Genomic DNA, 63,613 nt, shown 5'->3' with positions numbered 1-63,613 from the left:
AGACGCAGAGAGAGAGACACAGACGCAGAGAGAGAGAGACACAGACGCAGAGAGAGAGAGACACAGACGCAGAGAGAGAGAGACACAGACGCAGAGAGAGAGAGACAGGGAGACACACAGCCACGGAGACACGGAGAGAGAGACAGACACGCACATACTCGCCTGAAGAGAATGAGGCAAACGGGACAGGGAGAATTGGGAGGTGATCAATTAAGACATTAAGTGTCTTGTGACACATGGACGCATCTGCATTTTGCCCTGATAACAAGGCCATCAGCTCGTTTTCAGAGGGCTGCGCCTTCCTCGGCTCAATCCTCAGATCAAAGCAAAACTGTCTGCTTGCATTTTCCAATCAGAATGGGGATGCTAATTTATCCTCCTTAATGTGTGATGGTAAGAGACTCCTTCAATTAACTGAATTCTATAGCCGGCAAAATAAAAGGTATACAAAGAGGCCCAGGCTGGAAGAGCTGAAATTCTCATTAAATCAAAAGGTCCGGCATTCATTACCTCGTGCATCTGAGGCTAAACACTAAATATGGGGATCATCAAAGGAGGTTTAATGGGTTAAATTGAGAATATAATGTAATTAAAATATTAGACATGGCTAAATAGTTCTTTGATATTCATCTAAAGGATTCATTAAAAATAGACACTTGAGGTTTGTGTGGAGTTCATCAATTTTAGGCAGAGACAACAAATTCGGGGACCTCCTCAGCTTCAGTGTCACCATTGTGTGGAGGCAGGGAAATGGGAAAGACCTCACTGCCAGGTGACAGGTTGGAACTACGAGGTAAGGCCAACCGAGCTTCACGGCTGTGACTTTGATAGTTGTCAGGATGGCAAAAGGAGAAGTGTAAGATCAATTCTGGGAGACCTATTTGCCACAGAGAAAAGAGTAGGTTTGGGCCCTAAAGTAATTTAACTGTGCTATATAACTATATGTAATTTAACCGTAGCCATACTATATTATACTCTAGATAGCTACATTTTTTTCAATAAAAAAAATACATATACGTATATGCGGTTATCTACTTCCTTCCCCGACGTAGACAGCTTCCCAAAGGATAATTGGTCACACTTTTGGACTTTAAATATCTGAAGGTTATTTCCCCCACGGTTGACTTTGCATCCTAAGGATACCCACCGTTTCAATCTCTTGCTAAAGCTTGGGACCCTAGCGACCATAAGGGGACCCTGAGAAGCCCGTCTGGCGCTATTGGGGCGGGTCTCAGAGACGAGCTGTCAACTCAGTAAAGGACATTTATGAAATCTTACCCCAGATCTCCAAGCCTTCACTAAACATATTTGCCTGAAATGTTCGTATCATTGTAACCCTCTCAGCCTATTAGAGCTATTTAAGCGCGGAAGACCATTTTCTCAGCTTAGTGAAAATTACTTACTTACATAGCTCAGGTTTGCAAGGGAAAATGAAAAGGCAGTGGAGAAGATCAGCCCTGCCCACCAAGTTCTTGTTTCGTTTTCCTCCCTTCATGTGCCCCCAAGAGCCTTCCCTGTAGCGGGGGCTGCAAAATCTAGTTGGCAACTTCGTCTCGCGAGGTGATATCTCCACAACACTTTGGGAAGGGCCCCCAGATTCCAGGTATTTCACTGAGCCCAAACTAACCAAACACTGAAGAATGGAACTTTTAAGACAGGGGGAAAAATTAATAAATGAATGAAAAATCTGCCCTCTAAAACCTTTTGCTTTCCATTGACCAGATGTTTGCTTAGAAAATCCAGATGTACGTTTTCTCAGTACCTTTTGTGAGAAGATGTATGGTTTTGCTCAACAAAGCTAGAGGGGGAGTAGGAGCAAATATTTTAGTCTGGAGAGGTGGGGTCAAGGGACAATTTTGGATATCTACATATATGTGATTTTTTTTTTTTTTTTAAGTAAGCTCTAGGCCCAACATGGGGCTTGAACTCACGACCCTGAGATCAAGAGTCGTATACTCTCCTGGCTGAGCTACTCCGGAATCTTACTTTAGTGCATTTTAAAGAGTGGAATACCTAGGGGTGCCTGGGTGGCACAGTCAAGCTTCCTGTTCTTGATCTCTGCTCAGGTCATGATCTTGCAGTTCATGAGTTCGAGCCCTATACCGGGCTGTGTGCTGATGATGCAGAGCCTGCCTGCAACTCTGTCTCTCCTGCCCTCTGTTCCGCCCCTGCTTATTTTTGCTCGCTTGCTTTCCAAGTAAATAAATACACTTAAAAAAAATTGAGTGGAATACCTGAATAAAATTTTTATTAGATATCTTCCTCCTTTATATTGCCTTTACGGTATACAAATTTTGTCTGACAACATAGACGACTCCTTATCCGGGATGAAGGGGGAGTAAGACGCTCTGGATAAATAAAGTTCACAATTTATTCTTGCTCTAATAAAGTTAATCTTAAAAAGATTTAGGAGAGCAACTTGTAGGAGAGCAACTTTTTTTTTTTTCCTTAAGAATCTTCTATTTCCAAATGCTACTTTGAATATGATGGGTCATCTATGTTTTAAAGAAGATTTTGGAAAGAATTAGCTAAACTTGATATCTTAAAACTATGACCCGAATTCTATTCATCCTGTTCTATTTTTCAATTAGTAATTAAAAAAGAATCCACACCACCCTCTACCCCCAGCCCCGTGTTTATCTAGTTGGCTGTTGTAGACAATTTGCTATCAACTCAAAGTTCTCAATTAGCTCCAGTGTTTTTATAATTACTGGATGTGTTTTCAAACAACTCCCAGCTAATAACCATTGGGATGAAGAGTCATTTTCTCACTATAGATTGCACGCTCATGCTCGCTGATGTTTCGACAATGATTCATTAACCAATAATAGGGCCCCAATTGGAACCATTAAGCATTGGTGCCTTTGCTAGACTTACCTTTTATTTTGTTCCTCAATATTGTCTTCTCTGGGCCTGATTTCTGGATAACTCCTAAGAGACTCCTTAATATACAAAACAGTATCATGAAGACAGCTGTTATTGAATTCACCTACTTGGAACAAAGCTTCCTCTTAACAGGATGTTCTCGTTGGAAATTGAAGATGGAAAAGTGCCATAAAAAAGGAGTCTATAATGCGAGAATGCATGATTTAAAGGTCCTTTATACCAGTTCATAGAGATTAGGCAGATTAGGCACTGTGTCTTTTCAGTGGCACATCTAACATCCGGGTAAATCTAAGCCCTCCATCATTCTATCACTCAAATTTAAAGTTCCTTGCTTCCTAATGGGCAGAGTGTTTTTACTTCTTAAATATCTGAAGCAGAAATGCTGTAAAAATTGATCACTGATCCACTTGGGTCTACGAAGACCAATGTTGTTGCCATTAGCCTTTATTTTCAAGGCAGGGCAAAGAAGTATTTGTCATTCACTATTTCTGAGAATCGTTATCCTCAGTATCATGGTAGCTAGATCTTATGAGGTGGGGGCCAAAGGCCTCTCTCGGTTCATTCTTTAATCTCCTCCCCCAGCTTCTAGCAAGTGTGTTCTACTGTAGCCGTAGCCTTTTCGATGCCACTTGGCCACTTTTAATACTTGTGTACAGAGGACTGTGAGGGTTTATATCCTGGCTGCGAAACACTTGGTTTGGAAGTAAAGATTCTGTGAACTGTTTGACGTCGACTACACCATGCCACCTGCTTCAGCTCCGTGTGATTCTTGACAATGGGTGAAAGGGATTGAAGGATTTAAAAGTGCTTAGGCTGACAGAGAAACGGTTAGCGGGAATGTGCAAAAGTGAAATTGTGTCTTTTATTAGGCAACATCTGGGTTGCTTTATATGTAGCTTTCAACTTTAACAATGTAATCATGAAGTTGCCAGATGATAGGCATTACGATGTGATCAAGTAAGTAGTCCTGCACATTTCTAAAAAGGGAACTTAACGATGGAAGTTCACGTCCAAAACTGAAGTTCATAACACTGACCTCCTCCTTTCCTACACAGTAAACAAAACTACCACTTGCTACAAACAAATAATCAAACAGTGCTGTCCTTGGTGTTGAAAGGTTGAAGTTTCGACCTGGAGGCTCCCTCTCCCGTTACTATCAGTAGGACTGACAGATGTCAGTCATTTATCCTACCTTGATCTCCATGTCCTTCTCTGAAAAATTGGTAGGTGAACAAAATACACCAATCCCAAGCTCTACATTCTTTTAAGGTACTCTAATAGAAATGGAATATTATTTTAAAAGTTTACCCTGTCCCTTTAAATTTAGAAACGTCGCTATATGCGTTGCTTAAACTTCCAGACTAAGCTTAAATTTAAGGCTATTTGGGAAGAACGATTCAATTCTTAAGCTTCTAGAAAAGTCTTCATCATGTACCATGAGGGGTCTTCTTTTACAAATACATTTTAGGATCACTTTGGGCTATGAATTTCCCCGAACTAATGCTTCACATAGATTATTTTCAAAGTCCCACTGAAACACGATTCATCAGTTTACTATTTATCTTCAGATATGCATGATCATTCAAGACTTTCAATTCTAACTGCTTCCAGTTTTAAGAGAAAGTTATGTACAAGTAGCTTTTATGCCACATCATGGTACCTGTGAAATGTTTATAACAAAGGAGATTTACTCCCTTGGATTTTTTTTTTTTTTTAAGAGAGAGAGAGGGGGGTGGGGAGGGGCAGAAAGAGGGAGCAAGAGAATCTTGCTGATAATGCAGAGCCTCACATGGGCTCGATCCTTGAACTGTGAGATCATGACCTGAGCTGGAATCCAGTCAGACACTTCACTGAGCCACCCATGCACCCCTGGACTTGTTGACTCTCTAATTCATGTCTTTCTTTTTAATATATATTTTTAATGTTTATTTATTTTTGAGTGAATGAGAGGGAGAGAGAGCATGAGCTGGGGGAGGGGCAGAGTGAGAGGGAAGCACAGAATCTGAAGCAGGCTCCAGGCTCTGAGCTGTCCGCCCAGAGCCTGATGTGGGGCTCGAACCCATGAACCATGAGATCATCACCTGAGCCAAAATTGGACACTCAACCGACTGAGCCACCCAGGTGCCCCTCTAATGTCTAGATGCTCTGTTAGAATGACATTGGGATATGTTCTACTTAAGTAGGCAAACCTAGATGTGCCTTCGTTTTTTTCAATTTTATATACAAACCTTTACTAAATTTAGAGATTTTGTTTAACTTAGTTTAGAACTATTTTGGAAATAGTTCTTTTTTAAATGTTTGTATTTATTTTTGAGACAGAGACAGAGCATGAGCAGGGGAGGGGCAGAGAGAGAGGGAGACACGGAATCTGAAGCAGGCTCCATCCAGGCTCCCAGCTGTCGGCACAGAGCCCGACGCGGGGCTTGAGCCCACGAACCGCGAGAGCTGAACTGAGCCGAAGTTGGACATTTAACCAACTGAGCCACCCAGGTGCCCCGGAAAGACTTCTGATGTACTGGCAGTTAGTTAGTCCAGTTTAAGTTCATTTTAGTTGAAACTGAAGCATTCATACCTTTTTCTTATCTGGAGGGTAAGAGAGCAGCATAGTAGATACATTTATTACTGGGCAACTTGAAGGTTTTCATTTATGCAAGGATGGGTAGAGATTGTTTAAGAAGGCAAAAAATCCAATCTACAACTAAAAGCCTTTATTCCCTAGTTCTTATTCAAATGGAATGAGTTCAGAACTCTGATTTGAAAATAAATAATGAAGAAAACATTCTTTGTAGAACCTAAAATGTGGCACCATGATGTCTTACGGCTCCATATTTTAAATTCTGCACAAAGCGACCATGGACCGCGGCTGGAGGACATTGGGTCCTCCCTCCCCGTGCAGGGAGGTTGGTTGGCCCTCTTCCTCCGTGTCCAGTCCCCGGGCATTTTTGGTCTCTGATACATGTGTTGTCTACACAATGTGAAGGGCTTTGAAAGCGGCCACAGCCTGTTTTTCCCTTTCGTGCCTGCTCTGCAGTATTTCCAGCAGGGAGATTTCAGGCAGAGCGTCTTCCTTTCGAGCATAGGTTGGATTTTTCTTCTCCTTCAATGCTCGATCAGTCAGATTGGAAGGTTTGGGTTTGGGGATGGTCTTAGCATATTCCAAAGCCTAAAAGCATAAAGATAAAATGTTATTTGAGATGGGAAGTGAGCCCCGGGTTCCTTTAATGATGTGGAGTCTTAGGAAATGCTTATTAGCCATACGAATGGAGCCTCCGGCCACAATAATCTACGGAGATGTGGGTGGGAATGTAGAGAGAATGGGGTATGCAAATCATGTGAAACAACACACAGTGTCCACCAAATAAATTAGCCGCGTAACCGTGTGCTGTGAAAAAGAGCCGAGAGATGACACACAGATTTGTGCCTTTGGGTGTTTTCGTTGTAAAACGGAGTTTTATTCGAGTGTTTGAAAGTCGATTTCTCACGCGTGGGCTCTACTTAGCTTCTGGCTGTCTTCTTAAAACCAAACTTCTATTGAGGAGAGACGGACCTTACCGTTCGAAGTGGACTTGTTACAGCTTGAGACCAAAGATCTCACTGTCGTCGATGAGCCTCCATTGTTACATCCAACTCTTCCTTATTCCTAGGCTCTTTGAACTCTGGCAACTATTTATCAGACGTTGGGAATTATTCTGTTCTTTAGCATATTATCTATAGAAACCCGGAGACTGGAAAAAGCAGACTTTTTTTTTTTTTTCCTTCAGTGATGTCCGTTCCAAAAGGCGCTACAATAAACATGAGATCACGAAATAGATTTCTAAACCTGCCTTTATATCAATTTTATATTTTAATGAGCGTTTCTTGATAGCTGAAATGGGAATAGTATATTTAGGTCGTGGGGGGAGGGGGACCTCCAGACTCCTCCGTATGTGTAGGTGATTTCTGTAGGAATTTCTAATTACAGACTTGTTGCCTTGACTCTCTTCATGACAAAATAATGGATTGGAGAGAAAAGAAAAAATGGCACCATGGAAACTCAGTCGAGTGGGCTGAGGTCTTCAAGGTCCGAGGAAGAAAGGCAATAAAGAGAAAATATGATGGTCTGTGAGAGAGAACATGAAGTACAAATTCCTAAAAGCACGAAAGGGTCACTTGTCCCTCATGCAAAGGGTCCCACGTTCTTACTGGGACGGAGACAGAGACTTTGCCCTGCAAGGCTCGGTGTTTCCCCGAATGTACTTCATTCACATCCTGACTTCTAGCTGGATGACCTCTGAGACGGAGAACATTCTGTATTTTATGAAATTTTTTTTTTTTTTGTGGCTAGAGAAACCTATATATTACGGTCCCTTGGGAACAATGGAGGGGAATGAAATTGAAAGAAACAGTGAAGGACTTTTCTTTGACGTACGTACTCCTAAATGACACGGCGACTCTAATTTCTTAAAATTTAATGCTAGGATTCTATCAGGATTGCTGGTTTCTCCTAAGAAATCACCCTACTATCCGGTGAAAACGGTTTTAAAGTTCTGAGCCGAGTTGACAGAATGTTGCATTCGTTTCCGGTGTGCAGCAGAGTGATTTGCCGAATCCGTAGGTTAGGCTGTGCTCCCCACAAGTGTAGTTACCATCTGTCACCACGCAGGCCGTGACAGTATCGTTGACTATAATCCCAGGGCCGTGCCTTTCGTCTCCATGATTTCCTTCCATAACCGGAGGCTTGTACCTGCCATTCCCCTTCAGCCACTTTGCCCGTCGCCCTCACCACCTGCCTTCTGGCGACCATCAATTTGGTCTCTGTATTTATGGGTTGGATTCTGCTTGTTGCTCGTTCATTTGGTTTTTAGGTTCCACATAGGAGTGAAATTGTGTTTCTTTCTCAGTCTGACTTATCTCACTTAGCAGAATACCCTCGAGGCCTATCCACATTGGCATAAGTGGCCCCATTTTATCCTTCTTTAATACGCCCCGTCTTCTTTCTCCATTCTTCTATAGAGGGACACGGGGGTTGCTCCCGTATCTCGGCTACGGCAAATATTGCAATAAACATACGTGTGCATGTGTCTTTTCGAATCCGTGCTTTTGTTTTCTTTGGGTCAATAACGAGTAGTGGAACTATTGGATCATATAGTGTTTCTGTTTCTAGCTTTCTGAGGGGCCTCCATCCTGGTTTCCACAGTGACCGTGTGACCTGACATTCCCACCAGCAGTGCATGAGGGTTCCTTTTTCTCCAAAGGCTCGCCAACGCTTGTTATTTCTTGTCTGTTTGCTTCTAACCTTTCTGAGAGGTGTAAGGTGATCTTATCGGGGTTTTGATTTGCATTTCCGTGATGAGGAGTGATGTCGAGTATCTCTTCATGTCTGCCGGCCTTACTATTCAGTTTGTGGGTGGGTGACAAATTTGAAATACTGTACTCGGAAGAAACCATGGAGGGCTAAAGACCATGACGAACTTCAGGCTAATCTTACAGCATCATATGTGTGTACGTGTTATTTGTATCACTGTCTGTATCAATATCAGTATCTGTGAAGGAGGGACAGCTGCAGGAACACAGGAGCTAAGACATCCCTGTGTTCCAAAAAAAAAAAAACCCCAAAAAGGTGGGGGAATTTAAGAGGTAACAAAGGTTTCCTTTTCATTCTAATTGCAAAGCTAGCGGCCTTGCTGAGAATTTCTTACCTTCTGCCGAGGGATGGCAGATTTACTTTTGGTTTTTGCCGTTTGTGGTTTCGGCAGGAGGGAAAGCGTCTTGGTGTTATACTCCTGAACTTGTCTGGCGTATTCCTTTTTTTGGATTAATTTCTGCATCTGTTCGGAGAAACAAAGTTACGACCGTGCACAGGCCCTGCTAGATCTCCCCGTTCTCTCCTTTTAAAAACAGCACTCGTTTTAGCCGGCTGGGCGTATGGTAGCGTCTCGGAGGCACTGGGGAAACGGGGTTACCATGTGTAAGGCAACGGCGGTGAGATGGTTAAGTTAATGTTTCTCCTAGAAACAGTCTCTCTCGGAGGGGGCGGGACATCACCGCAGGAGCACACCCAGTGTTCCCTTAACAGGGGCTAAATCACATTCAGCTCTTTCTTTGTTGCATTTACCCAATTTATTTTCATTTTGGCTTCCAACTTTGAACTATACTCTCTTTTCATGCCCTGAGTGCAACCGCAGTTAAAACACATTAAATGAAGATCTCCTTTCACTAGAGGAAAGGAACTAAAGTGGATGCACTTTTCATGGGTTGGGGAACTCTTATCCTAAGCGTCTTCTCTGTAGCCACTCTTTGAAATTACCAAGATCACTCTATTGGGAAAGACCAACGACCGTCTAACACACACATCTCTTTTCATGTGCACATGGCCCTCTTCTGTGCGGGCCCTCAAACCTAACTAAAAGGTGGATACATAAAACAGCATTGGCTGGGTAATTTTTATGGTAAAAGGCGTATCCGGGTCTCTATTACCAATGCTATTTCAGAAGAGTCTACTCAGAGGGAGACATTTGGATGAGGACTTGGTTCCGGGGCACGGGTCTGTGCGGTTCTGCTAAAAGGCAGGTCGGCAAACCCAAGCCTACAGAATGCTGTACGTACGTCACACTCACTTTGTCTCTGATGGACTCAAGGTCAGGTCCAAGGCCTCCAAGCTTCACGTCTCTTTTCTGATAACCTTTCAGCTTGGCACTCTACAGATACAAAGAGACAGTTTCTATTAAGGAACTGTATGTTCCCCCCACCCCCGCCCAGCTGTCCTGGCCACACAGGACAGGGAAGAACGGAGGTCCGTGTGGACAGCTGGGAGAGTGTGGCCGCAGTTCCTGATAGTTCTTCCACGTTAAGGGTAGCTCTTGATAATTTGTAGCTTCTTGGGTAATTTGTAGCTGGTCGGCTCGCGGGCTGTGACTTCTCCGACTTCTGCAACAACAACAAAGCTGGAATTCTGAGAATTACAAATAAACATTTTCGAGTGAACGAACTGGTGTTTTGTTATTAACCTTTTGAACAACATCTGCTATTACTGTTATGTCTGGTCTCCTACAATGACAAAACCAAATGATTTCCTGGGAAGAGGCGATCTAAATCAGGTAAGCATTGCTTCAAAAAGAGGAGTGCCCTGATGATGTCATAACATTCAAAAGACAGTACATTTTTTAATCTTTTAATGTTTGTTTACATTTGAGCGAGCGAGACCGAGAAAACGAACCAGTGGGGGAGGGGCAGAGAGAGATGGAGACAGAGTCTGAAGCAGGCTCCCGCTGGCAGCACAGAATCCAACGCGGGGCTCGAACTCACAAGCCGGGAGATCATGACGTGAGCTGAAGTCGGATGCTTGACCGACTGAGCCACCCAGACGTCCCAAGATAGTAAATTTCTAAGGGTTAGAGTCTAGGCAAGATCTACTGAGAAACTCCTTTCATTCAGTGTGATTTTTGGATATTTTGAAGGGTGTAATTTTATTTTATTTATTTATTTTTATTATTATTATTTTTTAATGTTTTATTTATTTTTGACCGAGAGAGACAGAGCATGAGCGGGGGAGGGTCAGAGAGAGAGAGGGAGACACAGAATCCAAAGCAGGCTCCAGGCTCTGAGCCATCAGCACAGAGCCACATGCGGGGCTTGAACTCACAGACTGCGAGATCATGACCTGAGCCGAAGTCAGACACTCAACCGACTAAGCCACCAGGCGCCCCTGAAGGGTGTAATTTTATATGACCTTCATAGTGGTATTGCATATTTAAAGGGACAGTAACATGATGTGGCGATTTAATTTTAAATTATAACATTTGAGCAAAATAACAGGCCGGAAAAACACTAATGCTCTCCAGACTGTAGACTAGATGATGATATTCCCCTGACTCCTGCTTTCAGCGTTAAAACTGACTTGCTGCTTGGGGCAGATGCCCTTGTGGAGATACCAAGTCCCCCCGCACCCCTCCCTCTTTTTTTTTTTTTTTTTTTTGAGTTTGTGAGTTCATTCGGTTTCCTTCCTTGAAGGGAACTTCGGTATCCTTTGTATCAACTGTTACAAGAATGTGTTCTCCCGCTGGGCTAGTGCCTGACTACCCACAGCTGGCCCCAGTTAGTTTCTCCATTGCCTTTCCCCACTATAGAATCTTCGAGCCAGGTACTCTGTTCTGCAGATCCGAAGCACTGAGCTCTGGCCCGTGCGGTATAAATGAAAGTTGGCCGGGGGAAAGCTTGTATCTTAGAAAGCTCTTATCCGGGCTGGCTCGGCCCCTCTCTTTTTCTGTTTTCTCGCCTTGAATGCGGATATGGTTCTTGGATCTGAAACAGCAATCGTGGGTCGGGAAGGGAACAAGAGAACCATACAAATAACTGGTTCTGGTGTTGTGAGCTGTGTGGCTCTCTACCGGTGGGTTAATCGTATGTGAGAAGGAGCCCATCTTTTTGAAGGTACGGTAAATCGTAATTCTGTGACTTGGAAGTGAAAGCAATATTTCTAACGTCTTGGTGCTTCAGAGAGCCAGAATCTTGTGACTCGTAGGCAACATTTCTACACTTCAAGGATCGAGTTCTGCAAACCGAATTTCCCTGATTAGAATGTTCAAAACTTACAGTCGAAACTCTTTGGGCATATCTAACTCTAAAAGGAGAGAGAAGGTTCCTTTTTTCGGAAGAAGTTGTTGGGCTAAAAATCGTTTAAAAATATTAAACTATGGAGAGAAAATGGTGTTCATTAAAGGCTCGTCAAAATCCTAAATCCCCTTTAAGAAAAACGATCACCTGGCAAAACCGTTCTAGTTGCTTCTTGCCCTTGATATTTATCTGTTCATGCTTGCGTAAAATTGTCAAGTACTACAAATTAGATATTTTCACTAAGCATTTTTTTTTTTTTTTTGAGAGAGAGAGAGAGAGCACACACATGCATGAGTTGGAGAGAGGGGCAGAGGGAGAGAGCAAGAATCCTAAGCCAGCTCCTCGATCAGCACAGAGCCCCAAGTGGGGCTCAAACTCACAACCACGAGATCATGACCTGAGCGGAAATCAAGAGCTGGATGCTTAACTGACTGAGCCACCCAGGGGCCCCTTCACTAAGCGTTGTAGCATTATACTGCATTTCCCCGTCATTGGTTTCCAAAAATGACTTCCATACATAACATTCTGTCTTCTGGTTATAGTTGCATTATTTAGCTATTCCTCTAAATGTCGACCATTTAAGATGTCCTGGCAGTGAGCGTTGTTTGTGGGCTACTGTGAGAATTGCTTTGAGATCAGTTAACAGAAGTGGAATTATTGAGGCAAAATCATGAACACCTTTAAGGTCCTTCATGAACACTTCCATTAGCAATGTGTAAGAAAGGCCTCTTTGTGCAAGCCTTGATTGCACTGTGTGTGATCACATTTAAAAATCTCTGCTATGGGGCGCCTGGGTGGCGCAGTCGGTTAAGCGTCCGACTTCAGCCAGGTCACGATCTCGCGGTCCGTGAGTTCGAGCCCCGCGTCGGGCTCTGGGCTGATGGCTCGGAGCCTGGAGCCTGTTTCCGATTCTGTGTCTCCCTCTCTCTCTGCCCCTCCCCCGTTCATGCTCTGTCTCTCTCTGTCCCAAAAATAAATAAAAACGTTGAAAAAAAAAATCTCTGCTAATTACTAGGTGAATGAACCCTCGTATCTTCTACGTGGCAATCGCAAACTTGTTCTTTATCATCTGACCTGTTGTTTTGCAATCGCTGAAATTACTATTTGCCAGAGTAAACCAGAAATGAAAACGGAGAGAACCTCGCTCATATCCAAGTCCTAAATCCAATTTGTCCAAAACGGATGAGAAATGATCAGTGTGTCCAGAAATCACAAACTTAATGTGAAGCAGCTTAACTGTAATCATTGCACGGACTCCCTAAAAGATACATTGTGAAGCGTGAATAATAGCTCCCTGCTCCTGGGTTCCCCCAGTTTTTACTATCCCCTCCAATAACCAGAATCTACGTCTTGGCTGTCCTTGAAAAACCGAACACGGAGGGACTAGCGTTACCTATTTACAAAGTAAAGAGTGTGGCCCGGAGGGGAGGGGGAATCCAAATGCTCCAAACGCCTTTTCCGGGATTGGGCTGCTTCTAGCCGGAGACCTTTCTCAAGGGGGAGAAAGCATGCTTCGTAACGAAGTTTGCTCTGGGTGACTGGCCATGAAAAATCCTAGATTTGCTTAAGTTTGCCTCAAGTAATCTTGATTGCCGCTCAGTGCTGTAATTCCATTTGATCTCTTTCCATCAGAAATCTTCCTAACAGCTTTACTGAAATTGACTTTGCATACCACAGAACTCCCCCATTTGAAGTTGTACCCATTAGCAGCCGCTCCTCCCCCCGGCCCCCCACCTCCAGCACTAGGCAACGACTAATCCTGCTTTCTGTCTCTTCAAAAGGCTTTTATAGTAAAATAATCCTCAGAATTTACTTTGATTTAGTTCTCCTTGGCTGTTACAAGACTAAAAGGTCACAATAGCACCCCCCCCCCATACACCCTGAAAATTAAATCAACAATGATAGCCCTGTTAGGTCTCCAAACACGGGGTGGGGGGCGGGAATACAGTCCTGTTCTCAATACGCCCCTGATGGGGTTCGCTGCTAGTCTTTGCATAAGATGTGCCCAAGCTGACCTCAGCCATCCCTGGCCCCGCCTGATGATGGCAAAGACCAGACCCACCCGTCTGAACTGCTGTTCACTGTTGATGACCCCTTTAGCAGAAGATGGCACGGGACTGTCCTGATGGCATATTTCTGCCGGTAATTAATCACCCTTCACAAGCTAGAAGAGTGATGTTTTCTTGTAAACTTGGGGCGAAGTGTGCGTGAATTGAAAATGACCTTGACTGTCTGGCGAGGACCTGTTTCAACTCTGAAACGCTGTATGTACCCTGCTGTGGGGGCCACGGCAGGGCTTTTCTCCAGAACATTCCTCAGACGTATAAGCAGGGGAAGGCTACTCAAAAGCGGGACAATGAAAAACAATGCCTCAGATACTGGAGAGAACAGCAAGCGAAGGGAATTTGCTCTGCGGTTGAGAAATTTAATCCAAATAAACCTCTCCTTAGAAGCAGTCAAGCAGCAATACCCAGATTGTCTGTGACAACAAACACACGAGTTAATTACTGCAGCTCGGCTGCGGGAGAACCCTGTAAGCAGTGGTTTTTGTGGCGGGTCGCGATAGATACTTTTATGCTGTTTGTCGTCCTGGGCGCTGCGTCAGTCTCTTGCTGCCTGACGTCTGGCTTTAACAGCACGGACGATGCTTCGTGTTCATCAATCAGTCCCCTCAGAACTGCTAGGGGAAGGGGAACGGTGCGTGGGCCCGTTGGCTTTACAAATCCTCACATTTTTAATGTGCTTCGAGTCGATTCCCTTGGAAACCACAAGATTTGCTGTGACTAGCAAATGGGCATGACCCAGATAATGATTCCCGCCCCCCCCTCCCTGTCTGGTGCCCCGGCTACCTGCTGTCCTATACAAATAGCTCTGTTCGAAATCATTTGAGCTTCTGGAGTAGCTTAAAGGACAAAGGGCGCTTCTGTGCATTTGTCAGATGTAGGTTGAAGGTGTTGGAGCGAGAAAATGGATATGGGTGGATGGTAACATTCCTGAAAGAAAGCAGGAAGGGAAGGGCTTCTCTGACTTGGGAAGAGGGTTTGGGCGGCAGTAACTGAAAGTTCTTTTTCCTTCCTCTTCCCTACCCTCCCATGCTCTCAGACTTCTGGGGACACACACTGTCACGGAGGTACTCTCCTCCCCCTCTCCTCTGTAAGACCTGAATTTAGGTTACTGAGGGAAGGAAGAAGGAAAAGGCAACTACTTGATTTGATGGTCTACTCTTCACTAGGGACGGAGATAAGGTGGTTTTTTTTTTTTCCAGATTTTAAAGTTTATCTATTTTTGAGAGAGCGTGCGTGAGCAGGGGAGGGGCAGGGAGAGAATCTCAAGCAGGCTTCTGTCTGTCGGTGCAGAGCCTGATGCGGGGCTTGAACTCACAAATCGTGAGATCATGACCTGGGCCAAAACCAAGAGTCTGACACTCAACCGACTGAGCCACCCGGATGCCCCTAAGCTAAGGTTTAATACATCGTTTCATGTAATTGTCACACCGAATCTGCAAAAAGAAGGAATGATTTCTGATTGTGCATGTGAGGAAACGGGCTCAGGTGAGTTACTGACTTGCCCAAGGGACACCAGTATTAAGAGAGCTGAGAAATTGGGAATGGCTGAGTCTGACTCCGACTTAACCCTGCTCACTAAGAACGGAGTCCAGGGGTGCCTGGGTGGCTCAGTCAGTTGAGCATCTGACTCTTGATTTCAGCTCAGGTCAGGGTTCCAGGATCATGGGACTGAGCCCTGCATTGGGCTCTGTGGAGAGTGTAAACCTTGCTTGAAAATCTCTCTTTCTCCCTCCCTCTCCGTCCCTCCCTCTGCCCCTCTCCCCACCTCTGCCCCTCTCCCCACCTCTGCCCCTCTCCCCACCTCCTGCTCTTTCTCTCTCTAAATCATAAGAACTGTGTTTAAAGCTTGCATTTAAAAACAAATTATTTTGAGAGCGCATGCATGCAAATGGGAGAGGGGCAGAGAGAGAGAGAGAGAGAGAGAGAGAGAGAGAGATTCTCAAGCAGGGTCCACACTCACCACAGAGCCCAACACGGCACTTGAACCCAGGAACTGTGAGCTCATGACCTGAGCTGAAACCAAGAGCCAGATGCTTAACTAACAGAGCCACCCAGGTGTCCCTAAAAGCTTGCATTTTTAACAACAACCCCTAGTTGGCAAGAAACCTAACGCAGAAGATCCTCTTCTGAGGAGTGTGTTGGAGCTATGGCTTAGGCCGTTGGTAACCTATCAACCTTCGAGTCAGCAGGCCCTCCTCACCCTGAGAATGTGCTGGTTCCAAAGCTCTGAATGGATTTCTGTTTAGACATAATAGCCTGCGTGGTGTCTGCCTTCCTAGTCTGGCCTGCAAGACCCCTTCTATTTACGAAGGACTTGAGAACAGCGCTAATCCTACCGCAGAACCTAATTACCACGTAATGATGTTTCTGTAGAAAAAGAAGGAACTTGGGATCCCAGAAACACGCTGCTCCTTATTTACAGGGAGACTGGGGCTTTTCCCAGCTCCAAGCCACTGATTGTGGTTCCCATGGCCTGGGCAGGGATTAGGGACCCCCTGCAGAACCGAGGCTAAGAGGGAGTAGGGTCAGAACAAGGAGTCCAAGGAGCCGCGGGGTGGGGGTGCGCGAGGGAGCTGAGGCAGGGACGCCAGGGTTCTGAGGGGGGCTAGAGTCCTGAGGTAGACAGGCCTCCAAGTTGGCAGCTGTAAGGAGCCGGCTGGGCTGTTTCCCACCCATCAACCGCTGACGTCTTGGCCCCAAGCAGATCTTTCTTTTCTTCTCTTAAATATGCATAAAGTCCTTCTCCATATGATAAGCAGGCTCCTGTGAGACCTGGCCCCTACCTACTGCTCCACCTGCATCCGTCCACACCCCGTGCTCCGTTTCAGGGACAGCATCTCTGATGTGCTGGCAGTTCCCAGCGTGCGTCGCGGTGTGTCCAGCTTCATAGTAGCTGCTCAGGCCGGTCCCTTTGCCTGAAATGCTCTCTGTCTTGTCTTGTTCACTGTTGATCATCTAAAACTCGGCTCAGGGGGGCACCTGGGTGGCACTCAACCGGTCGGTGAAGCATCCAACTCTTGGTTTCAGCTCAGGGTCCCGATCTCCCGGTTTGTGAGTTCGAGCCTCACGTCGGGCTCTGTGCTTGCAGTGTGGAACCTGCTTGGGATTCTCTCTCCCTCTCTCCCTCTCTCCCTCTGTCCCTCTCTCCCTCTCAAAATAAATGAACTTGAAAAGAAAATAAAACTTGGCTCAGAATTATCCTCCGAAGCTCTGCTTAACCCCGCCACCCTCCCCCCAAACTCCTTGGTGCTCCTCAGTGCAGCCCACACATCCCTCTTTTTTCTTTTCTTTCCTTTTTTTTTTTTTTTATGTGCAACATTATACTGAAGCCATTTTCATGTGTGTCTACACGAGGAGGGGCCGTGGCTCATTTTCTTTACACCCTGGCACCTACCACTGTTCCTAATAGGAATTCAACACCTATGTGGAACTGAGCTAAGGTTTGATGCCCTAAACTGCCTTCTAGGGAGGGTCCCTCTAGACCGAGGCACTCATTCCCCCACTTACTGGGAGTGCTGTCTGCTGTGGCTCACAGTTGGGTCCCTCCCTAAGAACCGCCCTCAGCCAGATGGCGCTGTGGTACCCAAAGTTACAGCCCTTCCCCAGGGACAGTCAGTAGCCAATGGCTGGTCCATGTGGGTCCTGTACCTTTAAAGGGCCATCCCAACTTCAGAGTCCCTGTGGGCCTCTCGAGTCTTCTGCCTCCCCTGTATCATGGGCACACACTCTCCCTCAGCCAGCCCTGTCCCCCCACCCCCACCCCCTTACAGGGGTGGTTCTAGAAGCACTTGTCAGTAAGCCTCTTGCAAGGAATCTCCACTTCAGAGTCTATTCCTGGGGAACCCAGTCACCACATTCCCATATTGCTTCCCACTGGGTCTTGCCCTGTTGCCCTGTAAACCGGAATGCACTTTCCAGTTGTTTCCTGACCACTTGACATTCGAAGCCAGTGACTTTCCTGAGGGGTTTTTATTACTTGCAACAGTGGAGAAATGCACAGGACATAAAAAGACTCCTTCAACGTTCCTTCAGGTCCTCCTGGGAAGACTCCACTAGGAATCCCCTCTGCCCCTTTTCCGCTTATTTATCTCTACAGACTGGATGTGAAAGATTTAAATGGAGCAAAGGTGCTCATAATGGTGACTTTTACAAAGAACTCAGAAGAGATGAGCCAGTGTTGCTGAGGGAAGCCCAGTCACTGGTTGGTCCTGGGTCTTGGGGTGCAGGAGCTGGGGGGGGGATTAGGACAAGAATTGTTCCCCGGGGTGGAGGGACAGTGGGATGGAGCGGGTAGAATGCAGTGACAGACTCCCTCAGCCCTACTTTGTCTCATCTTTTCAAATACGAGCACGTGCGGAGAGACTCCGCCTAGGCTAGGGGTTGAAATGGGGTGTGAGGAACCCAAGCGTGTGACGCCTAACCTGGGGCTAGAAGGAGGACTTTCGCTTCTCCGCGAAGGTGCACCCTTCCCAGAGATGAAGCACAAAGTAGGGACATCTCAGGCGGCAGCCAGGGACGGATGAGATCAGGAAGCGCCTCAGGACTTGGGCCTGCCCGGAAGGACCTGTTTTGGGGCTGGGAGTAAGGGAATGGCCATGCCCACCTGCGTTACCAGAATTGAAAGGTTATTTGGTAAAAATGCTTTTATTACCTTGGTGCTGCTGCTTTTCCTATGCTTTTTTCCTTTTTCCAGCTGAAACAGATAGCCTTCGGAGTTGCTCCGACCCACGTTCATTTGGTTTCTTTGGCTTGTCCCCGCGCTGAGTTGGGATTCGCTTTCTACCCTGGACAAGATAGGTGGAAATGTGACGCTGGGCGAGGCCCCTTCGTTAGGCTGCACCTCCGTCAGCTGCTTTAAGGCCTGCTGATGATGCTCCATGATCTGAGCGAGCTGTGAGTCCGGAGAAGCTCTGACAGGCTGGCTGTCAGAGGGAGAATGGAATTTCCTGAATGGGGAGGAAAAAAAAAAAAAAAAAACACAACCCACAAATTTGTTCATGATACCTGGGTATATAGGACGTTTAGCAGAAAAGTCTTTTTGAACTTGAGGTATTCATCGCTCTCCAAATCAAACTCATGACCTTCAGCTGAATCTTTGCATAAATACATTAACCTCTTAAAATCCTCCTCGTTTTTCTTTAGGGTAGTTTAGCTCTTGTTTGAGGACTTGCATTTAGTGCATTTGAAATCGAAAAACAGAAACAACAAACGCCCCGTGGAAACGTCAAAGACCTTCCCACTATAAAATGCCTGGAAATGTTGGGTTAAATTGGAACAAACATCTTTTTTAGTAAATACATAGTAGAATTTATAAGAGAGACAGGGAAACTTCAAGACCACACACAAAAAAGGAACTAAAAGCAGATTTTGGATAAGCTAAAGCTATGGCTTTCTTGGTGGGAGTTTTGCACCTATGGGCTTGAGTTTTGTTTTTTAATGTTTATTTTTGAGAGAGACAGAGACAGAATGTGAGTGGGTTGGGGCAGAGAGAGGGAGGCACAGAATGGGAAGCAGGCTCCAGGCTCCAAGCTGTCAGCACAGAGCCCGACGCGGGGCTCCAAGTCACGAGCTGTGAGATCATGACCTGAGCGGAAGTTGGACGCTCAATCGACTGAGCCACCCAGGCGCCCCTGGGCTTGAGTTTTAACACTTAACGCTGGTGTAGGATATGTGAAATCTTGGCCCCGTGTGGCATGGGGAATCAAGGGAGAGGCCTGCATACAGGCCTTGGAGAGCTACGTCTACAAGAAAAAGTTGGGTTAGTGAAAGTCACCAGCCTTGAGAATCTGCAAAGCAAGGCGGTTTGTCTTGGTCTAAGCTCTCAAGTGGAGAAAAAATTCCTTGTGAATTTCCACGGGACAGCGTTTGGGGTTCAAATTTACCTTCTCCACACAATCGTGGATTCCACCAAAAAAATTAACATAAAAATGATCGTAGAAGAGGGGTCTCCCTTTTGCATCTGGCAGAACCAAATATAAAAGTTCTCTGGGGCGCCTGGGTGGCTCAGTTGGTGAGTGTCCAACTTCACCTCCAGTTATGATCTCATGGTTTCGGAGTTTGAGCCCCGAGTCGGGCTCTGTGCTGGCAGCTCGGAGACTGGGGCCTGCTTCGGATTCTGTGTCTCCCTCTCTTTCGCTTTGTCCCTTCCCCACTCTCATTCTCTCTCTCTCTCTCTCTCTCTCTCTCTCTCAAAAATAAACATTAAAAAAAAATTCTCGGGGCGCCTGAGTGGCTCAGTCGGTTAAGCGGCCGACTTCAGCTCAGGTCACGATCTCGTAGTCTGTGAGTTCGAGCCCCGCGTCGGGCTCTGGGCTGGTGGCTCAGAGCCTGGAGTCTGCTTCCGATTCTGTGTCTCCCTCTCTCTCTGCCCCTCCCCCGTTCATGCTCTGTCTCTGTCTCAAAAATAAATAAAACGTTAAAAAAAAAAAATTAAAAAAAAAATTCTCTGGAGGGATAACCTCCTTCTCTAGCCTGCCTACGTGTCTTTGGACAAGATAGCCAAGCATACATTCACAATCCCAAATCCTAGAATATATGAGGAAATAATCCACTAAGTGTCCACAGGCGCACATGCACACGCACAAGAAACAGTGACGGATTTCTATGAACTTCTGATAATAGAATTTTAATATTTTAAAAAATTTTTATTTTTTATGTTTTAAAGAGTGAGCTGGGAAGGGGGCAGAGGGGGAGAGAATTTTTTTTTAATTTAATTTCTTAATTTTTTAAAATATTGTCAAATTGGTTTCCATGCAACACCCAGTGCTCATCCCAACAGAATCTTTTTTTTTTTTAATTTTTTTAACGTTTATTTTTGAGACAGAGGCAGAGCATGAACGGGGGAGGGTCAGAGAGAGAGAGGGAGACACAGAATCTGAAACAGGCTCCAGGCTCTGAGCTGTCAGCACAGAGCCCGACGCGGGGCTCGAAATCACAGACCACGAAATCATGACCTGAGCCGAAGTCGGCCGTTTAATTGACTGAGCCACCCAGGTGTGCCCCCCCCTTTTTTTAAAATATTAATCTTTATTTCTGAAAGAAAGAACACGTATGAGTGGGGGAGAGTCAGAGACAGAGGGGGACATAGGATCCAAAGCAGGCTCTGTGCGCTGACAGCAGAGAGCCCGATGTGGGGCTCAAACTCACAAAAGGTGAGATCATGACCTGAACCGAAGTCAGATGCTTACTCGACTGAACTAGGCAGTTCAGTCTCTCTGGAGAGAGAGAATCTTAAGCAGGCTTCATGAGCCTGACACGGGGCTGGATCCCATGATCCCAGGATCTTTATTCTCAACTGACTGAGCCACCCAGGAGCCCCTAGATAGCATTCTGAAGCATGTGTAAAGATTTTAAGGACCTGAGAGGAGAAATCAAAACCCTGAGAAACCGATTTTGGAGAAAAAAAAAAAAAGGTTTTAATCAGAACCGAATAAAAATTCTAGACATGAAAAATACCACTATTGAAATTTACTAAATTTTGATTAAAGTGCATATTAGACTCAGCTGAAGAAAGTTAGTGCATTGGGAAACTGGTGGGAGGAAATTTCTCAAGCACAGATAGATAAAAGATGAAATAAGAAACCGTTAAAGAGACCCAGAGTCTAGAATAACAGAATCTAGTATGCATGTATTTGGTGTTCCCGGAGGGAAAAGAGTATTTCCTGAGACAGGAAATATTCATAGGAAATAGTACATAATAATCAAAGGGAAAATGGATGGTAGTTTTTATGGAATTTATGAAAGCGATGAATCCTCAGATTTAGGAATCACAAGCAGGATTAAAAACTTCATATCGAGGGGCGCCTGGGTGGCTCAGTCGGTTAAGCGTCCGACTTCGGCTAAGGTCACGATCTCGCAGTCCGGGAGTTCGAGCCCCGCGTCGGGCTCTGGGCTGAGTGCTCAGAGCCTGGAGCCTGTTTCAGGTTCTGTGTCTCCCTCTCTTTCTGACCCTCCCCCGCTCATGCTCTGTCTCTCTCTGTCTCAAAAATAAATAAACGTTAAAAAAAAATTAAAAAACAAAACAAAACAAAAAACACTTCATATCGAGACCTAACACAGGGAAACCTCAGAATACCAAAAACAAAGGGGGAAGCCTTAAAAGAGAAAAACAAAAGGAATGATAATTATATTGACAAAAACTTTTCAAAGAAACAGAAACCAGGAGATAGGAAAATGTTTTCCAGCTCTTTACCAGGTTGAACTATAATTCAAGATAGAGAGTAAAGGTCCTTTAGGTAGATTTAGCAGTGACCTACCCTTCCTGAAAACCTTTCCAAAAGTTCTACCTCAGGAAGAAAGTCAAATGGAAGAAAAATGGTGAGGCAGAGACATTAATAAACAGTTAAATTTAAAACACTCTCTACAAGAAGCCTTAACTTTTGGAGACCTAGGAACTACAAAAGATGCTGGAGGATGATGCGTGACTCAAAGGGCGATTGGATTAAAACAATCCAGCGATTCTGAATATGCTCTGGAAGAGAACAGAAATATTTTGCCTGGCTAAGTAAGTTTTTCAAAAACCTAAGTTGGGTGAATCTAGAGGGTATTATGCTAAGTGAATGAAATCTGAGTCAAATACCATAGGATTCCACTCATAAATGAAATCTATAAACTCTAAAAAGCAGAATCGGTCCTGTAAATACGGAGAACAAACTGACAGTTGCCGGAGGGTAGGAGGTAGGGCGTTGGGCAAAGTGGGTGATGGAGAGAGGGAGATACAAGGCTTCCAGTTATGGAATGCATAAGTCACGGGAATAAAAGTCATTGCATAAGGAATACAGTCAATGATACTGTAATAGCAATGTGATGGGACAGAGGGCAGTTACACTTGTGAACGTAGCATAACGTATAAACTTGTCAGATCACTAGTTGTGCAGCCGAAACTAACATTGTGCGTCAACTATACTCAAAATAGACAAAGCGTATTTCCAAATCAGGGGAAAAAGTAACAATTCTATTCAATAAAAGACACAGACACACACACACAAAGGATAGAAACAGGGTGACGGAAAGGACAAATTACGATGGTAGAAATAAATCCAAATATGATTATTACAGTAAACATAAGTAGATTAAAGTTGAAAATCTGCCCACAAACCGAACAAAGCCAGACAAAAAATACATGTGATCTAAATGGTTTTATAGGAAAATTCTATGAAACTTCAAGTAATAGAGAATTCCAATTGTATATCAAGTGTCCTAGAGGATGGAGAAAGGGGGAATACTCTGCAGCTAGTTTTATAAGGTTGGTATAGTCTTGATAACCCATTCAGATAAGGCTAGTGGCAGATAGGAAAATTTTAAGCCCACCTCACTTCACGCATGTGAATGTTAAATCCTAAATAGTGTTAAAAAATTAAGCAACATATTAAAAATACAATGTGACAAGTTAGGTTAATCCTAGGAATAAAAGGATGATGTCACATTAGGAAATCTATTAATAGGGGCACCTTCGGTGGCTCAGTCAGTTGAGCGACCGACTCCTGATTTTGGCTCAGGTCATGATCTTGTGGTTTTGTGGGTTCAAGCCCCATGCTGACCATACACAGAGCCTCTCTCTGTTGCTGCCCCTCCCCTGCTCATGCTCTCTTTGTCTCTCTCCGATAAAAATAACTTAAAAAAAAAAAGGAAATCTGTTAATATATTTAACTACCTTAAAGGATTTAAGGAGAAAAATTTTCAATTGATGCAGGACAAGTCTTTGATAAAATTAAGTATCCATTTGTGATAAAAGCTCTTGGCAACAGGAATAGGAGACATTTCCTGTCTCCCCTCCCTATCTAGCAAAAGTTAAATATTTTTAATGGTATGAATGTTAGAAGCGCTCCCTCTAAAGTCAGGAAAAAAGACAGGGATGCCTGCTACCTATCACGATCTCTTCTAGGAAGCCAGTTCTGAATTTTATTGACTGTTCCATACCTCCAGGTGAAGCACTGAGATGTCTTCTTACTTCAGACATGCAACATTGTCTACCTACTTTGAAAGTAAGCTCCTTGAAGGCACCAGGGCATCACACTACTTTTGAACCTTCTATATAGCATTTTAGCACTGGATTTAATGCATATCTGGTGTGTAATATACACATTCGATTGAATGACATCGGCACACGTCCCCTGATGTGAGTTTAAAAATAACTTTTTTTTTTTTTGGTCTGACGATGGAAGCGATACATCTACACCGCAGGGAACTTGAACAATTCAGATTCAGAAAGTATGCACAGGACATTAAAAATAAGTCCAATTTCTCTTGCCAGAAATAACTGCTATGGACATTTTGATGCATTTTTCCTCGTTGGTGCCTATTTCTGCATAGTAGAGCTCCTACTCCTTAGGTGTAAATTTGCACCTTACTGTTTGCTTTTTATAGAAGTATTTCTTTAAAATAGGTTTTTTTAATGTTTATTTTTGAGAAAGAGCACGAGCGGGGGGAGGGGCAGACAGAGAGGGAGACACAGAATCCGAAGCAGGCTCCAGGCTCCGACCTGTCAGCACAGTGCCCGAGGTGGGGCTCGAACCCACAAATTACAAGATCATGACCTGAGCCGAAGTTGGACCCTTAACCGTCTGAGCCACCCAGGCGCCCCTATAGAAGTGTTTCTTTATAACCAAAGCTTTTTAATGGTTGCGTGACATTAAATACCATCATTTACCTAAACGTTTCCTTATTGTTGGATTATTGTTGTCATTTTGGTAAATGATGGTATTTGGGGGCATACCTTTATTTGCTTAGGATAACCACGTTGGAGACCGTTTCCGCCAAACATTACTTGTAACCCTCAAAATATACTGATTTTTTTTTTTAATTTTTTTTTTTTTACAACGTTTTTATTTATTTTTTTGGGACAGAGAGAGACAGAGCATGAACGGGGGAGGGGCAGAGAGAGAGAGGGAGACACAGAATCGGAAACAGGCTCCAGGCTCCGAGCCATCAGCCCAGAGCCCAACGCGGGGCTCGAACTCCCGGACCGCGAGATCGTGACCTGGCTGAAGTCGGACGCTTAACCGACTGCGCAACCCAGGCGCCCCTGATTTTTTTTTTTTAAACTGGGTCCTTCTCTCTCCTTCCGTCCCTCCAACCTCTGGCTTAACTACAGTGGGAAAAGTAGAGGAGACTGGGAAGAAGAAAAGAAATACCTCGAAAGTGGGCTATGTGAGGCAGAAATCAGAGCCAAGGACATTGCTAGGCGAGGTTTTCCTCTCCCTTGACCATCCCCATGACCCACGCCTTCTCCTGTCTCCAGTGGTCTCTCATAGCTCCTCTAGGAAAAAGTTGGGAAAAGGGAATTCTTACCATAGTATTTCTAAGTTCTTATATTTCGTCTCTGTGTAAATCTGCTTGGGTTGCTTCTTATTTGTGGTTGATCCATTAACATTTACTGTAGGAACAGACTGTGAGCCTTTCTGGCTCAGGGGCACTTGTCTCTTACTAAGTTCGTTTAGGTGGTTCAAGCCCACATTGGGAAGAGTGTGGATGTGTGGCTGCTGACGTGACGGTCTTTTCTCTTCTTGGCCTTCGTGTCCTCTTTGTTGGTGAACATCCGTCACTGACTGATGTCCAGCAGAGTTGTTATACGATGCCTTATCAGAAGCCTGCTGTGCTGGGCCAAGTTTGTTGGAGGTTACTTTGGGATCCCGGCTCCTAAGTGCACTGGAGTCTTGTAAATCATCATTCGGGGCATTCATAATTACAGTTGTTTCGTGCTTTATTGAAGGATCAGTGGGCTTATTCTCGTTTGGTTGCTGTCTGGGAGTGCTATTCTGGTTTCCCTGACAGACAGCCAGCTCCTCAGTCACCAGAGACCTCAGGCCACGCTGGCGTTGATGCTGTTTCCGGATGCTGCGCTTGGCTGGTTTTCTGGAAGGCTGCTGACCGTTGGTGGTTTCAGAAGATTGACGTCTCAGTAGGTTGTTTGATTTTGCACTTTCACATTGAGACCAGTGTCCTTGGTGATTCTAAAAAGAGAGCTTTGGTTAACGTAAAGCTAAATGATCAGCATGCTTCACAATTAATAGTAGTATTTTCCAAATTGCCAGTTAAGCCTTCTGGAAGGTGACCACAGAATCAAAAGGAGATTATGAATGGGGGGAGGGGGGGACCTTTCCTACTTTCAGGATGTGAGAGTGATTGAGTAATTCCTCTTGGCAATTTCAGATTATGAATTTTCTAGAAAGAGGAAGAGAGCTTAGAATGGGCTTTATATTCACGACTAGTCTTTGACTTCAAATGTAAAACGATGTATCACCGCAGGGTGGGGAGGGAAAGGGGCTTTACCTCTGCAGGGCTGCATTACAAAGAAGGTGCAAATCTATACCAAGATATGCAAGTTTATTCTAACCAAGACGGATATTTCTAAACATCTTAACCAGAAGGGACATCAGTGATCTGCTTACCAACCAGGTACAAATCTAATAGGAGATACAATTTAGATGATCAGATCTTCCTACTCATATGGGTCAGAAGCTAGAAATGACCTCTTCACCAGATGAAACAAATTAGATTTTATTCAGAGGATTATAAAGGAGGCTGCACTGTGATAGGACATCTGTGAAACCGCAAAGGTTGTTTTGCTTCAGTTCCTTAATATAGCCTGTACTTAGGCAATCAAACATCTGGGGGAAATATTTCAATTTCAGAAAGGTCTTTATGCTTTTCAAAGTCTTGTCACAACAAAATGTACTCCTGGTATAATAGATACACTATGTAACTCTATTGTGCTAAGCCATTTAGAAATATTTTCCAAGGAATAAAGCACTCATTACTTTGTGAAAAACTAGCAGAGTTAAGAGGCCTTTGGAAAAGAATGATTAAATGCTTAGTAAAAATAGTAAAGACCGTATGCATCAGTGTGGAATATACCTGTGCCATATTTTTTCCTTTCTGAACACCTAAAAAATCTCTATGGCCTGTATCTATGCAATGTTAATTGAAAAATCCAAGTTACCTGGATCACTCGAGGGGGGGGAACACCTTTTTTTTTTTTTTTTTTTTGCTCAAATTGTATAAGCTTGCTATGAACAATGATTAAATTACTGCAGCGAGTTCAACTTTTTTTTCACGTTTCTGGTAGAATTACTAGGACATCCTGTTCTCTGTAATAATAAATGGCATTCTATTTCTTTTTTTCAACGTTTATTTATTTTTGGGACAGAGAGAGACAGAGCATGAACGGGGGAGGGGCAGAGAGAGAGGGAGACACAGAATTGGAAACAGGCTCCAGGCTCTGAGCCATCAGCCCAGAGCCTGACGCGGGGCTCGAACTCACGGACCGCGAGATCGTGACCTGGCTGAAGTCGGACGCTTAACCGACTGCACCACCCAGGCGCCCCGGCATTCTATTTCTAATGAAGTTTCCTTATAATGATTAGGTCGAGACTGTTAAATTTAACACAGTAATATACAATATTACTTTGCATTGTCAGATTTTTATTTTTTTTAACTTTTTTAATTTTTTAATTTTTTTTATTTATTTATGGGACAGACAGAGACAGAGCATGAATGGGGGAGGGGCAGAGAGAGAGGGAGACACAGAATCGGAAACAGGCTCCAGGCTCCGAGCCATCAGCCCAGAGCCTGACGCGGGGCTCGAACTCATGGACCGCCAGATTGTGACCTGGCTGAAGTCGGCCGCTTAACAGACTGAGCCACCCAGGCGCCCCTGCATGGTCAGATTTTTAAGTAAGAATGGCTTATCTGAAATTTAGACTATGTTCTCCTCAGAATTTGAGCTTTCCGGAGGATTGGCCAGGCTCTGATTAGCTCGTCTAAACTTTACATTTTTACCTTTGGTACTCGAAAAAAAGAAAAACTTCTTTTTTTTTTTTTTTTTGTATTTCAGTTAAGAAAGGGGCACCTGGGTGGCTCAGTTGGTTAAGCATCTGACTTCGGCTCAGGTTATGATCTCGTGGTTCATGAGTTTGAGCCCTGCATTGGGCTCGGTGCTGACCGCTCAGAGCCTGGAGCCTGCTTCGGATTCTGTGTCTCCCCCCGCCCCCCCGCCTATCCCCTCTCAAAAATAAACATTAAAGAAAAACAGTTTTCCTTCCATGCGGTACATGGAGCTGCACGGGAGAAATGTGGGCACAGAGGCTCTGCAAATAGATAATCCAAGAGCATCCTTCCTTAAAGTGGACCCAGAAGAAAACGGCTATTTTACAGTCGTATCAGTGTGTTAATGAAACACGGTGGCTCTTTTCATGGCTGTCATCCCTGTTTATGAAGGCAAAAAAGAAAAATCACCTTTGCTGTGATCCCTAAATATGTATTGATGCTGATAGTGTCATATAGAAGAGGATCTGTTCTGGGGCGCCTGGGTGGCCCGGTCGGTTAAGCGTCTGACTCTTGATTTCAGCTCAGGTCACGATCTCACAGTCGCGAGTGAGATCGAGCCCTGCGTGGGGCTCTGTGCTGATAGTGAGGAGCCTGCTTGGGATCGTCCCTCTCTCTCTCTGCCCCTCCCTGGCTCACACTCTATCTCCGGCTCTCTTCCCCTCTCAAAATAAACAAACAATTAAAAAGAAACTTGTCCAGCCTTTTAGTTGCTAGAAAAATAAGCGAACAGGAATTCTTTCTGCTCCCATCCTAGCCCTCCCTCCTCATTCCCATCGACAAAGGGGGGGGGGGGAAGCTACCAAGAGTTCTTTCTCTGGGGTCCCAGACCCAAAATCTTGGGTTACCACTTGGTTTTAATCATGTCCCACCTTTGCTGCTGACGATTCAGATTACAGTAGTACTCTTCATAGGGGGCTTTGTCAACAAGGCGGAGGACTCCTCATTTGAGGAAGCTTCAATTGTCTCGAGTGTTAAATCCGCTATTCACGTGAGCGTAAGTGCCCAGAGATGGCATTTCAGTCCCCAGAAGGGAAGACATTTACGGGCTTGCTGTGATTTCTCTCACCTTGTGAGCAGGCTACTTGAGCTGTGTGGTTTTACTGAAGATTTATTTCCCTACAATTGAGGTGCCAGGTGTCACTTTTTAGGTCACAAGACCTGAGTTCCCTCAAGGTAATATACAAAGCCATTCTCAGGCTACTTAATCTCCATCAGCGCTGAAATCCTCTATTTTATCCTGCTCTCAACGGGGTTCTTTTGTTACCAACACTCACAACCGGTCCATGCCACATGCACTCAGAATAACGGCTTAATGGCACTAGGGTTCCCTGGCCCACACACACCCTTGTCCATTGGAACAGCGTTTGTGTCGGGGAATCCTGGTGCCTCACGCTGGGAGGATGATTTCTTAGTAAGATCCGCGCTTCGTTATTAACGTTTGTTCATACCGTGCCATCCAAAGGTAGTTTGCCCCCAACCCCGCAAAAGGCAGCGTCTGGCTGTTTCTTTTTGGCGGCTTTCCTGTTGCTATGCCATAAGCAGAGAGGAGGATGCATGGTCGTCTTAACCAAAGGTTCATCTGCTTTAAAACAAAAGCTGTTCTTGTCCGTAGTGACCCCGATCGACCCTGGCGTCCTGAGGGTTGTGCCTGGGCTCCAGGGTCAGCTCTGACATTGAGAAGTGTCTGTTGTGTTTATTAACAATGAAACACAAATACTTCGAACTTGGGTTAGAAATTCCATCGGATAAGAAAACTTAGAGCACACGTATTAACTGGCTCTAATTTATAGCATCAGGAAGGGAGGGTTCTGTGTTCAGATGAACAAAAGACGTCAAGAAGTCTTGACAGTGTTGGAGCCCAAACCAAAATAATAGGTCTTTGGAAAGGTGGGAAGTTACTTAGGATGTGATTACAAGGAACCTGACATTAACCAGTCAAAGATCCTACATACCCTGTCCTTCCTTTGCCTAGAAAGTCCAGAGTTACTTCATTATTTTTTAAATGTTTATTTTTGGGAGAGAGCTCTCCTGAACCATGAGATCATGAGCCAAAATCAAGAGCTGGATGCTTAACCAACTGAGCCACCCAGGCGTCCCAGTAGTTATTTATTTTTTTTTAAGTTTGTTTATTTTTGAGAGAGTGAGAGCTCTCATGCACATGAGTGGGGTAGGGGTGGGGGACAGAGAGAGAATCCCAAGCAGGCTCCGTGATGTCACCATGGAGCCTGATCTGGGGCTTGATCTCAGGATCCGTGAGCTCATGACCTGAGCTGAAGTCAAGAGTCAGACGCTTAAATGACTGAGTCATCCAGGAGCCCCAAGAGTTATTTTAGAGTGGCAAGAAAGCAAATCTCCTATTTCATTTTTTTTTTTTTTGAAGCTTTACTTAATTGGAGAACTTTGCATTTCTTTCTATTGGTGACCTGTTCCATGCCTGGGAAAGGATCTTCTGCTATTGGGAATGTGCTTCCTCAGACTAGTCAGCAAAGTACTGGGTCTAGTTCTGGATACACAACGGAATTGGGATTCGGAATACCCAGGAACGTTCACGGGACAGCACAGAATGATTCAGGACAAGACCTATGTGGAAAGGTAGAGTGAAGAGGGATTAGTTGGTTTAAAGTAGAGACCTCAGGCACAAGTAGGATGCTTCCATAGAAAATAATGATGATGGGGCGTCTGGGTGGCTCAGTTGGTTAAGCATCCGACTTCAGCTCAGGTCATGATCTCGCTGTTTGTGGGTTCGAGCCCCGCATCGGGCTCTGGGCTGACAGCTGGGAGCCTGGAGCCTGCTTCGGATTCTGTGTCTCCCTCTCTCTCTGTCCCCCCCCCCCCAAAAAAAGAAACATTTAAAAAAATTCAAAAAAAGAAAAAAATGATTATGACGACCATCAGTTGTCAGTATTTTTTTTTTAATTTTTTTTTCAACGTTTTTTATTTATTTTTGGGACAGAGAGAGACAGAGCATGAACGGGGGAGGGGCAGAGAGAGAGGGAGACACAGAATCGGAAACAGGCTCCAGCCATCAGCCCAGAGCCTGACGCGGGGCTCGAACTCACGGACCGTGAGATCATGACCTGGCTGAAGTCGGACACTTAACCGACTGCGCCACCCAGGCGCCCCAGTTGTCAGTATTTTTAAAGTGAGGGTACATAAATATAAATTGTCTCGGGACCTTGTTTCCGGTGTCTTTTTCTTGAGATGTTCATGTCTCGGGTTCCATGGTCTTCCATCCAGAAAGAAGGCACTAGATTTGGGTAGTTGAAGAGGAAAAGGAAAGGCAGCCTGCAGCATTGGTATGCTGAACGCCTGACTGGTGTGTAGGATGCAGCAGGGAATTAACAAATCCTTTTGAAATGAACAAATCCTTTGGAAGCATCCCATGGGCCACTCTGTATTGCTGCCATGTTAGGTCTAATGATCTTGAGATACTTGGCTCCTCTTTATCTTCCTTCAGGAGTGGGTTATAAACAAATGAGTTCTGGGCCGCCTGGGTGGCTCTGTCTGTCGGTTAAGTGTCTGACTTCGGCTCAGGTCATGATCTTGTGGTTGGTGGGTTCAAGCCCCACATTGGGCTCTCTGCTGTCAGCACAGAGCCCTCTTTGGATCCTCTGTCCGCCCCCCTCCCCCCAAAAAATAAACAAACCTCAAAAAAATAAAATAAACAAATGATGGGAATGCAAGCCGGTGCAGCCACTCTGGAAAACAGTATGGAGGTTCCTCAAAAAACTAAAAATAGAACTACCCTACGACCCAGCAATTGCAATTCTGCCCATCTGGGCACAAATCAGTCTTACCTATGGTGGGTAACTATTCTCAGGCATAAGAATAGACCTGTAAATAGAGGTGCCTGGGTGGCTCAGTCGGTTAAGCATCTGACAGTTCAGAGCCTGGAGCCTGCTTTGGATCCTATCTCTCCCTCTCTGTGCCTCTCCCACTCACACTCTCTTTCTCAAAAATAATAAACATTAAAAAAAAAAGAATACACCTGTAAGTAATAAGTCAGTGGTGGATATTATTGATATTTAGCAGTAACCCTTGAAACCCATTTAAAATTCAGTCTAGCAAGTAACCTTTAACTGTTGGGCTCTTTGATGCCATTTGTCTACAGGATCAATGGCAGCGTTTTCAGTCTCTTTGGCATTCTGAATGGACGTCTTGTCAGTTACACTGATGGAGTAGGAGATCTAAGAGGGTAAAACAGAGAGAGCATGTTAACAAGTTTCTTCTTAGTCTTAGAGCCACGAGGCTCATCCGTGTAACCTAGAAAGAGACCCTGAAGGGCTGTGTTTTCTTTTCGGTTCAAGGATCTATCTCAGTCTTCAGGGACCTGGATTGTTCCTAAGGAAAATGGGAATAAATAACGTTTCCTCCTGTAGGGATGATGTGAGAATTGGTGCTTTGAGGTCAAACTACTATTATTTTTTTTATTAAAAAACTTTTAAAAGTTATTTATTGAGAGAGAGAGCAAGAGTGTGATAGGGGCAGAGAAAGGAGAGACAATCGCAAGCAGGCTCTGCACTGTCAGCACAGACCCTGATGTGGGGCTCGAACTCCCGAACTGTGAGATCATGGCCCGAGCCGAGATCAAGAGTTGGACGCTTAACCGACTGAGCCACCCAGTCACCCTGTGCTTTAAATGTTTGATATATACTCAGGGGACCCAGTTTTCGAACAGTTACCTGAACTGAATGTAGCAACAAATGTCGAGTATATCAAATGAGATACTAACGTAGTGAAATAACGCTGTACTTGAAGATAGCGACAACAACAACAGAAATAACAATATTCATTGGATGTGCATGGTGTGCTAGTAGCTGTCCTAAGCACTTAGCATATATTCTATCAGTTATATTAAAGCTGATCAGGTATGTAACTATTAACTACCATATCAGGTATGTAACTATTAACTGTTAACAGATGATCTGATTATCATCTCTCAGAGAGGTTAAGTAACTTGCCCAGAATCAACAGCTAGTAAGTAGAAGCACCAAACAGTCTAATTCCAGAGCCTCATATTTTGCAATTTTGCTCAAGTAACTCACTTATTACAGATATCATCTTTGGGGTGCCTGGGTGGCTCAGTCGGTTGAGCGTCCAACTTCAGCTCGGGTCACGGTTGGTGGGTTCGAGCCCCGTGTCGGGCTCTGTGCTGACAGCTCAGAGCCCAGAGCCTGCTTCAGATTCTGTGTCTCCCTGTCTCTCTGCCCCTCCTCTGCCCATGTTCTGTCTCTCTCTCTCAAAAATGAATAAACGTTAAAAAAAAAAATTAAAAACGTAAAAACAGAGAGAGCAATATCATCTTTGACTTGCAGAATTTGTAATGTTGGCACTTAGTGAATTTGAATGATGGAGAGTGAGGTTCTCAACTTTAGTCAGATGTTGGAATGACAAGATATCAGGCGCCCCTGAAGTGATACAGTCTTAATGTTGGTAAAAGATTCTAGAGGTAATCCAGTAACTATAGTACTTCTATACCATCCATTTGCTATTTAGACACATGCCCCAGGGGGCGCCTGCGCAGCTCAGATGGTTGAGCATCCAACTTTTTTTTTTTTTTTAATGTTTATTTATTTTTGAGACAGAGACAGAGCATGAACGGGGGAGGGGCAGAGAGAGAGGGAGACACAGAATCGGAAACAGGCTCCAGGCTCTGAGCTGTCAGCACAGGGCCCGATGCAGGGCTCAAACTCACGGACCGTGAGATCATGACCCGAGCTGAAGTCGGACGCTTAACCGACGGAACCACCCAGGTGCCCTGAGCATCCAACTCTTGATTTCAGCTCAGGTCATGATCCCAGGGTCCTGGAATCGATCCCTGGGTTGGGCTCCGTCCTGAGTGTGCAGCCTGCTTGGGATTCTCTCCCCTTCCCTCTCCCCGCTCTGTTCTTCTCTCCTGCTCATGTGTGTGCACATGTGCACACTCCCTCCCTCCCTCCCTCCTCTCAAAATAAATACACTCCCATCTGTGTCGCTGTAGGTTTAAAGACCTTCTGTGGACTAAGGAGGGGAGAAGGCATAAGGTGGCTTGAGAATATTCCTTTTGTTCTGTAGGAGACCTGGTCCTCTCGACCATCCCATGGAGTAAAACACTCGCTCTCTTAATCCCTGTTTCGTGGATGGTGAACATACTGTCGCATCACTGAGCCACCCAGTTGCTATAAAATTTCTTCCTATGAGAGCAGAAATACATCTTCCTGTAATTTCTAGCCTGCTTCCTTCTGAAATAATGGAGTAAGTCAAACAAAATGAGACTGTTTGGCTCGTTCAGACGATGGCCCCAAATAATAGAAGCTGACTGTGATGCCTTTGCTAAACCTCCTCTTATTCACGGGCGCGGTGGCGAGATTTCTTTGCCATTCGTCCCGGGACAGGTTACCCAGCTTGGGTTCCTTTCGCCACCGTGCCTGATGGCTCGTCAATGTCGAGCTTGCCCTTTCGAAACTGATAGAACTTTCAAATTTAGGTTTTGGATCTTGTTTTATTAAATTGTCCCCGGTGGGCTGCGTAGCGTGACGAGCAGCGAGCCGTGGAATGCTGGAAGAAGCATGGGGTTTAGGGTCCGTCGTGTGCGTTCACGTGTTCCAATTCTCCTGCTGCTCCGTACTCCGCATACATGCAGAGTCAATACAGGGAAGAGGGGGAAATATTTGTTACATATTAATAAGCCAGCGTCTGACAGTGAAGATAACCTCATTCCTCAGGGCGCCTTTGTGGCTCAGTCGGTTAAGCGTCCAACTCTTGATTTTGGTTCAGGTCGTGATCTCACGGTTCGCGAGTTCTAGCCCAGGGTTGGGCTCTGTGCTGACAGTGTGCAGCCTGCCTGGATCTCTCTCTCTCTCTCTCTCTCTCTCTCTCTCTCTCTCTCTCTCTCCCCCTCTCTCCCTTGGCCCCTCTCCCCTGCTCTCACTCGCGCTCTCTCTCTCAAAATAAGTAAACTTAAAAAAAAAAAAAAGATAACCTCATTTCTCACCACTCCCTGTGGCTTCTCTGGCCCCAAGAAAGACAACGTTTATTTTAAGTGAAATCTTCTCTTTACCCGAAGGCAAACCTGTCATGGTTACTGTAGTCGCATACGGAGATACGGCAAATTGATGGTGTGGAAGTGTAGGTACTCAGAGATTGATCTGAAAATGGGGAAAAATGAAAACAAAACTTCTTGATGCTCGAACCATCCTGGCAAATACACGGAGCGACTTGTGCCGTTGGATCATGGGGATTTTTCTGATTACAAATGGGACTGATCAGCAGATTTTGAAGGATTACCTACTCCGCGAAAGGAAAGCTTCCCAACACCACGAAACAGTGTAACTTGCACTGAGGTAGTTAAGAAATATGAATGCTGCCACCCAAGGTCAGGAACCACTGTGTCATGATGCCCACGTCTCCATCCCTCTCATGGCACCGGTTCAAGAAACACAAGGGGATTATACAAGCATTAGGGTTTTACAGCTTTTGCTCCTCTTACTGTAAAGGTTTCCATCCCTTGTTACCATGATGTTAAAAGGAAACACCACTCATTTAAAAGTAAAATCATCTCTTTCCTGGAGGAGAAATGAAGGCCAACAGAGTTTAAAAAAAAAAAAGTTGGGGGGGGGGGTTGGCGCCTGGGTGGCTCAGTCAGTTAAGCGTCCGACTTCGGCTCAGGTCATGATCTCACAGTTCTTGAGTTCCAGCCCTGCGTGGGGCTCTGTGCTCACAGCTCAGAGCCGGGAACCTGCTTCCGATTCCGTGTCTCCCTCTCTCTCTCTGCCCCTCCCCAGCTCATGTTCTGTCTCTCCTTCAAAAACAAATAAACATGAAAAAAATTAAGAGTCTAAACAGGCTGCCTAAGCAGGCAAGGAAATAATCCTTTTTCCAACCTCAAATGAGCGACGTCTTGGACAAAAACGTTATCTGGAGCCTGGGAGAAAAAGTTGGGTTGATCTCCTAGAGCCTCCACTAGGATGTTTGATTCCCTGGACTTCTGGGAAGGGGACTGGGTTTCGTTAACTCAGGTTTTCACTGGTGATATCGATGGTTTGACGACCAGTAATGGGATCCCCTACACAGCCTCTGGTAAAGAATTTACAAATTAAAAATGCATTGCCCTACGCTGCCTTCCCCAGAGAATGTGGGCTGCGTGATATTTCCATCCACACGCTGTTTCGGTGGACTCCGTGTCTGAATCACCCCAGCGAGAGACTCCGAGCAAGTAAAGCATGCTTCTTTCTACGTTATCTCTTTGAAAGTGGAGTGGGACACAACCTCTGCCAGCTATTTTTTTTTTTTTTTTTGTGAACCATTCTATTAATACCAATCAAATCGAGAAAATGATCAAATGAAATTGCATTTTGAGCATCATAAGCTGCGTAATGTCTATTCTGTTAAATTGGGGCCTATAATTGCTTCTCTACTGAAAAGATACAACAAAGACAGCAATCATGGCATGTCATTATCCCAGACTAGAAAACCGGCCTTTGCCGGGAGGACTTCAAAGGCTTGTGGTTCTCGAATTGCATTTGGCTGCTATTGATGAAGCGCGGGCAATCCTGATTAGGTGTTTACACTGAGGTAAGGCGCAGAGCAGAGAGCCTGAGTGCCTGGGTCTAGAGCCATTAAAAAATTGTACATTATGTTCCTTGCTTTGAAGTGAGGGTTTGTAGGAAGGAAAGCAACTCAGATTGAGTACAGCTGAGCTAGACTGGGCTGCGGCTTCTCTCTCAAAGAAACTGGGCAGGTTCTCAGAGAGAATCGGCACCGCACAAAAAAGTTGAGGCTTTAACCAAGAGCGATATGTGAATTAGCGTATCTGCACGACACATGCTGAGTTGTGTTTGCAAAGCGTATCAGCCTTAAGTCCTGTAATCGCTGGATGTTTGGCTCCTTTATTCCTTGATGTTGTGTGTGTGTTTTTTTTTTTAACTTTATGGGGAGCCCCACTATTAATTTGTTTCCTTGTTATTCCTTGAGGGTATTAACTAGCACATGCCCAAATTAAAGCAGGTCAAGGAGTCTGATTTCTGAAATGTAGCGTTTGCTCGCCCTCACCCCAACACGTCTGCTATTGAAACCCTCCCTTCGGTGCATAATCACCGGATTCAATGAGCGTTTGTTAACTGGGCTGACGAGCGATCTGCTGTATTAATTCTGTCCTATTTCTCATACATTCTGCTCCGTGTCAGTCCCCACCCGCTCACATGGGTGCTGCCACCTCTGTTCATACGTGGCCAGCAAAACAGGTGGAGGCGTGGCGGTCCAGAGAGCCTGCCGTGGTGGGGCTCCACCTCCGATACGTCGCATGGCTACTTGGATTGTCTGGGGACCTGTAGTAATTATTCAGCTGTTTATTGACAATACACGGGAGATACTTTGGCTCCCGTGGGCCGCTTTCTCCGCGCCTGCCGATCACTTCCTAATGTATTTCACAAGTATGTGTTCAATAAGAATTTGAGGGCCTCGAGACCTCTGGATCTATTATTTTTTACATTCAATCTCCCTATAAGGTACCGCAACTTAAAAAAACCCCTGAACTAATTATGCTAAGCCACCACTTTAAAAAACCCTTCAGTGGGGCGCCTGGGTGGCTCAGTGGGTCCAGCTCAGGTCATAATCTCATGGGTTATGAGTTCGAGCCCCATGTCAGGCTCTGCTCTGACAGTGTGGAGCCTGTTTGAGATATTCTCTCTTTCTCTCTCTCTCTCTCTCTCTCTCTCTCTCTCTCTCTCTCAAAAAATAAACAAACTTAAAAAAACCTTCAGGGGCACCTGGGTGGCTCAGTCGGTTAAATGTCCAACTTCGGCTCAGGTCATGATCTCACAGTTCACGGGTTCCGGTCCCGCTCGCTCTGTGCTGACAGCTCAGAGCCTGGAGCCTGCTTTGGATTCTGTCTCCTTCTCTCTCTGCCCCTCCCCACTTGTGCTCTCTCCCTCAAAAATAAAGAAATGAAACAAACAAACCTTCAGCACTTTTCCGTTGTCCTTAATCTTTAAAGGTTTGTAAGGCCCTGCATCCTATACTTGGTCTTTTCACACCGTATTTTCTCAGTTCTGTGGTTGGGCCGCATGTACCATTATGTCTAGGTCCGCACATAGGCCATCCTTTGCTGAGAAACCCCTCTTCACCTGATTTATTCTGACCAATCCCATTCACTGTTCCTGTTCCAGCCTTGGCTGAAATATAACTTCCTCTAGGAAGCCCTCCTTGACTCCTCAGAGGCTACTTAACAATAGATGCACCTGAGCTTATGGCCTTGGCACTTTGTACTTTCCCTTTTGTAACAAGTCTTACCTTGGTCATTAGGTTCGTTTCTCTCACCTCCTTCATGACCTCTTTAAAACTATAATTTCCCCCCAGCCCCAAATTCACCATTTCTCTGCTCTATTTCTCTCCTTTGCACTGATTTATCTATTCTGTCTATTGTCTGTCTCCTCCTACTAGAAAGTTAGCCCCATGGTGGTTGGAATTTTTTGGAATTTTGTTCAGTGATGTACTCTAAGTACCTAAGACAATGCCTGACCCGCCATAAGCTGGTAATAAATATAGGCAGGTGAACGATGCAATTAACTGTTTTCAAGAATACGAAAGAGATTTTGTATTCGATTAACCAGCAGCCTGAGTTCTGTATAACACAACTAAGAATATGGACATGGGACCCCTGGATGACCACATAATTCAAATTGTTCCCTTTCTAAAATCCTTCAATGATTCTACCTCATGTAGAGGAAAAGATACTTCCTTAGTGCAGCATTCTAAAACTTGAGCATGTATTGGAATCACTTGGAACGTTTATTAAAACATGGCTGGGGGCGGGGGAGGCACCTGGGTGGCTCAGTGGGTTGAGTGTCTAATTCTTGGTTTCAGCTCAGGTCCCGATCTCAGGGTCGTGGGATGGAGCCCCGTGTCAGACTGTGCACTGAGCACAGAGCCTGCTTAAGATTCTCTCTCTCTCCCTCTCCCCCTCTTCCCCGCTTGTGTGTGCACTCTCTCCAAAATTAAAAAATAAAATAGATTCCTGGGCCTCGCCCCAGAGTTTCTGATTCAAGAAGTATAGGATGGGGCCCAAGAATTTGCACGGCTAATAAGTTCCCAGGCAATGCTGACGCTGATCTAGGGACCTGATTCTGAGAGCCCCTGCATTACAGTGACCTACAAGAGCCTGCATGAAAGGCACCAGCCAGTTTCTCTGCCTAAATACCTACACTCCCATCCACACAATCTAGTCCCATGCAACACAGAAGTATTAGTCGTCTCAATTTACTGGATTAAGTAATACCCTCTAGTCCTTCTTTAAGATATCCTGGGGCACCTGGGTGGCTCAGTCAGTTGAGCGTCCGACTTCAGCTCAGGTCATGATCTCACGGTCCGCGAGTTTGAGCCCCGCGTCGGGCTCTGTGCTGACGGCTCAGAGCCTGGAGCCTGTTTCCGATTCTGTGTCTCCCTCTCTCTCTGCCCCTCCCTTGCTCGCTCTTTCTTTCTCAAAAATAAACATTAGAAAAAACCAAAAAAGATATCCCAGCTAATGCCCACAGCCAGATGCCATGACTGGCCAGCTACTCTCTAGGATGCCTGGGTATTTCTGTCTCCGGTAGTTGAACTGTATGTTTACCAGCAGTGCTTTCTCCATTTGTTTGCAAACCTATTGATTTCTATTACACGTGTTATTAAAATTATAAAATTCATTGGAAGGTCAGATTGTTTGGAGAAGTCTGTGTGTGAACAGAGAGTCGTTATTTTCATGACAACTAAGTAAAATAACTTAGACTGACCCAGTAAAGCAAAAGGCAAAATGACAAGTAGGGCAGGGGGAAAGCTGTAAAAGATTATGGAAATGGTTATTAGCAAAATCAAAGATTATCTTCTTAGATCCTAGGCTTTTTAAGTTTTCCCTTTGCTTTTAAGAAATCCAAAGTATACATCTTAGCTCTCAGACTGATTCAGGAAAGATGACGCAATACCCTGGTAGCATATGCACGGAGAAAAGAGGCCTTGGCCCCTCTGTTAAAGGTTGGTGAATTAATGTATGTTTATGTCCTTTACGTGAAAATCAACTATCTCAGATTATCATTGTTCATATCTGCTTTGACTGCTTTTTTCCTTAGGTTTATTTATTGATTTTGAGAGAGGCAGAGCAGGAGTGGGGAGGCGGAGGGGCAGAGAGAGAGAGAGAGCGAGAGAGAGAGAAAATCCCAACCAGACTCTGCTAGGCCAGCCCAGAGCCCGACATGGGGCTTGAACTCACGAAACTGAGATCGTGAGCTGAGCCGAAATCCAGAGTAAGATGCTTGGGACGCCTGGGTGGCTCCATCGGTTAAGCATCCGACTTCGGCTCAGGTCATGATCTCACGGCTCGTGAGTTCAAGCCCCGTGTCAGGGTCTGTGCTGACAGCTCGGAGCCTGGAGCCTGCTTCGGATTCTGTGTCTCTCTCTCTGCCCCTCCCCTGCTCACACTCTCTCTCCCTTTCAAAAATAAACATTAAAAAAAAAAAAGAGTGAGATGCTTAACCAACTGAACCACCCAGGCACCCAAGCCACTTGGATTGATTGACCAAATACCATTCCTGACCTGTATCCTAGAGGTTCCCACTGTACCAGGGGGCTTCTGCCTAAACAGCATCCTCTCAATGCTTTTCTAAAAGAATTTACTTTTAACATTTATTTATTTTTGAGAGACAGAGACAGAGAGCACGAGTGGGGGTGGGGCAGAGAGAGAGGGAGACACAGAATCCTAAGCAGGCTCCAGAGAATCTGAGGCAGGCTCCAGGCTGTCAGCACAGAGCCCGACGCGGGGCTCGAACTCACGAACCGTGAGATCATGACCTGAGCTGAAGTCGGACGCTCAACCGACTGAGCCACCCAGGCGCCCCAGCATCCTCTCATTGCTTTTACACCATTGCACTTCACTCCCTAGGCCTCAATACTTTTTCCGCCCACCGCCACCTGCTAACTTCTGCTTTTTAGAGAATCTGTTTAACGACTGCCTCTTCTGTGAAGCCCTCTCTGACTTCCCCTGCCAGACTTGCGCACTTTTTCTTCCGTGTTCCTTTGGGGCCGTACGTGTCTCTACTACAGCAGCTGCTGCCCGGTACCCACTCTTTACTCTGTGGACTTGCCACGGGGTCAGAAGGTCCTGAGGAGCAGATACACTGACAGCCGCAAAAGAACGGCTTCTTCCCGTTGCCACAGCTCCCGACCTTACCACAGAGCCACGCCGTACGGCCTGGGCAAGATGGCACAGAAGGGTTGGGCGCACCGGGCGCATCTGTGCAAGCTGTCCTGAGACACGATTACTCGTGTTACGATCACTTCTGGCTTTCTACAGGGCATGCTTTCGTCACGTGGAAAGGTTCGCCTTTCGTGGATCCCTCCTCAGTCACATGGAGTTAATGGAGTGCCACTCTATGGATCATACAACTGGTAGCCCAAGCCAGTGCTAAACAGCACGCGCGGAAAGACGCCTTAAGCAACACACTGGACAAAACCGTAAAGTTCAATTTAAATTAGGCTGTCGTAAGTAAGTGCTCTTGTTGCGGTCGCACGGGGCAGAAGGAAAAAAAAAAAAGGCCAATCAATGAACGCACAGAGTACTTACTCTGTAGAAGAAACGTTTATACCAGCATAAAAAGGTGAGACTCGAACATGCCATCAGACTGGAAGAATTCTCTAGAACGGGATTCTATGTTTCTAGCCAGATGTGTTAAGAAAAAGATGATCATCATTTAAAGGTAAAGCCTGATTTTCTAGACAGCCAAACGTCTTGCTAAGGCTGAAACTATGGAAAAGGCAAGCAGTGTATCACTTAACTATTAATCTTCTCTAGTGGGAGATTAAGTTCAAATTAAATGTCAGTAATAATAGACATGTAGGGCGACATGCCCATCCAAGGCTTTCACACATAGTATCTCATTCGGTCATCCCAATAACCCTGAACCTGTGGTACAAGGCCGAGGCCTTTGAGCTGCATCGCAAGAGGGGGGTACAGTTTTCCTAAGCAAACAAGATAGGGAAGGGTCGTCCATCAGTGTGGCCAGAAACACAGGGGAGATGCTGGGTTCGGGGAGCCGCGAGCTCCCAGAAGATGCAAGGGGGAGGATGACAAAAAATAAATAAGACTGAAGCAGCAGGAATGGGCTGGGTCTCGGAGAGGGTGTGCGAGTCTGAGGGTCTGAGTCTGACCTACAACATGGCAAGCGTGAAGTGTTCGCGGACGGTCTTCTGGGGGTCCTGCCGTCGACCGGGCTGGCAGGGCATTTACATGCTATCCTTTTAGCTACACTTTCTTATCCCACCTGAAGCCCTATCCCTTTCCTTTTGCATCACTGTAACCTGAAAAAAGAAAACAATCTGTTTAGAAGCCGTGGCTTCGGAATGCCCAGTGTTGGTAACAGCTTCCCTCTGCTGAGTGTCTGCAGCGCGTCGGGGGCTTTGTATAATTTTTTTTCCAATAAGCCTCCAAGGCAGACGTTGACCCCACGTAATAGATGAAGAAGGTAAGGTTTAAAGAATCCCTTGCTCAGATGTCTAGGAAGTGCCACCACCTAGGACGTCGGGGGAGCCAGGATGTATAATCCATGATGGTCTGACTCCCAAACTAGCGCTTTGTGTTGGTTTTGTTTTTTTCTCCCATGACATCATGTTGCCCCTACGGGAGAACGCTGCTCCCAAGGCTGGCACAGACTGAATGAAGCTGGTCCCCCAGAGCTCCCGACGTTTTCACTTTCCCGTCCGTCCACGCCTCAACTTGGACGACGTCTCCGAGCCCTTCCCAAGAACCCAACCATCCCAGTTAGGCTCCCCCTCGTCATTTCATTAAGTAGCTATTCAGCATCCTCTGAGGCTTTTATTGGCGTTTGAAATGATTTTGTTACACGTTTCTTGCCTCTGTCACGTTACTGGAAGGTAAGCTCCTTGAAGACTAGGCTCTGTGTGTCTTGTTTTCTGTTCCATGCCGAGCACAGTGCCGAGCACATCGTTGGTGCTCATTAAAGGTGTGTGGGCTGACTGACCTGCTGTCGCAGCAAGAGCCACAAACGTATGTTGACCTTCGAAATGGGTAGTGGATACTTACAGGGCTTTACATTGGCTTCAAGGCTATAGGGCGACTGAATAACGTTTCTGTATTTGCACTTGAAAAGCATCTGTACTTTCTAAGGAAGGCCAGGAGACGAATAGCGTGTCTGAAGCTGTTCCTGCTGTTTTCCAAGCATGCTAGATTTCACCTTTATCAGTCTTCAGAGTCATTCTGGAATCAAGACACAAAGGCAGCTCCTTTTTCAAGACCCCACTTTCTTTTCATGATAGATCATACATGGGCTCAAATCCTGGTGCGTTTCCGGCAAACGCTGAACAAACCATGAATAAAAAAGTTAAGCCTTGAATACTCCCCAGCAAAGCTCCTGGCTGACTGTGATACTTAGGTGCCCTCTAGTGTGTGTTCATTTTTATATCCGTTCCTTGCTTTCCACGGCATGTGATAAAGATCTTCTTGTGCATTTCAAGGTGATTTCCGGTGCGTTTTAATGTACGATCAGCAGATGTGTGAAAAATGGCACACACAAAAAATTGCGGAGCAATTGAATTGAAAAGTCGGTGGTTCGGAGTCATTATTTAAAAGCAGAGAATGCATTTTAGGTCACCCCCAAGCACTCGGGGGTGTATAGTTACAAGGGTTATTACAAGATGTTGTGTGTTGTGGATCCATAGGCATGGTTCCAAAGAGAGGAGCTATCAAAGGATAGAAAGGGAAAAGCTGTGCTCTCACTCTGGCCCCCCCGTCCACCCTCTGCAATTCACACCCGCCAGTCCTATCAGGGTTTTTTATGCGTTCCGAACAAAACGTGTATCTTTATTCTTCCTCACTTTTTTTACACTGTATGTGCCATTCTTCTACACCTTTACTTTCTCTGTTAATAAGCCCTGATAAGTTATCCATAAGAGGTCATGGAGAACATCCCCATTCTTTTTTTTTTTTTTTTTTTAACAGTTACAATGTCCTCTACTTTATGGATGTACTATAATTTCAGTATGCCCCAAATAGTAGACATTTGGGTAGTTTCCAGTCTTTTGCTATTAAAAATAAGGCTGAAATGAATAATTCTATACACGATTTATTTAAAAACTGCACATACCTAACTAGGAAAAATGCCTCGGAGTGGAATGTGTTGGGTCAACTAAAAATAATTGTAGGGTGCCTGGGGAGCTCAGTCGGGTAAGTGTCCAACTCTCTCTCTCTCTCTTTTTTTTAATGTTTGTTTATTTTTGACAGAAAGAGAGAGACAGAGCATGAGTGGGGGTGGGGGCAGAGAGAGAGGGAGACACAGAATCCGAAGCAGGCTCCAGGTCCTGAGCTGTCAGCAGCACAGAGCCCGACGCGGGGCTCAAGCTCACAGACGGCGAGGTCGTGACCTGAGTCGAAGTCAGAAGCTCAACCGACTGAGCCACCCAGGCGCCTCTCTCTCTCTCTCTTTTTTTTTTAAATTTTTTTTTTCAACGTTTATTTATTTTTGGGACAGAGAGAGACAGAGCATGAATGGGGGAGGGGCAGAGAGAGAGGGAGACACAGAATTGGAAACAGGCTCCAGGCTCTGAGCCATCAGCCCAGAGCCCGACGCGGGGCTCGAACTCACGGACCGCGAGATCGTGACCTGGCTGAAGTCGGACGCTTAACCGACTGCGCCACCCAGGCGCCCCTCTCTCTCTCTTTTTTTAATGTTTATTTATTTGCTTTGAGAGAGCATGCAAAAGGGGGAGGGGCAGAGAGAGGAGAAAGAGAATCCCAAGCAGGCCCTGTGCTGTCATCACAGAGCCCAGTGCGGGGCTTGATCCCGCAAACCATAAGACCATGACCTGAGCCAGAATGAAGAGTCAGACACTTAACAGACTGAGCCACCCAGGTGCCCCAAGTGTCCAACTCTTGATCTCAGCTCACATCTTGTTCTCATGGTCGTTAGTCCAAGCCCCGCATTGGGCTCCATGCCGGGCACAGAGCCTACTTAAAAAAAAAAAATCATAACCATTGCTAACACTTGTGTAGTTTTTGCTATAAGCCAGGCATTGATCTAAGCACACTCCTTATATTAACCCATTGATTTAATCTTCTTAATAATCCTGGGAGGAAAGTACTATTATTTATTTTTTTAAGGATGAGGAAACTGAGGCACATAGAGGTTAAGCCACCTGCCCACGGTCAGACAGCTAGCAGGTGTCAGTGCCAGCCGCCGTGGCTCAAAAGTCTATTCTCTTAGCCATTATGCTTTACTTTTTCAAGGAGTAACTGTATTTGTATTTTAAATAGATATTAACAAATTGTGTTCCATATCAGTTATACTAATTTATTCTCTCACCAACTATTCTGTACTGTTTTGGCCTAAAGGCTGAGGTCTAATGACTGAGGTTGGGGATCTTTTCATGTTTCATAGATACAGGTATTCACTTGTCTGTGAATTATCTATTCCCCGCCTTTGTGTATTTTTATATTGGGATTTTTTGGTCTTGATTTCTAGGAGCTCTTTATATATTGGAGATCTTAGTGTTCCATCTATGATATGAATTAGAAGTATTTTTCTACTTTGTTCTTTATATTTTGACTTTCTTAGGCTTTTTCTCTGCAGAAGTTTCTGATACTTATGTAGTCAAATTTCTCAGTCTTTTATAGATTTTGGACTGTGAACCATTTTGAGGTTATAGGAGAATTTTCTTGTTTTTTTTTTTCCACCTAGTATTTTCACGGTTTAATTTTTTTCAATTAAATATTAGACCCATTTGGAACTTAGCTTGTTGTATGATATGATTTCATTTTTGCCCAGATGGCTACCCATTTGTTTTATCGAACAAGCCATCATTTCCTCACTGACTTGAGATCCTGCTTCATCGAATCGTAGTATCATATCCTATACTCCCGTATGTAATTTGGCTCTGTTTCTAGACTTTCTACCACTTTTTAATGTCTGTATATGCATTAAATGCTACCCTGGTATTTAATTATTGAGGCTTTATAATACACTATGTGGTAGTACTAGATTCTCTCAGGATTCTTTTTTTTAAATTTTTTAAAAATTTAATGTTTATTCATTTTGAGAGCGGGAGGGGCAGAGAGAGAGGGAGACGCAGAATCTGAAGCGGGCTGCAGGCTCTGAGCTGTCAGCACAGAGCCCGATGCAGGGCTCGAACTCACGAGCCGTGAGATCTTGACCTGAGCTGAAGTCGGACGCTCAGCCAACTGAGCCACCCAGGCGCCCCTCTCGCATGATTCTTAATTTCCAGAGCTTTCTTTATTATTCCTGGTTTTAGATTTCATCTGAACTTAATCAGCTTTTTTTTGAGTTTTGTTTTTTAAAAAAACTGTTGACTTTTTTAAATGTAAATTTCTTAGATTTACTTTCTTTTTTTTTTTTTTTAAATGTTTATTTTTGAGACAGAGAGAGACAGAGCATGAACGGGGGAGGGGCAGAGAGAGAGGGAGACACAGAATCGGAAGCAGGCTCCAGGCTCCAGGCCATCAGCCCAGAGCCTGACGCGGGGCTCGAACTCACGAACCGCGAGATCGTGACCTGAGCTGAAGTCGACGCTCAACCGACTGAGCCACCCAGGCGCCCCTTTACTTTCTTTTTTTAAAAAAAAATTTAATGTTTATTTATTTACTTGAGAGAGACAGAGACAAGAGTGTAAGCAGGGGAGGGGCAGAAAGAGAGGGAGACACAGAATGTGAAGCAGGCTCCCGGCTCTGAGCTGTCAGCACAGAGCCCGAAGCAGGGCTTGAACTCAAAAACTATGAGATCACGAGCTGAGCTGAAGTTGGATGCTTACCCAACTGAGCCACCCAGGTGCCCCTTAGATTTACTATCAAATCTTCCCAAATACAATACACTACTTAAGACCCTGTATTACTCAACTGGGCAGGGATGCTTGCAACAATAAAATGTATTAAGAAGCTGGTTTTCTTGGCTGTGTAATGGCAATTGACATTAAGTCATTCATTTGGCAACAGGTGTCATTTGTCCTTTCAGTATTTCTAGTTGTAAGACACTTGTCATCTTTTTCAGAGAAATTAGGAGGAGACAATAGATTTTCAAATATGAAAACCTTCCAGATAGATGCTGCTTAATCTAAAACAGTAACTTCCGCACCTGCCACCCCCAATACTTAACCTCCTGCTCCCAAATCCACAGAACAATCCTATCAGCCATTGAAAACATCAATGCTCTGTGGGTACTCACATACCCAACTTTGACTTTGGGTCTCTGGAAACCCCTGTATGTGCTTTATGTGTGGTCCAGCAGCCTTGACATCACCTGGGAATTTGTTCGAAATGAACACTCTTAATTAAGTCTCGCCTCGGACCTACTCGATCAAAATCTGTATTTTAACAAGATCCTGAGGTGGCTCATTAGTGCCTTCGAAAAGTTTGAGGGGAAAAAAAGATCCATGGCTCTCAGTGGGCCTGATAGCAGAAGTGGCATCACTCAGAACCATATAGAAAACTCAAATTCTTGGGTCCCACCCTATGCCTACGAAATCAGAAACCCTAGGTTAGGTCCAGCTGTTTAATAACCCCTCCAGTTGGCTCTGATGCACACTAACGTTTGGGAACCCCTGTTGTTGTTGTTTTGAATGTTTATTTGTTTATTTTGCAAGAGAGGGGGGCAGAGAGAGAGAGAGGCAGGGAGAGAGAGAATCCCAAGCAGGCTCTGCCCTGTCAGCGCAGAGCCTGATGCGGGGCTCGATCTCACGAACTGGGAGATCATGACCTGAGCCAAAATCAAGAGTCAGATGCTTAACTAACTGAGCCACCCAGGTGCCCCCGAACCACTCCGTTAGATCAAGGATCCTCTCAATCTTGGCTAAATGTTAGAATCACTTGGGGAGCTTTGAAAGAAAAATACTGCCTCTCAGGATCTTACCCCGAGATGTCAGTTGGTCTGGGTGAAGCCAAGGATCATTTTACAATTCGTTTCTCAGGTGAATCTAATATTCAGTGAGGCTTTCTAACCACTGCTCTGGAAATACTATTTCCCCCTCAAATAAACTTTATACCGAAGAGAATAAGTTTGGCGGTGATGGAAGAGATTCAGTTTTCATTTCCCATATATTTACTGAGACCTTGCCGTATGTTAGGCTCATTACCACGAAGATTAAAAATAACTACAGGGGCGCCTGGGTGGCGCAGTCGGTTAAGCGGCCGACTTCAGCCAGGTCACGATCTCGCGGTCCGTGAGTTCGAGCCCCGCGTCGGGCTCTGGGCTGATGGCTCAGAGCCTGGAGCCTGTTTCCGATGCTGTGTCTCCCTCTCTCTCTGCCCCTCCCCCGTTCATGCTCTGTCTCTCTCTGTCCCAAAAATAAATTTAAAGAAAAAAAAAAAATAATAACTACAAAGTGGGGCGCCTGGGCGGCTCGGTCGATTAAGCGTCCAACTTCAGCTCAGGTCATGATCTCACGGTTCCTGGGTTCGAGCCCCACATCCGGCTGTGCCCTGACAGTATGGAGCCTGCTTGGGATTCTCTCTCTGTCTCCCTCTCTCTCTCCCTGCTCCGCCCCTGCTCACGCTTGCTCGCTCTCTCTCTCAAAATAAATAAATAAGCTAAAAAAAAGATAAGTCCAAAGCATAGTTCTTGCCCATAAGGGAACTTTTAATCTCTACTGGCAGAAAGACCTGCACATATTTCATATATAAATAATGAAAGGAACACGTCATTCTATGCTATTGACTATAATTCAGTAAAACAAGTTACATGTCTCATATCACTGTTAGGTCAAACTGATTTCTAGCCTGTTTATTTTTAAATTGCTACTTTTTTTTTTTTTTTAAATGGAGTAAGATGAAGGAAATATATGTTGGGAAATGATGAAGAAACACTTTCGATTATAATTATAAATAAGCCCTTCAACATTTAAACCTGGACCAAGTGGCAGACAAGGTCAATGGCCACTTCAAAGAATAATTCATGAGCTTAAAGATTGAGTGGGCCAAAAATGCTTTGAAGCTTCCTCACTGGCATAACACAGAATTATGCTGTGGAATCACTGACAGTCAATTCACCCCAATGTTGTCTGTAAATTAAGTTACAACTACTAAGAAAAATTAGCAATTAAGAAATCAGCAGTTAGGGGCGCCTGGGTGGCTCAGTCGGTTGAGCGTCCGACTTCGGCTCAGATCGTGATCTCACGGTCCGTGGGTTCGAGCCCCGCGTCGGGCTCTGTGCTGACAGCTCAGAGCCTGGAGCCCGTTTCAGATTCTGTGTCTCCCTTTTTCTCTGACCCTCCCCTGTTCATGCTCTCTCTCTCTCTGTCTCAAAAATAAATGTTAAAAAAAAAAAAATTCAGCAATTAAAGAGTTTATAATAAAGCTATTTTCACTTTTATTAGTAGACATATAACTCTTTCCTTTGGCTTCATTATTTGCCTCTCCTAGATTGGCTTCTTTGGAGAACACATTTAAAAATAAATGAAAAATATTGTTCTTGTCTGGGGGAAACTACTGGCTAAGCGTTTTTCACAGATACCGGACTGTTGAATTTATATTAAAAATTTTTTTTAAATTTTTTAATGTTTATTTATCTTTGAGAGAGAGAGAGAGAGAGTGCAAGTGGCAGAGGAGCAGAGAGAGAGGGAGACACAGAATCTGAAGCAGGCTCCAGGCTCTGAGCTGTCAGAACAGAGCCTGACGTGGGGCTTGAACCCATGACCTGAGCCAAAGTCAGATGGTTAACCAACTGAGCCACCCAGGCACCCCTATTTATATTTTTAAATGGGCAATGAAGCAAAATTCACAATTCCACCTAAGTTTCATGAAAATTATGTTAACATCTAAAATTGGGTCAAAATTAAATTCCGCTAAGTGTTTTGATAATTCAGCTGAATATAATACATCCATTCTTTTGTTTTATTATTAGTTACAAAGGCGAGGATGTGACCCTAATCCTTTAAGACTATAAAAGGATTTTCTGAATTAAAAGGGAAAATCTCAAATGTTCATCTACCTCATCTCTCTTGTTCTATCAAAAAAAAAAAAAAAAAAAAAAGAAAAAGAAAAGAAAAGAAAAGCTACAGGTTAGAACAGGTTAGAGCACTTTAAATAATACCAGTTTGAATCTGGAATGGGTTTAAGGGCATCCTCATTTAATAACTTTCCTTCTTATTTGAAAATGATTCCACATTAGTAGGTAATGAATTTCAAGCTATTTCCCCAATATGGATGGTAGATATACTGATCCGGCCCTTCTTTTCTTTCTTAACAATTTTTAAAAATTTATTTTTGAGAGGGAGGGGAGAGAGAGGGCTCGCAAGCAGGGCAGGGGCAGAGAGAAGGAGACACAGAATCTGAAGCAGGCTCCAGGCTCTGTCAGCACAGAACCTGACGTGGGGCTCAAACCCGCAAGCCGTGAGGTCATGACCTGAGCCAAAGACAGGCGCTTAACCGACTGAGCCACCCAGGCGCCCCAGACCTTCTTTTCTTACATCCACAGACACGTCCACCAGGAGGTGGGCTGATAGGATCGTTAATGAGTGCCCATGAAATAGATTTTGAATCCATCATCTGGGATAGAATTTATTCTAGAAATGATCAGATGAGAAAGGGGGGGGGGCATTTATTCCAGTTTTATAGATGGAGAAACTAAAGTTTAATTATATCATCTGCACAGAATAAAGGAAGGTGTAGTGATTATCAATCATGGTTGGAAAGGTAATAAAATCACGTGGAGAATGAAAAACAATGACCAAACAACCACATGTTGTACCCCGCCCCTCTCCCACTACCACACAATATGTATCCAAAATCTAAGTTGAGAACAACTTGTGTATGTGAGTTGCTGTTTCTGATGTGAGTTTGTCATGTCACCTCCGTTGTATTGGGCATTTAAGAGGGTTGAAAACCAGGTAACCAGCACAGGGAACCATACGTTCAGTTCTCTATTTTATCTAATGGAATAGGCAGTTAAAAAAAAAAAAAATCTGCATTTGGGGTGCCTGGATGGCTTAGTCGGTTAAGCGTCCAGCTTCAGCTCAGGTCATGATCTCACAGCTCGTGAGTTCAAGCCCCGTGTCAGGCTCTGTGCTGACAGCTCAGAGCCTGGAGCCTGCTTGGGATTCTGTGTTTCCCTCTCTCTCTTTCTCTCTCTGCCCCTCCCCTGCTCGCACTGTGTCTCTGTCTCTCTCTCTCAAAAATGAATAAACATTAAAAAAAATTTCTTTTTAAATTCTGTTTCCTTGAATGGAGATATTTTGGATATAATTGAATTATAGCATTGTCAGCCATTGATGGCTTTGATTTTGGTCTTAAGAATTAGTGGAATAACTCCCCCGATTCCTCAAAGAAGAGCAAGGACATTTGTCTTAGCCATGTGGTTACAATGACATCACCATCTCAAAGGAAGTGGTCTCCAGCCATTTCAAACAAGGGCAAGTCCCAGTCTAGGGCTGGGAAGAGAGAAAGGAGCACTTACATACCTGTTCTGAGAGAACGTCCCCCCTTTTTTTATTGTGAAGCTGAAGATACGAGTCCGTTTTAGGAGTAGGTAATCCCAGAGTCAGCTTGTTTTTTTCCACAAAATATTGTTTGGACTTCCTTCGCCGCCGGCCACGTGATCCTGGCAGAAAAACCTCATTATGTGAACTTGAACTCTTCAAGCACCGAGAGAGCTTGCTGGACTTCTCCAGATCACGGTCGCTCAGCTCCGAAGATGGCTGGCTGTGATGGGTGCCGCGCTCATAGTTCGGGCTTAAAAATTCACTGCCAAGTAAGGAGGCAACGCTCTGTGGGCTCCTCTTCTGTTCCGCCTTTCCCCCAGGGAGTTCCATGGACGTCTCCTTGGAGGGGTACAGTGGATCTGAAGTCAGATTTTCAGTCGAGCTGTCTACAGACTCTGGCAGTGCTTCCACGGTCAAGAACTTCCTCTCCTCTTTCTTACTCTTCCAGTTTGGGTCGTATCGCAGGTCTGAGTATTTATCCTCTACCGGCTGTTGGCTGCCCAAAGCAGAAGGAAAATGTCAAGTCTTTCATCAAAATGAACTTACTCATTATATTTAGTTGATTATCCTACTTGAATCTTTCTCCTATAATTTTCCTCTTTGCTATCTTTTTTGTTTTTAATGTTTGTTTATTTATTTTGAGAGAGGCGGGGAGAGGGTGCGCACATGTGGGAGGGGTAGGGAGAGAGAGGGAGGGAGAGAGAGAATCCCAAGCTGGTTCTGCACTGTCCGTGCAGAGCCCAGTGTAGGGCTCGTTCTCACAAACCACGAGATCTTGACCTGAGCCCAAATCAAGATCAGATGCTTAACCTACTGAGCCATTCTTTTGCTATCTATGTGTTCATAGACCTATCTGAGGCTCAGATTAGGTTTACACGCTGTACCTAAGGACGAAAAGGTCTTAATTACCCCAGTTCATTAAATTACAGAATCAAAGTGGGGGATAGTGAATTTATAAATGCTAGAAAAACCGCTGAAAAATAAATGTCAGTGACTCACTGGTTTAAGGGAAGCTGTTATGCACACCTTAAGTACTTCGGCTAATGAAGATAAAATTGATTTCACGTTTTGGCTGGTGACCTACACATCTGACTGCTTATCTAGGAAGAACATGTTGTTGCTGCCTGGACGCTGTTTTCCTCGGTCTGCGCCTTTTGTGAGGGAAAGCAAGATTCGTCTCAACTGAATACCCGCCTAGGTTCATCCTGCTGTAAAGCGATTTTACTTTTCACTTTGTCTTTGTAGGTTTTATCAGCCGCGCTACAGAAAGATCCCCAAATGTTGAGAATCCGAACTCATCCTCAGTTCGTATTCTTTTCGTTGGTCGGATCGATGCACACAGAACAGCAGACAGGTCAGCATGCGCTTTAAGCTGTAGGACAGCCCTGTTTCAGCCAAAGGTTAAACGTAGGGTCCTGCCTTAGGGACACGGGCCAGTCCATAATCCGTGCATATGACCCCAAATAAAGTCTTCCCTTTTCCTCCTGACAGTCTCAATTTGTAAAGCACCTCCCGGTCTTAACCAAAAAAGAAAAAAAAAAAAAGGCTGGTAATATGGCATATTTAATGGCCCCTTTGATCTTCAAAAGCTAAATGGGGGAGATTTTCCTTCCTTGAGTACAGTACTTGCAATCCTCTAATCAAAAAGAAAATGTAAATCACCTAGGCTTTTTATGCTACTTGATATTCCCGTTTACAGAGGACGTAATTCTATGCTGGGTAAACAGACTAATGGTGCCCCTACGGCTAATTTACTTCTCTTAACGTGGACCTAGATTTCTTTTGCTTCGATGTAAGGCAAAAATTAGGGCAACACCACAAAACTCCCATGCCTTGCTAAACCGTCACTTTGAATTTGGGGTTCACGTATTAAGACGGAGAACTTCTTGGAGCCGGTCGCTTTTGTTTCTCCACCCAGGGAAGCGAAATGACACGCTCTTCCAGCAAAATGCCTGAAGGGAGATTGCGCCCACGAGTCGGGAAGCCGGACACCCGGTTGTGCAGCTTAGTCCACCCCCTAGGCCGCACAGGGTTACGTGCCTCTGGGGCTTTGAGGGGGACCTTTCTCCTGGGTGATGTCTTGTCACGTTGAAAGCACTGTGTTTTGGCCTTGCCTTTCGCCTGGTTCCGTGGGTCTCTTTGGGCAGGTGGCGGGGACACGGAGTGGTGCAGCAGGGCACAATCTGGACCTGGGACTGGACAGTTCTGGGTCTGTCCTTACCTATCTGTGCATCGAATGCTGTCATCTCTGAGCCAGTCTCTCTGGTCTGTAAGTAGGGAAAATTATATTTTGTTTACTTGTTGGGCTTGCATAAGCATCAAAATGAGGCAGTTATGTCATAATTAAGGGTTTGTATTTGCTTATTTTCACCGTGGTAACTTTGCCTCTCGACCTAGTTAAGGTTCTGGGCAACAGGGACTTAAGTGTCACCCTTCCTTCCCTAACCTCTGCCCTTAGTACTCCACCCTGAGCTATGGACAGAGGAGTTAACGGGTGTTTCTTAAATAACTGGGCCTCAAAAATACTCGAGTCAGGGGCGCCTGGGTGGCGCAGTCGGTTAAGCGTCCGACTTCAGCCAGGTCACGAACTCCCGGTCCGTGAGTTCGAGCCCCACGTCGGGCTCTGGGCTGATGGCTCAGAGCCTGGAGCCTGTTTCCAATTCTGTGTCTCCCTCTCTCTCTGCCCCTCCCCCGTTCATGCTCTGTCTCTCTCTGTCGCAAAAATAAATAAACGTTGAAAAAAAAATTAAAAAAAAAATACTCGAGTCAACACAAATGTGGCATCGGATGTTAATTTTTAAAAACCCAACGGTGTAGGAAATTAGACTCGAAACATGCAGGAAAGCTTCTTGCCTGGAACCAAATTAGTGAAAGCTTTCAAGGCTTGGTTCGTAATGAGTTAAACATAGGGTTCATTGGCAGTGGTTTAAGGAAGAAAAGAGGAAGGGGTACCTTGATTATATCTTCAACATAATCTTCAGTAAAGCCATGATTTTTTTTTTTTTTTACATGAAGAAGGGTGCCGTTTCCCCGTATCCAGTACATATTGAAAGGAAAACATAACGTTTAACTCTCCTTGTTCATTCATTTGCTCCGTTTCCCAGAATTTAACTTCCCTCACTCGTTTGCTCACTCAGTGACTCTACAGGTATTTACTGAGCACTTACTGAGCTCGGGGATACAGCGATGGGCTCCCTGCCTTGTGGGGAATACAGACCAGGAAACAGGCAGTTTACAGTGGCCGTGATGAGGGACCTGATGACAGATTCTGTACGGAGGCAGCGGAGGGCGGGAGGAGGGCAGGTTGAGGAGAGCTCAGGGCGAAGCAGGGGGGAGGTCTTTGAAAGGCTTTGTGAACTCTGGTGAAGGAACCTGGTCTGCATGTACCTCAGTGAACTCGAGAGTCTGGCTTTCATTGAGCAAAAATAACTTAATTAGAGAACAGAGGTGTTAGACACGAATACTTTCGAACAGTCCAGGCGATGAGTTTTGGGAAGGGATTGTCTCTAGAGGTGTGCGTATGTATTTGGTGTTTCGAACAGATAGAGTCCCCTTCTTTGCACTCCGTTAAGAGTGGCGCATCACTTTGCGGATCTGCTCGGCTACTCAGTAGGGGTGGGATGTGACGGGCTGACTTTGGGAAGGCAGCATACTTATTGCGTGCCAGGGAGGGGGAGCGCTCCCGGCGAGTCTCCAGTTTTTTCCTTAGAACAGCCCTGTGAGGGCAGTACTCTCATGCGCCCCATTTAATAGATGAAGAAGCGGAAGCCCAGAGAGCTTGTGTCACTTTGCCAAGGTCACAGAGCGAACACGTGGTGGAGCCGGGACAGAGACCGCGGCAGCCTGCCCTGGCTCCTGTCCACGGGGTCGGTGGCCTGTGTTGTGCAGCTATCCCCGAGGGCGGTCACGGAGCGAGGCCTGCCTCATGTGAGTTAGCGAGTTAGTCCACATACACGCCGAGCGGCTCCCCGGGTGCGGAGGCATTGGAGGGTGGTGAGCAAACAGAAGCAGGCCGGCGGATCTTACCTACTGGAAAGGAAACAGGCTTTCTGCGCCAGCTCTCACAATCAAGGGCGAAGTTAGATGTGTACAGAAACATGCAGCATATTATGGGTATTTAAAATGGGGGGCTGCACAACCTTGCTTCTCACTGAAAACGTGTTAACCTCTTCTTTCCAGAGGCGGTTGCTAGATGATCACCTCAAGGTCCGTTTCAGTTCTATCCTTCTATGACCCTGTGATAAACTCACAGAAGAAGCGATATGCTGAGGGGTGCTTATTATTATAAAAAAAAAAAAATAGGTAGTCTTCGAGGATTGAAGGATATGGTTTCCCTGGTTGTATCTCTGCAGTAAGACTAGCGCTCAGAGCGGTCATCGTATTTACCCAGCATCGGCCGGGAATGGCATTATGCCCGCAGTCGCGACCGTAGACCTTCCTCAGTTATACATCATCTCCGTGGTGCTTTTCCTGCCTGGATAATGACGGGGAGTACTTTGGTTCTGAGAAATGGTATAGCAGAGCGTCTAAGGACAGGCGGCCCACATCAGACTGCCCGTATTCACAATTCCTGATGCCACCAGTAACCGTGTGAGCGTGGGCCAATTATTTACCTTCTCTGCACTTCCTCATCGGTAACATGCGGATAAGAACAGCACCCATCTCACAGCGCTGTTGAGGGGATTAAGTGAATTAATACGTACGAATGCTTGTAGTTGTGTCCTTGACACAGAGTGAGGGCTAGCTGTGAAAGCCTATGTCAGTGAGCTCTGTCACCGTGCTTTGCTTGCTGAGTGTCACAGTCACCGTGACATAACAGTGTTGTGTATTGTGCTTCCTGCTGATAGATCTCAAGGGATTCTTCTCTCCCTGGGGCTTATGTTCTTTCCAGAACATAAGGCTGTCTTGTGATGCACTAAGTGGCACCTGAGTGGCCTTGAAGGATTAACACTTATCTTTAAAAATCCAATTTTTTTTTTTTTTAACCACGATTTAGGCACCGTGGACAATCTTTTTGAGCTATAGTTTAGGAGATGGGATTAAGAAATTTCAGCCACGTGGTGAAGTATTTTAAGAACCTGCTGAAAGATGAGGGGGAAGATAAAACAGGGAGAATTAAATTACTTTAGATCTACAGAAATAACTGTACTTTCGGGCCTCAACAAATTTCCGTTCCTAAATGCCCGTAGAACTGTATCACACGCCGTAGAGAGACTGGTGTTTATAAGTGGAACCTAGAAAACACAACGGGCTTGGAAACAAATCAGAAAGAATTAATGGCTTTGGCTGAGAAAACTGGTTTTGAACCAATCGTGTGGAGAGAAACGCTAATGATGTTTGCATAGCAGATTTAAATCTGAAAACGGGGCTCTTCTAAGAGCTTTAATTACGCTGTGCCACTTGCGCCGGCCACGACTGTCTCAAAGTCTCCCCTCGGTCCCCCGTCTAGATGGAAACTCTACGTTGAAACAAATGAAAGGTTACGTTTCGCAAAATCACGGGCATGGGAAGCTGTACTGTTTCACAGAAACAAATCTAATGGCCGAAACAGAACATGATACTGAAGGATCCCCATTGTACCGGGCTTGTGTGCAAAGACGCTCAATTATGTCTCGTGGTCCAGGTCAACACGCGGGAACAAAATGAGCGTGAAGTGCTCCTTCATCGGTAATCATCTGCACACAAAACATGCACTTCTTTTCCTTCGCATTCGCTAGAAAGGTTACGCAGACAATGCGGACACAACTCTTTTGTTACCGTTCAGACAACAGATGCAAGGTCTCCTCTTCAGATAGATGCCTAGGTAAGACACGGATGCAGAGAGGCAGGGGAGGGTGGTCTCATATGCATGCACCATGATATTTGCTGGCTTTCATGGACCGTATTCGAGGACTTACTGTACTCCAAACAAAATAAAATCAAATCTCCATTTAATGAAGAGCCTCACATGTAGCATAGCACTCGATCAAAAAAACCTACTAAAATTAGAGCATGTTTCTAGCACAATTAACATCCTTGGCACTCATAATAAAATATTCAATAACTGGCCATTTTGCCTGTTGAGGAGGTGAATAAAAGCACTGCTATTAATCATTTAGCCGTTATTTATTTGCCACTTTATTTTAAGTAGGCAGTTAAATTGAAACTGCACATGTTATTATTGATTTAGGTTTAATTTAATCCTTTTAAACAGACCAATTATTCCCAATTTATATGCCATTAAATCTTTTATGCATATGAACAGCAAATTCAATTTTTGTTTAAGTGTAAAGTTTTTAATGCTTCTTTAAGGAACTATAAAACTGACAATCACTGCCAAGGATTTCTGAATTCTAGGCTCATGTTCATCTTTTAATCAATGGCTTTTAAATAAATCAAATGAAATAAATCCAAAGGATTAAAAAATCACTTCTGCAAATATGAAATAAAATGGTGCCACAACTATATGGATGTACTTCAAGTAGGTTGTTTACAGTTTGGGGAATTTCACTTAATGTAGGCATTCTGCTAAAAAAAAAAATTAAACATTTTAATGGAAGAATGTTGCTTTAATGAACTGAAGGCCAAACACTATCTACAGAAACACACCGAAGAGAAGGGATTGGATGGTACCGAGTGGATTTTATTTACAGCAATTCTATATTTTGGGTAATTCCGACTAAAGTCCCTTCTTTGTCGACAACAGATTTATGGCGGCAAAATAACCAGATATTTGCCCCACGTTCAGCCTTGATTCAAGGGCAATCTGTGAATTAAAGGAAAATAAATGCTGTAAAGAGTGTGTGTTTGTAATCGCAGTATAAAAGTACCTCACCTAGTACCTCACCTCTATCACTTACGTGAAACAAAGCCTCCCTACAGCTTCACAAGGAAAATGTTGTATGTCCAGTATTTAGAAACATAATTCCTCGCAGTCCGTGAGAGTTACAGCGCTCACTAGGAATTTTCCGTACAGGTCTTGGATGTTCTTTTTAATCTGCAGAAACACTGCCTTCTTAGAAGCAGAGCCTTGGATTTATAAAATGTCTAGGTGCTTACACTTTCTTTAGATAGAATTTCCTGTCTTTGAGATGCCAGATATTAACAGCATTGTACCTGCAAGGTAGCCATGATGTCATGAGAAAAGCAGTGGAAGGGACAGGTCTTGAAACCTGGGTCCCAAGTCCAGATTTTGCCACTGACCGGCTGGGAGCACTTGGGTGAATCTCTTCACCGCCCTCGGCCCCCGGTTCCTCCTTTGGACGATAAGGAAAATAGGCTGGGCTTTAAGAGCCCTGCAGCTCTAAGAATCCAGTTTTATTCATTGGGTTGCATCCATTGTGCTAAACTCACCAATGTACATAAGAGAGGGGTGGCTGGGTGGCTTAGTTGCGTAAGCGTCCAACTTTGGCTCAGGTCACGATCTCACGGTTTGCATGACCTCATGGTTCATGAGTTCAAGGCCCGCATCGGGCTTTCTGCTGTCAGCGAGGAACCCTCTCTCTGCCCCTTCCTCCCTCCCTCCCTCTCTCTCAAAAATAAACATTAAAAAAAAAAAAAACGAATTGGAAAAAGCATTCATTTTAAATTCAATATATTCAAAATGTATAGTAATGAAAGCTTTCTATATTTTCACACTTGCCAGGGAGTAGAAATAAAATGAATACAATAAAGGCCATGGATTAAGCCATTCCTTTAGTAACTTGGTTATAATCCGCTTAATCATCTCAGGATTGTAGGTGATGTGAATTTAAATTCTGCTTTGTGAGGTTCGGAACTCGCTATTTACTAATTTAACACAGTAAGCATCCCAATTTTGAAATAAGCCAGAAAGGAACTGGTGGTGGTCTCCCAGGGCATTAAACCCCAGGGCACTGTGGCGTTAGCATTTCTGGCGGGGACTCTGCCTTTAATGGACACAATCTATGCCCACGCACATTCTTTACTTTTGTCTCTGACGGCTCATCCGTTGTGATGGCACCCTGCCTTCCCGGGGGAGGGCACCGAGGTTTAACTACAGCAGAGTTTCTGAACAAACGGATGAAAAGAAAACAAATGACTAATACCTACGGAAAAAGTCACTTCTCTGATAACAGCCACTCCCACGTGATCGGAAACAAACAACAAAAATGCTAGTAGCCGTTCCCCCAAATACTGTGTGGAGTAAGGAAGGCAGTGTAATATATTTCAAGTGGTTGGCCAACTGATGTCCTTAAATTGAAAATCTATCCAATAAAGTCAATAAAAATGAACATGGGTGAATGTTTCTAGAGACCAACAGGGATGAGTGAGCTCCTGGAATCTCTCACAATGTTCTTAGTAACACTAGCATGTTAAACGTGCCCTCGGGTATCATCCTTACTCTACTGTTGGGGGGCGGGAATCTCTACACCACCTGTGAAAGAAAGTCTGCCCTCAGCTTAATATTTCCAGTGTGTTCTCCAAAACAGCCTGGGAAATTTGAGGGGAAATGAAATGCTGAGTTTTGCTCCTTTTTTTTTTTTCTTTTTAACATTTATTTATTTTTTGAGAGACAGAGCACGAGCAGGGGAGGGGCAGAGAGAGAGGGAGACACAGAATGCAAAGCAGGCTCCAGGCTCTGAGCTGTCGGCACAGAGCCCGATGTGGGGCTCGAGCCCACAAGCCATGAGATCATGACCCGAGCCCAAGTCGGATGCTTAACTGACTGAGCCACCCAGGTGCCCCGCTGAGTTTTGCTTTTTACCAAGTCTCTCTTTACTCACTGTCTCTTTTGGTTCTTCAGACTGCTCTAAGCCCTCCACCTGATTCTTGTATTAGTAATCAGAAATAATACCTATGAAAGCATTTGAGGGGAAGATCCTATACCACCACAGCATGATAAAAATGCAGATTATTACTGAATCCATTTCTTACTTTTAGACAGTTTTGAGTATCACAGGGTAAGAATTCCTCATTGTGGGGGGTGGGGGGACACCTGGGTGGCTCAGTTGGTTAAGCGTCATGATCTTCTGGCACGTGAGTTCGAGCCCCACCTCGGGCTCTGTGCTGACAGCTCGGAGCCTGGAGCCTGCTTCAGATTCTGTGTCTCTCTCTCTGCCACTTCCCTGCTTGCACTCTGTCTCCCAGCACTCTGTCTCTCTCTCTCTCATAAATAAGCATTAAAATAAATTAAAAAAAAAAAAATTCCTCATTGTGCCTGTCTCCTGCCCGGTGATTTCTGGTATGAGGTGGTTTATTAGAATATGGGATCTTTGGTGAAGGCTTTCATTCCCAGGTGATGCAGAAGACACCTACAGGCCTTGATGAATGAAAACATTTCTGTTTCCCAGGACAGATGCTGTAGCCAGTGACCCTGCCGCCCAGAGCAAAGTGCGATCAATGTTTGTGCATTGCAAAGGCACAGTATCCTTGAAAAAAATGTGTGTTACTTTCCTAAAATTTATTACCTTACATACATATTTACTCTGGCCTCCATTTAGTCCATATCGAGATTGTTATAGCTTTAATTTTTGCTATCAGCCCTGATCACCTATCTAGATAACCGATAATTAGAGGATCAGGCTTTGGTTAGGAGAGCTTTCATTCAGTTCAATTTCTGGCTCTGCCACTTAGAAACGACATACACCTACACGACTCTCAAAGCCTTGGTTCCTTATCTGCAAAATGGGGATAATAGTGCCTAAGAGGCTCTTGTAAGGATAAATGAGATAGTATATATAAAGCAAATAGTTCTACAAATGGTAGCTAATTACATTTAAGTATTCTTATGAAACACATATACTAGGTATGGTACCGCTGCCCCCTGACTTTTTTTTTTTTTTTTTTAACATAGAAGGTTTCAGAGGCCCCACGACTGAAGAGGCTATTTCTAATGCTCTAGGAATTACATTGATCTCTTTCTTTGCCATTGCCGAGTTTCCTATGGCTAGTTGTGGAGTGGGGTTTAAGGATTATCACGTGGAGATCCTCTCTCTCTCCACTCTCGATTCATTCACTGTAGTCAATGCCGCTCCAATTTCCATTAAGTAAAAGGTTTTCTCTAATCCATATACATTGAACTATGGCTTGACTTTGGTGAGGTACAGGAGAGTAATTGCTTTGAGGAGGTTCTGGGAACATCAAAACAGAAGAGTGGGGCTCAAGTGATTTGTCAGGCAGCTTTTAAAATTGTTGCTTATAACAGCAAGAGGAAAGAGATTTTTCATGGTTTTAAGGCACGGCTTTGAGTAATTGTTTTTGAACTACAACTCCCAGAATACCATCTACCTCGCAAAAATGAAAGCCTGCTTGAATTTCATAGGAGAGCCTGGGATCGATTTGTCTGTTTCACGGCTAGCAAACTACCCAGGGCCAAGCAACAACTGCACATAGGAAAGGTTTCTAGGACTAAAGTGAAAAAGGCCAATAACTAACCTGAATAATATTTTTGAGGCATTATTTGGCTAAATGCTTCAGTTCTGTTTTCCTTTGTAGTGGAGAACTGGTCCTCCTAATGTTCAGTGCACGGAGCACTACACCGCCAAACAATTACTAGGGCTAAAAGCCATTCTAACCCCGGGGATGACAGTCTGTCATTAAAGATTTCGAAATAAAATCGGTCTACAAAAAACAGCAATCTTCATGGATCTCTGAATCAGAAGACGAGGGCCCTGGCCATAATTTTGATTTCCATAAGTAGTGGTCTTTATTTTGAAATATATTGAGTGGCATTTACATTGGCCTGGGGTAAAGAGCAAGGGAGAAAAGTCTGCTTCCTGAGCACTGGACTCAAAAGAAGAAAAACTCAACACTGGGGAAATGAGGTCACTTAATGGATCCTTGCTTTGGTTTCTCCCTTGTAAAAGTACCGACAAGAATGCCTATCTACTGCAAAGATCTGTCCTTTCCAGTGCCCTCGTTTCTGGAGGAAAAAAACCCCCAAAGAACTACCATTTATTACCTAGGAGACTCTGACTCTCTTATATCAGAGCTATGATAAAAACACGGCTTAAGGCACAGAGACTGTGGGGGCGCCTGGGTGGCGCAGTCGGTTAAGCGTCCGACTTCAGCCAGGTCACGATCTCGCGGTCCGTGAGTTCGAGCCCCGCGTCGGGCTCTGGGCTGATGGCTCGGAGCCTGGAGCCTGTTTCCGATTCTGTGTCTCCCTCTCTCTCTGCCCCTCCCCCGTTCATGCTCTGTCTCTCCCTGTCCCAAAAATAAATAAACGTTAAAAAAAAAATTAAAAAAAAAAAAAAAAAGGCACAGAGACTGTGTGAGTTTTCCACTCTCCCACTCAGCCGAGGTAATAAATGTATACAATAACAATCCCTTTAAGCGTCGTGGGCAGCCTTTAAAAGGGGGATCATTGTAGCATCTCCTAACAGGGCTGCATACAGATTAAATGAGACAATACGCATAAAGTGTTTAGTGCAGGGATGGGCTCATGATAAACATCCTATAAATGCTGGCTATTGTTACGAGAACCTTAATAGTGACCTTTGGTTTCTCTTCTTCCTTCGGTCACCATATCTAATGTGTCAACAGGCCCTGTCAACTCATGTTCTCATTCTCTCTCTTTCTAAATTACCGATGCAGTAAGTGAATAAAAGATTGCTAAGAAGGATACACATCCACGGAAGGGTACATACTGGTTCTCTCTGAGGAGGCACGTGGGGGAATGGGTTTGAGAAGGGGAATAAGGACACTTTATCTGTAACATTTTAGGTCTTTAAAAAAATATACGACACACATATGGCAAGAAGGGTTAATCTGTAGATTAGGATTTTTGTCATATTTTTTTTAAATATTTTGAGAGAGAGGGAGAGAGAGAGGAAGAATCCCAAGCAGGCTTCACAACGTGGGCCTTGATCTCAGGCATCATGAGATCATGACCTGAGCTGAAATTAAGAGTCGGATGCTTAACTGACTGAGCCGCCCAGGCCCCCCAGAATTTTGTCGAAATTTAAATCAACATCAAGAACAAAACCACAAGTATCCTCCCACAGCACTATGATGTTGAACAAGTTACTTGATCTCTGTTCACCTCATTTTCCTTATCCATAAAATGGGAATAGCAGCATTTTCTTGCAGGATGGCAATGCAGAATTAAAAGAAATTACAGATGGGCCTTTAAAAAGAGATACTGTTGTCATGGCTATAAATTGTTACTATTTGGTAGTCTCTTTTTCCATCATGAGTTTACCCTCTAATTCACGATGCACCTGCTTACAGGATAATCTTCCTTACACATGGCTTCGTCTCCCACGTGTCCCCAAGAGCCTGTATTCTCTCCCCGTGGTGTACCCAACCCAGGCCACGCAGGGGTGGCTGTCTGGCTGATGCCTCCCTGAGCCCCTCTCTCTCCCCCAGCGCCGTGGCTGCACCTTGGTCACAGCAGTTACTGCTTAGAAGCAAATGCACTTGATTCTGCAGGATGTCCGTAGTGAAAGAAATCAGGAAGGAAAGCAGAAAGGAAGAAAAAGACTCAGGACTGGGCCGTCACTGTGGCTCCCGCAGGTGCCCTTGTTAGGACGGTGTTGCTGGGGCTGGTTGTTGGGTTCCATGTTCAATGCCCTGTCTGGGGGGTGGGCTGGTTGCATTCACTGTGGTCCCTATAATCAGGGCCCTGTGCCGTCCTCTTTCTCTATGCTCCTCTGGCACCAAGTGGGGCTTTAACGTGTCACGCGTTCGTTCTAATTCTGTTGTTGTCAAATTTTACCTTCTTTCCAAAACCCTGCCTGCCCAAGTTCTAGACCTTCTATAAACTTTGTTCAATATATTTTACCCATTTAGGGGCACCTGGGTGGCTCAGTCGGTTGAGCGTCCGACTTCGGCTCAGGTCATGATCTCACAGCTCGTGA

At 44.8% G+C, this 63,613-nt stretch overlaps 1 protein-coding gene and 1 non-coding gene across 2 annotated transcripts; one reads left to right on the top strand and one right to left on the bottom strand.

Moving 5' to 3' along the window:
• Nucleotides 1-5,574: 5,574 nt before the first annotated feature.
• JHY (junctional cadherin complex regulator) lies at nt 5,575-51,926 on the bottom strand. Its single transcript, XM_040482844.1, has 8 exons — nt 51,898-51,926; nt 50,793-51,309; nt 31,445-31,558; nt 24,834-25,495; nt 18,196-18,490; nt 9,483-9,563; nt 8,565-8,693; nt 5,575-6,049 (listed from the first exon to the last, which is right to left on the bottom strand). Exons 1-8 carry the CDS (start codon nt 51,924-51,926, stop codon nt 5,852-5,854), a joined length of 2,025 nt encoding a protein of 674 aa, XP_040338778.1. The 3' UTR covers nt 5,575-5,851.
• On the top strand, nt 48,457-48,541 carry TRNAR-UCG (transfer RNA arginine (anticodon UCG)). Its single transcript has one exon. It is a non-coding gene; the product is annotated as a tRNA-Arg (tRNA).
• Nucleotides 51,927-63,613: the final 11,687 nt, after the last annotated feature.

This window comes from Herpailurus yagouaroundi, unplaced genomic scaffold, assembly GCF_014898765.1.
Source record: "Herpailurus yagouaroundi ecotype Mexico unplaced genomic scaffold, PumYag 161, whole genome shotgun sequence".
In the NCBI taxonomy this organism is placed as follows: Eukaryota; Metazoa; Chordata; class Mammalia; order Carnivora; family Felidae; genus Herpailurus; species Herpailurus yagouaroundi.
The sequence above is the reverse complement of the archived record's forward strand: the minus strand, read 5'-3'. Positions and strand labels throughout refer to the sequence as shown.

Excerpts from the sequence above, each read along its gene's own strand:
- JHY (XM_040482844.1), bottom strand. The coding sequence starts at position 51,926 with ATGTTCTTCCTAGATAAGCAGTCAGATGT. Across the intron at positions 31,559-50,792 it reads GGGACGTTCTCTCAGAACAG|ATCTCCTACTCCATCAGTGT; the intron begins GTATGTAAGTGC and ends TTACCCTCTTAG. Across the intron at positions 8,694-9,482 it reads TTGAGTCCATCAGAGACAAA|ATGCAGAAATTAATCCAAAA; the intron begins GTGAGTGTGACG and ends TTCTCCGAACAG.